The sequence below is a fragment of the Furipterus horrens genome, unplaced genomic scaffold, assembly GCF_987537825.1.
Source record: "Furipterus horrens unplaced genomic scaffold, mFurHor1.1.pri manual_scaffold_4, whole genome shotgun sequence".
Classification (NCBI taxonomy): domain Eukaryota; kingdom Metazoa; phylum Chordata; class Mammalia; order Chiroptera; family Furipteridae; genus Furipterus; species Furipterus horrens.
The window spans coordinates 129,199,861-129,260,808 of NW_028327174.1; the positions used below are offsets into that span (position 1 = coordinate 129,199,861).

Consider the following 60,948-nt stretch of genomic DNA (forward strand, 5'->3'; position numbering starts at 1 on the left):
GTAATAAGGTTAATATATGCACACACTAATGAAGCATCTTGAAAGGAAGAGCCTCTGGTATTCTGAGAAGTGAGGCATTCAAGTGTAACGCTCCTGGCTATGATCATTATTATTTGTTTATTTACTTATTTATTTATTATTTTTATTATTGTTCTATTACAGTTGTCCCAATATTTCTGCCATTGTTCTCCCCTACCCCTCCCACCCCCTGCCCACTCTCACAGTAAATCCCCACCCTGTTGTCCATGTCTATGGGTCATTTATACTTGTTCCTTGACTAGACCCTTCCCCTTCTTTTCCCTGTTATCCCCCTCTCCCCTACCCTCTGGTCACTGTCAGTCTGAAAAATATGAAACACTTCACGAATTTGCATGTCATTTTTGTGCAGGGGCCATGCTAATTTTCTCTGTATCATTCCAATTTTAGTATGTGCTGCTAAAGCGAGCACTATGATTGTTATTTTTAAATGCAATTTCATTATGGTGCATCTATAAATCAGCATCCAGGATTATGATGAGTCTCTATAGTAAGAACTAGATGCTATAGATAATGGGTTTAAATGAGACACTATAGGTGATGACATAGACTTTCACATTTTATTGTTCATGGGAAAAAGTCAATAATGCATGGCATAATCTACTAAATGCTTTCCAGACTTATTTATATAATCAGCCACAATATCAAACATCGGAAGATTCTAATAGTAAAATGATCAAACTACAGTAATTGCAAAGGTGAACCTTGAAGGATTTCCCAGCCTCCTCTCTTTTTCCACAGTAGAACAGCCTAAACAGTAATTTTTGGCAAAAAATTAGTGGTCATGAGGTTTTCTTAAGGTATCATTTTCCAATTAAAACTTATTTCACAAAGACCTACATCCTTGCCACTCTTCAGTGAGAACAGCTGATTCAGTCCTTGCTCTAATAGCAACAATAAATGAAACTCTTATTCTCAAAATCTGAGCATCTGTGAGATAATTTTGTTTTGGCTTTGCATGCTGATTATTACTTTCATGCCTATCCCCCCATCAGACTGTAAGTTTGAAGAAAACTGGATTAAATCTGTCTTCATCATTGTGTACTCATTACTAACACAATGCCTGGCACATGGTCAATGCATAAATACTCAAAAAATGTTGAGATAATAGATGTACTTATCAGGAGAACATTTTCCCTCCAAAGCCAAGTTCAAAGTCCTAATGGCTTCAGCTGCAGGGGATCCCTCTCCTTTCAGTCCTCTATTTAATGTTTGCTTGGCCTGTGTTGTGTCTCCTCACCAAGTTTTTTTGATGACAGGACTCTTTTTTTTCATCCTGTATAAGCTTCAAAATATCTAAGGTAATATTTTGCACATAACACAGCCTCAATAAATATTAATAAACAAATGAGTGATTTTACTAGTTTTTCTAAGATGTTACAGCTATTCTGAAGATAATTAACACATTATTTGACAATAAAACTACAGTTAATTATGGAGTCCTGCATACAAATGGTTGTAATTTTGTCATTTTTATTAATAGTAAGCACGCATGTGTTATCAATGTGCACAATTTGTGGTATGAGTCTGTTTTGCTTCCCTGCACATAGAGCACAAAAATTCTAAGAAACAAACTGTCACCCCAAAGCTAGTGCCTAACACAGGCATTTTTAATCTTTGAGGTTTTTTAATACCTCAAAGCAATGTTTTTTCAAATGTAATAACACTGTTATGAAGACATATTTATTGTCCATTCACAAAAACATTCCTCAATATGATTATGATATGCCTCCCTAGATTTCATTAAAAATCCAGGTCTTATTTTTCTAGGATGGGTTAGTTGAAGTTCTGCATGAAAGCAGGTAATGGAAAATATGATTTCTCAAGTCCCCTTTACATTTTTGATTCTGTGATACAATGTTACTGATCCACTTCCAAAGTCACTGTATGCTTCTTGCAAAACCAAAAAATCTTTTGGGCAACTTGTTTTGTTCTTAACACATGTTCCCAGGAGCTTAATAAATATTATTTTTGCAACTTGTTTAGTGACAAAATAATGAGTCCTTGGTGCATTCTTATCCTCTGCTTTGCTATTAGAGAAGATGGATTCAGACTATTTTAACCAAAACTCAATTCAAGGGCAGAATGCAGTCCTAAGAAGTGTTAAAATTCAAATATCTGATAAATGTATGTACAACATGTGCATTCTAGAAAAAGCTACTATTTTTAAAGATAAATTGCACCTTGTTGAGGAATTCCAAATATCATCTGAATATAGTAATGACTGAAATGCTCCCAAGTTTACCAAGAGCTCTCAATGAAATCACAACCTTATAAAGACAAGCACCTATGGAGAAACAATGTTAAGACCATACCTTCTTTTATTTCTTCATGAAATCTATGATAATACTAGAGCATTAAAGCTGGTGAATGGATCACACTATGACTTTTTCATTCTCTATTGCATTTCATTTGTACATATATCAAACTTCATGGAAATAAGAGATTTTATGCTTTACCTTATTGTCCTCTAATTACTTCCCTTGGTTCCTCCTTTGCCTGGTAAATCTTTGTTTTACTGGTGAAGAAAGCTACATCTTTATATCCTGGTATTTTAATTTCACATATGTCTTAGACTTTATTTCAAGTTTCAATAAAGTCATTAATTTTTATTTTTAACAATTATATCATAACCTATCGTTTTCATGCATCATCCATTATTTAACCATTTATCTCTTATAGAACATAGGGTCACTTAAAAAATTCCAATTAGTAGTTCAATGGAAAATTTTGTACATAACTTTTTTTGTTGAGTTGTTTCTTTGGGATACAGCCCAGAAGTGTAATTACTTTATTTATTTTAAAACTTTTTTTAAAATTTATTGTTTTTCAATTACAGTTTTTCCCCTGTTGCCCTTTCCTGTCCCACGCACCCTCACCCCTGCTCCCACAGTCAGTCCCCACCCTGTTGTCCCTGTCCATGGGTCCTTTATACTTGCTCTTTGATAGAACCCTCCCCTTCTTTCCCCCATTATCCCACTCTCCACTCCCCTCTAGTCACTGTCAGTTTGTTCCTTATTTACAGGTCTCTGGTTCTATTTTGCTCATTTGTTTGTTTTATTCATTAGGTTTCATTTATAGGTGAGATCATATGGTATTTGTCTTTTGCTGCCTGGCTTATTTCTCTTAGCATAATTCTCTCCAGTTCCATGCATGCTGTCTCAAAGGGGAGGAGTTCCTTCTTTGAAAGTAATTACACACAGAGAGAGAAGTGTAATTACTTTGAAAGGTAATTACTCAAAAGGGTATAACTCAGCACCTCATCCTAATTTTTTTAAAAAAATTTAAGTGGCCAATCTTTTTAACCCAATAAAAAGTTTGTATTTACATTTGTATTTAGAGACCATTTGGTGGTGTATCTTCACCAAGATTTTATTGATCCTATTTTTAACTAGCTAAGTGATTGTTTAAAACTAATTTCACTGAGTTTCAAATTCTTTTGTATTGGACAAAATTGGATTGTGTGTTCAGCTCTTCAGATTTAGATACCAACCACCACACTAGAAAAGTGAATTCATACAAGGCCTGTTATTATTACAGCTGGAAGGTAAACCCCCTTCAAGTGTCTTCATGTATGCAGTGACCAGTAATCAACCTTGATTAATTGATTGAAGTATAACCCATGCTGGAAGTACCATTGAAATATCAGGATCATCTGGTTCTGGATAAGATTATTAATAGGAAAAATGTTCACTGGCAGAGTATAGTGAAATACCCTATTACCTGGTGTCTGCTCAAATTAGGAATCAGCAGATAAGATTTGTAAAAGAGATGATAGCCTTAGGAGGGGAAAACCTACTGAACTTTTTTTTTATATGCTTTATTGATTATGCTGTTACAGTTGCCCCAATTTCTTTTCCCTTTATTCCCCTTCACCCAGTGACCCCCCCCTCCAGTCCCCCTGCATTTAGTCCATGCCCATTGGTTGTGCATATAGTTCTTCTCAACAACTTCCTGTCTACTCCACTCCCTCCTACTATGCTTCTTAATTTCTGTACCATCTCCCTCCCTTTCCCTCTCCCTGCTGACCTCCCCCCCCAAATGTTCCCCATACCTATAATTCTTTTCCCACTCTCGCTGACTACTTAGTTTGCCTTTGTTTTGGTTCCCTAGCTTCTGTTGTTGGTTGTTGTGATACAGTTTTCATTTTAATGTTCATAGTTTTGATACTCTTTCTCCTAAACAAGTACCTTTGACATTTCATATAACAGTGGTTTGGATCTGGACTTCCGGCCAAGATGGAGGCTTAGACGGACACGCTAGGTCTCCCTCTACAACTAGAGAGGAATACAACTACTTCAAAACAAAGGATAACTAGAAATTCCAGAAAATAAAACTACACGGAAGTCCAACATATGAAGTTATAAACCAGCGGTGCCATTTGGGCAGGTAAGAGTTAAAGTGGGCAGTGCTGTTTGCGGTCGCACCCGGAGCAGCGGGCGGCGAGGAATCCCGGCGGCCAAGCCCCTGGCGGTGCGCGACTCCGGCGCTGGGGAGAGCGGCCGCCGCATCGCCTTGAACAGTGAGGCCCAGGGGGGTGGGAGGACGGATCCCGGTCTCATAGCTGAATAACTGTGTGAATCCATCTTGGACCCCCGCCCCCAAAGAAAGCACCACAGGGCTGCGAAATAGGTCGCGGACAGGCAGGAGCCGGTCGCTAATTTGTGACGCGTACACAGGCACTGCCCCCTATAGCCAGCCCAAGAAAACAAAACGCATCTGTCAAAATGAGGCAGGCAACTTTAGAAATACCGGTAACACAACTCACCAGGCAGCAGATAGAGAACCTGACAGATGAACAGATAAGAAACCTGTCAGAGGCTCAGTTCTGGGCCATTGTTAACAGGTGGCTTACAGAATTCACAAAAGAGCAGGAAAAAGATATGAAAGAAGCGAAAAACTTTCATAACGAAAGGAACAAAACCGCATACGAGACAGAAGGAAAGGAAATAAAATCCAGAGTTCATTTCAACAAACTGGAATATGGAGAAGGAACAAGCAGTCAACCAATGCAGCGAGAGGAAATGGGAAGCAACAATGAAAGGATCAGAAACCTCTGGGACAGCTATAAAAGGCCCAACATAAGAATCATTGGTTTGCCAGAGAATGAGGAAGATGAACTAGAACTTGAAAAATTGAGTGAAAATATAATAAAGGAGAACTTCCCAGACTTGGGGAAGGGAATAGACCTGCAGGTCCAGGAAGCAAGGAGAGTTCCCAAGAGACTGGACCCAGGGAGAACCACTCCAAGACACATTATAATCAAAATGTCAAAAATTAAAGATAAAGAGAGAATCTTAAAAGCAGCAAGAGAGAAGAAAAGAATTATGTACAAAGGGGTCCCAATTAGACTATCAGCTGACTTCTCAAGGGAAACCCTACAGGCAAGAAGAGACTGGCAAGAAATATTCAAAGTAATGAAAATCCAAAACCTACAACCACGAATACTCTATCCAGCGAAATTGTCATTCAGAATAGAAGGACAGAGAAAGTGTTTCCAGGACAAAATAAAACTGAAAGAGTTCATTAGATCCAAACCACTGTTATATGAGATGTTAAAGGGACTGGTTTAAAAAAAAACAGAAGCTAGGGAGATGAAACAAAGGCAAACTAAATAGGCAACGAGAGTGGAAGAGGAACTGTGGGTACGGGAAGCATATTGGGGGGAGGTCAACAGGGAGGGGGAATGGGGAAAGGGAGGGAGATGATATAGGAATTGGGGATCAAGGTAGGAGGGAATGGAATAGACGGAGAGAGGTTGGGAGGAACTGTATGCACAACTAATGGACATAATCTAAAAGGGGGGGACAACTGGAGGGAGGGGGGCCACCAGGTGGAGGGGAGCAGAGGGAAGGGAAATTGGCACAAATGTAATAATTTAATCAATAAAACACATTAAATCTGAAAAAAAAAAAAAAAAGAACAGTGGTTTGGATCTGATGAACTCCTTCAGTTTTACTTTATACTGGAAGCACTTTCTCTGCCCTTCTATTCTGAATGACAGCTTCGCTGGATAGAGTGTTTGTGGTTGTAGGTTTTTGCTTTGCATTATTTTGAATATTTCTTGCCAGTCCCTTCTTGCCTGCAGAGTTTCTTTTGAAAAGTCATCTGATAGTCTTATTGGAACCCCTTTGTATGTAATTCTCTTTTTCTCTCTTGCTGCTTTTAAGATTCTCTCTTTGTCCTTAATTTTTGGCATTTTGATTATAATGTGTCTTGGTGTGATTCTCCCTGGGTCCAGTTTCTTTGGAACTCTCTGTACTTCCTAGACCTGTAAGTCTATTTCCTTTCCCAAGTTCAGGCCTAAGTTCTGCTTCATTACTTTTTCACATAATTTTTCAATTTCTAGTTCTTCTTCACCTTCTGGCAACACTGTAATTCAGATATTGGCCTGCTTATAGCTGTCCCATAAGTTTCTGAGCCTCTCCTCATTTTCCTCACTTTTTGTTTCCTCTTTCTGCATTGATTGACTGTTTATTCCTCCCTTATGTACTGATTTGTCGATTTGATCCCTGGTTTTCCTTCCCTCACCACTAGTTTCATATGTGTTTTTATTCATTTCAGAAGGACTAGCCTTCATTCCTTCCCCGGCTTGTTTAAGATCTACTGTTAGGTCTGTAAGCATTTTTATAACCAAAGCTCTGAACTGTGCCTCAGAAAGATTTCCTATCTGTTGTTTCGTTAGATTATATATTTGTTGTCTGGTCAGCTGCATCAGCAGGATCTCTATTATGATCTGTGCCATCCTGACAGTTTTGTGTTTACTTTTGCTTCCTGGGTGGGGCTGTCACACCTCCTACGCTATAGGGGGTGGAGCCCCATGCACTCGTCACAACCAGGTGACCTTTCTCACCACACTGTGCATATTGTGTGGAGGCAGGGGTCCAAGATGTATTCCTACCATTCACTCTCTGCTGAGAGACCAGAAGCCTCCTCCTCCATCCCCATGCCCTCCGGTCCTCACAGTCTGAGGCAATGAGGGTCTGCCTTCCCCGGCATTGGAATCGCAAACTGATGGGTCTGGTCTGCAGCTGGAAGTGCTCCCCAGGTGTTTCTCAACTCTTTTTAAATACAGGTGTCTGTGCTTACCACTGTCCCGCCTCCGTCGCCGCAGATGCCATCACCAACATAGCTTGACCTCTCTGCCCCAGCTTCGCCCCTACCCGTGTGGACGAGCACCACTTGTTTATAACTTCATATGTTGCACTTCTATGTAGCTCTAGTTTCTGGGACTTCTGGTTATTTCTGGTTTTGCGGTAGTTGTATTCCTTCTTAGTTGTGGAGGGAGATGGAGCATGTCAGTCTAGACCTCCATCTTGGCTGGAAGTCCTGAACTTTTTAATGAATAGAACCAAATAGGTTCATGAAACAACATTTAAGTAGAATGTAGATAGAATTCAAATTTGGGGGCCAAAAATAAATAACAACTCACTAGAATAATTAAGAACAAAAATAGGGGCATATTAGTGAGAATGTGATATAAGTCTGAGGAAAATTAATATTTAAAAAGCCTTACAGAAAGTTAAAATTTATACTCAATTCAAGGATATCATACTATAAGACAAAACACTCTGGTCCTGGCCTCTCCCTTCTTCCTATCTTTTGGTTCTTGGGGCCTCAGCTTCAACATTAATCTTAAAATATGAGGCATCTGGAAAAGCAGAATAGTTAAAGATATTCAAATCCTAATAAATATACTGGTAATACTCTTTATCATGAAATGTAACATAGAGACAAAAATCCTATCCTCCCCTAGCCAAACTTTATTGAAGACCTTATAATATGAGATGGAACATAACATCAATGAGAAAGAACAGAACTTTGAGAATATGGGGAAAAATAATATGGGAAGTCATCTGGAAAAGCTTTCATAAGTTACTTTGGTTCTGGTTTAAGATAAAATCTAGCTGCTCCTACCTTACCACCAGGCAACGTAAAGCCCATAACATCTTCAAAGAATCTTCAAGCCAGATAGACCTTGGTCTTCTTCTCCATGCTATCCTGGGATCCTAAGCTCTTCCACCTTTCATACTAGTATTTCCTCATATACAATACTATACTTTTAATATTTCAATTGTGATGATTCATCTCCCAAAGATATTGCAAAATTAATGAGTTCAAGTTTGGGGATTAATTTACATGTTTTAATCAGATTTTAGAGAGTTAGACCCCCTGATTTCTTTAACAATACTGTTTGTCCTTTCGTATAAATGAATCTTTCTCTATCAAAAACAGTATGAAGTAGTTCAGAAGAAAACTTGATTTCAACGTATCTGGACTGTCAAATTGCCACAGCAGTTTTTGGAGTCCCCATAGGACGTAGCTAACATATACCTATTTGTCAGAACATGGAGGCAGCTAGAATGCACACCTGGACTTTTGGTATATGCTAATCAACCAGCCTTGGACTTAGTCATTCCCAAAGATATGCTGATAGACTTAGCAGTTCCCAAAAGATATGTTGATAGACTGAAACCATTCCCAGGGGAAATGGTAATAAACCTAGCCTGATATGTTAACTAACCTGGTGTGTGGGGGTGGGGGACGAGCAATCAGATGTGAATGATCTACTGAATATGTTGATAAGCAAACTTACCCTCACCAAAATGTGTGGTTGACAAGTATATAAAAGGTGCCTGCAGAAGTGCAGGTGGGACTCCTACGGCCCCAGAAGGAGGATCGGGAGTCCCCATTCCTCATTCCTCATTCCTGATTCCCTTGATCCCCATTCCCCTTGCTCCTATGGGCCCTTGAGGTGGTCCAGAAGCTGTCTCTCCCCTCCCCCTCTTTTCCCTCAGTAAACCCGCTGCCTAATCCCACAGTGGTCTCTGGGTGATTTCTCAGAGCAAGGCTGCCCTGACGCTATTATTTTAGGTACTTATGATAAAATTTATAATACAAAATCAAATGGCCTATACTACCTTTTACTGTTTGGAATGGCAAATTAAGAGCAGAACACCCTTTATAGTTTTCTCATAGAACCTACTGAAATAAGCTTGTACTTGCTTAAGCTGCATCTCTTCAATGGTTTTATTTCCTACTACCTTGGAGGAAATAAAACTGCTTAAAAGATTAATGCAGACTACATTCTACAATCCTTTGGCAGAGACAATACTATGTATTTACCAAACCACATCCTGTCTTCCTGGAAAATAAGGATTAGTCATGTCCCTTTCAGCACCAAGGACAATGCCTTGAACACAACATACATTTTACATTCAATAAAAGCTTGTGGAATTGTATTTATTAACAGATGCAGGGGTTCCCCTCAGGCAAACTAATGAGGCAACCTTGTTTTTTATGGAAACAATTCTTACCCTGCTTTATTCCCTCTAGGATCCAGGGGTCTGCATTTCCTGTTTCCTATTCCCTATGAAAATCTACTGTGGGAGGAGGAGGTGGGTGAGGAATCTCTTCCCTACTCTATACACTAAGAAATAAAATTTGTGTTTCTCAATCTGTGAAGACCAGTACTTTGCAAAATGCAATAAAAACAAGTTACTAGAAAACTAAATTTAAAAATCAAAAATATAAAAATGCAAGTCCTACATTTTTTATTATTGGCTTTAAAACACTTACAATTACATTTCCTTTAAAAATATATATAGGGAAAAACAAGTATCACAGACTGGCCCATTCTGCAGACTATACTTTGCCAAGCATTAGTATAAATTACTAAGAAGCAAAATCTCCCCGCTGTGGACATTTTCATTTCCATTAGCAAACTATGTAGGCAAAAGGAGAGATGTCTTTGTTTCAGAATTCCAGGTATCAGATAACTAGTGGCAAGTGCATGTTGAGGCAGGGGGACTTCCCAGGCCCCTCAGAAGTCAGGCCTGTGCTCAGGATTAGAGAGTTGGCCAGGGCATGAGTAGCACACACAGATCCAGAGAGGAAAATGTAAGCAGCAAAAGTCTGGCAGAATTTTCACACTCAGTCACAGTAAATTCCCGTGCCCCTCATTTGAAGCAATGTGGACCCTACTTTGTACCTTTGCTTTCATTGAACTGGCTGTGATATTAAGACCCTGTTGTCCTGACTTACATTCCCATCAGTGAAATAAATCAGATGGAAAAGGACAAGAACCACATGATTTACTCATGTGTGAGATATAAAACAGAAAGCAAAAAACCAATAAACAAATTCACAGACACAGACAACAGAAGGGTGGTTACCAGAGGGAAAAAGGGGTGGAGGGAGGATGACGAGGTAGAGGGCTCAAATATATGGTGCTAAAGGGAGACTATACTTTGAATGGTGAGCACACTAGACAATATATAGGTGATATAGAATTGCACATTTGAAATTCATACCATGTTATTGACCAATGTCATCCCAATTAATTTAACAGTAAAAAAGACCCTGTTGTCAAAATGCTATTAACATGGGAAGGTACCAAATGTTTAAAATGTGGAAATTTTTAAATGTAAAATTAAGCCAAGTTAAGCAGTCCTGTTTAGTAACAGATGTACTTGCTATCACAGAGGGGAAAGTTAACATAGGACTAAGATTAACATTACCAATAAGAAACAAAAACAAGACTTTAAAATTAAATAAATGAGTCATTTAGGGACCAATTGAGAGATGCTTAATAAAGACTGTAAGATGTGTTAAACATTAGACTGTATAGAGATAATGTTTGTAGCTTTAATGTGACAATTTTATATGATGAGAAAAATCATGGACTTTGACTTGTTTATTGGCACAGTTCTACAATTATAATTCCAGCATTCTGACTTGAGACCTTTGTCTTGAATTAAACTGATGAGAGGTCTAGAAATAGTACTCATCAGTTCATCGCTGATAAAATTGTGTAATAGGTCAGGTTTGTGTTATTCTCCTGCTTCCCCCATTTAGGCACCTCTGACAGAATTTGAAACCCTCCTACAATGTCCTTGTACTTCAGGCCCTCCATCTGACCTTGGACTTTCTACAGTTTCCATCCCTGTCCAACAACCTTTCCTCCCTGCAATTTTACAAGTTTTTTGTATCCTGGTGGTTTGGTTTCAGCTTGTAAAACTGTGTCTCTGTCATTATGGAATCAAATTTGAGAGCCTCTACTTCATGGCTAGGTCTTGTGACCAGGAGACTGTGAGTCTTTGGCCAGTCTCTGCAGGAAAGTCAAAAAGAGCAATAAAGACAATTATTCCATTGTTTTCAGCTGTAAATCCAATTTTGCCTGAGTTGTCAGAATGATGAGTATTCTGTAAAAATGCTGCTCTCTAGTGCAATAGAACTACAAATAATGCACATCTATTTCTTATAATCCCATCCAACATACCCCCAAAGGTTCAAATATAACCATACACATGCAATATGGCAGTTGAATCATAATGTAAATACGGGAAGAGGAGAGAAGTTTCAAGCATGAGTATGCTGTAGTGGAAGTAAGTATGCTTAAGTAATACCATACTAACTTAAACAGAGATCATCTATAAGAAAAGTATTACCAATTCATCAACAGGCAATTACTAACAGCTTATTACATACTCAGGAATAAAGTGTGAAGATAGAGGAAGTTGTTTGTAATCTGGTCTAGGTGGAAAAGACATAAAATAAGAAAACCATATTTGAGAGATAGAGAATGTGATACGATAAACCTATACTCAACACAGTATTCGCTAGCCACATTGAGCACTTGAAATGTGGCTACTCCAAACTGGGATGTGCTACAATTATAAAATGTAAACCAATTTTCTAAGACTTCTTCAAAATTTAAAATATTTCATTAATAATTTTAAATTGATCATATGTAAAATAAAAAATGTTTTGGAAATATTCAAATAAATGAAATATATTATTAAAATTTATTTTACCTGTTTTTAGAAAATGTAAAAATACGTACTTGGCTTGTGTTTTATTTCTATTAGGTAATATGGCTTTAAAAACTGTATTTTAGAGGAATGGGAGCTCAGTAGAGAATGGAGTAATCTGGGTTCCCTAAAAGAAAGAGAGCTTGAATAAGTCTTAACTGAACTTGAAGAGGCAGAGAGAGTAAAAGGCAAGGCACATCTGGGAAATGCATTGATGGAATGAAAGTGGAGAGGGAAGGAAAGAAAAGGGAAAGAGGGAGCAGAAGCTATGATTTGGGGGAGATTACAGAGAACAAGGATGGGGGAAGAAGATAGGGGGATGCAAAGAAATTGAGTCTTTGAAGTCAGGCAGAGGTTTGTGGGTTCATTGGAAGTAAGACAACCCTTGAAGGGGTTTGAGTTAGGGAGATTTTGGATGAAAGTTGAAGTTAAGGAAGAAAATTATAGTGCTGAGTACTTAAACTTCTTATCATATTAGAAAGTTCTTATATAATCATTAAATGCAGATTTCCAAATAACACCACTAAATTGTACAGCTTAGCCACTCAATTCAGTAAGAAATAAGAGTTCATTCTTCTACATCCAATTAACCTTGGCCTTTAGTCAAAGGTGTTTGTTTATGTTGGTCATTTTCAAATGCTATCATATAGATGTTCTGCAATTTCTAGTGGGGAGGGGAATAAGAAAACAGAAACTGAAGTATGAAGAAGGCTTGGAAAAGCTTTCAGATGATGCTGAGTCAACATTCCCCTTTTGTTGTCTATGGAAACTATTCCTTTTCTTGAAAGCCCTCTGAATGATGACATGTTCATTGATGAATGTCTGTTCCCCTTAAATCACAGTGTTCGCTAGTTTGTCTTCCTCTAGCTCACCCTTTATCTAGAATGTGATGGTCACAAATATCTGAATGAACAAGATTGTGAAATGTGGTCATAAAATAAGTGATTATTTCTAAACTCATCTTTGTCACATTATAATGCTCCACAAAGCACTGTTCTCTGGGCTACATTTCATTTTCATTGCTCCCATCAGCACCATATCTATATCCTGAGTCACTTCACAATACCCTTTATTTCAAGAAAAGCCAATCAGGTTGTGGGTTTGTTAGTAATAAAAATTACCAAGAAGCAGTTTGTGGGTGGTAAGAACAAAACAAATTTTAAAGAGAAGTAATATGAAAAATAATGAACATATTCCCCACTTCTTGGAAGTGAACAATTCTGAGCTCCCTGAAGCAACACTTTACTATCATATTAAATGATAACGGACAAATATTTAAAATGTCAATATCAGCTTTTAGACTCTGTTGGCATTAAAATGTCATTTAAAAGTTAAATTTTCCCAAATATTCTTTGTCAAGTTTCTTTCTACAGTATTCTTTTCCTGCTTAGGACAGACTCTTAAATCACAGAATAATTTTGCTCTTGTTTTAATGATGTGTTTACTGGTTCGTTCCACAGTGTGAGCTGGAAAAGGGGGAAGTGTCATAAATAGACCTTTATGTCCCAGGATTTTCCACTACATCACTATTGGTAGCACTTCCCATTGCCAAAACTATTTGCAGAGCCCAGTATATGAGCCTTCAGCAAGCTGCTATGGAGACTTCAGCACTAACGATAAAGCACAGGCCTCACACATTGTTCTGTCAGCCCAGCCTCCTTGAACACGTATCTGCTAAACCTTTGTGATAGATCACGGAGCAAGGAAAGTGACAGGTGGGTAGCCCTAATTACACAGGGAGCTCTTCCCTCTCTAAACAAGAATTAATTGGACTGGAAGGTGAGTTCTTTGGGGGGAGTGAGAAAGAGGTGATAGAATCAGAAGAGCCTGAGAGGGTTTCCTTTTAGGAGACTTTTTTAGGATGTAAAATAGACTTAATGAATATGATTTACTTGAACCGACTTTAAAGGGCTCTTTTGAGGAAGAAGTCCATGCTGAACTGGAGGTACCTTGCAAGATGTAGATTCTGGCAAGATAAGCAGGCTTGGTGAAGGGGAGGCAGGAGCTCCGTGTTGTCAAATATGCAGTACCAGCCTTCTTCCCTCCCACACTTGGGGCAGACAGACTGCTTAATCAATCACAGCATCATTATTGCAAGCCTTTTCAATAAAGAGATCCCAGCACCACTATGGATAAATGGACATTTGTACTTGAGGTGGACTACATGCCATACTTGCTTGACTTCCACCCATTTCCCTTTCCAGCTTCATTCATCTAATGTAACTTTTAGAAGTTAAGAAGGCAAAACTTCAAAGGAGAGCAATGATAAACAATATGTTGATACACTAAGGAAGTAATTATAAAAATAGTTATCGAACTCCAAGTGAGTCCCTACATTTAAAATGTGCCAGGTATTATGTGTCATTTCTTTTTTTCTTTTTAAAATGTTCACTCAAGTATACTTTATTATTGATTGGAGAGAGAGAAAAGGGGGGAGAAAAAGAGACAGAGAAGGAAAAAAAAATCAATGAGGGAGAAACATTGATAGGTTGCCTCCTGTATGTGCCCCTACAGGGTATGTGCCCTGACCAGGAATAAAACCAGCAACCTTTTGGTATACAGGATGATTCTTCAACTGAGCCACCAGGCCAGAGCTGTATGTGTCATTTCCAATCCCCATAATAGCCCTTTGTAGCAAGCATTATTATCACTTCCCTTTTGGTTATTATTCCAAAAAAAAAACCCTGGGATTTAGAGAAGTAATTTTCCCCAAACCAAAGAACTTTTAAGTAGCAGAGCTGAGATAATTTTGGTCCTTCGAGTCCAAACTCCAGTTCACTCTTCTAAGTCATTTCCCAAAGTGGTTTTAAAAGTATGCACTTATTTAATATTTATCTTTTATTTATGGGAATTGATAGTGGTTTTCTTTTTATAGAAATGATATAAAAATCTACCTTTAAAATTAATTACATTTCAAAAACTAACACTGATTTTAAGAAAGTAATAGCTCAGATATTCACATGGCAAATGACACTGTGTAAAATGCATCCATTTATTAAAAAGTCAAAGTAGAACAGCTTGAAATAAGTGATTTTTACTGACCACTCCTTAAAGCTCACACAAAAGAGGCAGTACTCAGACTTAGACATACAAGGTGAAATAGCTTCCTAAGCCAGCCACTGTACTTCCTCTTCTCCACTCTTCGGAAATTCCCTCAGTATTAATCAAGCAGGCCTTTGAGGGAGTTTTCTAATCTCTATGAACTGAGATTGCAGTTGGGAAATTAAGAACATCTTTCCTGCACTTCATTCCCACATCAGGATCTTTGCTTCTAATAGTGACAATTAGCTAACATATACAATTAGGTCACACAAATGAACTAAGTGAACGCTAGAGGAGAAACCCAGGAGGAGCCAGTTTCCTTTCCCAGATAATTTATTGGAACAGTAATCAAAGCAGGACTCAATGGCGGGGTTGTTAAGGTGGTAGGAAGCAAGGGGAAATAATGCAACGAATGTTTGAGGGCAAGTGGAGCTTTTATTGAAACCCTGAAACGATGTGATGCACAAATGTCCCCATTACCCCCTAAAGGGTAACTTCTTCCTATCTCCAGCGACCAACAGTGGTTAGTGAGGCAAATTTCCAGAGTAACTTCTGATTTATGTTTTTACTTTTTTATTTTTAGAGGAAATTCTATCAATATCAAACCAGCTCTAGTCAATATCATCATCTGCTAATATCATATTCAAATGGCACTAATATGATTCCCGAATTCTAACATGCATATTTCCCCCTACATTTCAACATTTCTGCAACTTGAACTATAACATTAAATGTGGTCTTTCTTTTTCCTTCTTCATTGCATCTCACAACTGATTTCTCCTTAGAATTGAGTAAATATAACGCTCACATGTATTCATGGGAATTAGGGTCAGTCATAATTTTAAAAGTATGTCACTAAATATAAGCCTGTCTACATATTATTGGCTTTGAAGTCATTTCTCTTTATAACTATTAAAGATGAGAACAGTTTGTAAGGTAAAATGCATTTGAACAAGAAGCCAAGTTGGTAGAAAAAAAAACATACAAATAAAAATAATCAAAAGAATGCTACTATGTCTCAAACGTTAGAGTCACCTTACTATTAAGAAAGACTAGAGCAAGAAGAAGCAGATAATTCACAAATTGAATATTCCATTGCTCATTTCTCTTTACTTTTAATAATCCCATTTGTGTGCATGTGTTAGTTCATAAGGTCATTATGCTACTCTTCATGCTGACTTCTCATGTAAATTACAAATAAGTTTTTATGATAGTGATTTATGAGGTTAGCTATTTCTCTTCCTGACAGAGAGTTACCTACAAAGAAACAATTATTCTACTTCTGAGATGGGATGTCATGAAAGGAATGGTTTACAGAGGCTTTGATTAAAAATGGATTACAGAAGGTATGCAACAAAAAATTCCGAAGTAGGCAAAATTAATCCTGGTAGCAGTTAAGACAGTAGCTACTTTTGGTGAGACAGAAGCGGGGAGTGATAGAGAAAGGACTCCAACGTCCCTCCAGGGGAGGGGGAATCTGGCAAAGTTCTTTTTCTTGATCTAGATGGTGATTTCACAGGTCTGTTTACTTTGTAATAATTCATTGTGCTGTGCATCTAAGAATTGTGCATTTTTCTGTATTTGGGCTCATCTTCAATTTAAAAACAATTTTACAAAATAAATGCAACAGATATAGGACTTCTTATAAAATATTATTTGTTGACAGAAACAGGGGGATTTTTTCTGCCTTCAGGTAAACTGTACTATTGACTTTAATATTACATTGACTAGGGGGTAAATGTTGACCCTAAGAACATTAATCTTGATGTTCTCCCAAGTCATTACCTATTGCCTGGCATTATCAGAATAGAACATATTTCTATATAAATGACAATTTTTGGTCATTCTCAAAGAACAACACAAAGTGTGAAAATCAGAAATATTGATCTTGTGTTGTATAATGATGTTTCTATTGATGTGAAATAGTTTCTATAAAATTGTAGATTTGCTGTTCTAATACACATAACTGGTCCTGGAACTGCACTGTTTGGAAGACATTCACAACTGGAAATGACTTCCTTCAGTAAGGAGGTTCCAACAGAATAGTTTAGGGGTATGATGCTGGATTCCTCCTTATCAGGTTACCGAGGTTACTGAGGACCAGAAGATGCTCAGTAAGTATTAATATTACCCTCTTCCTGCCCCAGCACAGAACAGGAAAAATGCAGTGAGTGGGGCTTTTAGCAGGAGTGATAAGAAAGAGAGCAGATGAGAACTTATGTCCCTGGGAACCAGTCAAAATGGAGCATCTGTTTGAAATTCTGGTAGCAACCAACATGTGTGGGAACATAAAATTGTCTCAGGTGCCAAATTTGCTTGCTTCACACTGAATTTGGGTGGTGTCTGTTAAAGATGGGCACAAAGACATGTAAGCCTCCATATCTCTTTCCCTTCTCAGAGTAAGTAGATTCATGTTAGTGAATAAGGGCTGGCAATCCCCAAGAAGGGTCTGTACTCCTATTGAATAATATTCACCATTCCCCCAAATGTACATCCATATCCAAACCACTGGAAACTATGAATATTACTTCTTTAAAAAATCTTTGCAGATGTGATTAAGTTAAGAATCTTGAGATGAGATTATCTTGGATTATGGAGATAGGGCTAAATTCAATGACAAATATCCTTATAAGAGATAAAATGTGAGAACAGGGTGGCAGAGGTCAGAGTGATGTGGTCACAGCTAAGTTAGCCAAGAAATGCCTACAGCCATCAGAAGCTGGAAGAGGAAAGAAAGGATTTTCCCTCGAGGCCCCAGGGAGAGCAGCCCTGTCGACACCTTGATTTTGTGCTTTTGGCCTCCAGAACTGTGAGAGGATTGACTTTTGTTATTTTTAGCCATCAGTTTATAATAATTTGTTAGAGCTGCCTTAAGAAACTAATACAACTCCTAAATATACCTTTAAAGACACTGTTAGCTCATCAAGAAGCCCACAGTTCCTCCCTGATTGAGAAATGCTCATTTTTTGGTAAATTCTAGACATATATTTTGTCTCTGGGTGAAAAATATCTACCCTGAGGAACACAAGGAGACAGAAAATGTGCCAGGGAAAAGTAATTGCCCCAGCTGTACCCAGCACATACCCCTCTAACAGAGAGAGTATAAACACTCACCTCAATAATTTTATTCTCTAAATTATTTCATTAAATTAATCATCACACAAATCTGATGGCTCCAAACACCCTACAGTAGAAGATAACTGCTTTCTGACTTGTGAAAGGAATCTACTTATTATTGGCAATTAGTAAGTTGCAAAAGTAATGTCTTCGAACTCAGTTTTACTGAAAATGTAACTAATTACTGGAATTATGGTGCCTCCTTTGCCTTTCCTGCATTTGCACCATTCTTTCTTATTTATTTCAGGCAAGACCACCAGTCTCTGCCAGCTTTCTTTGCTCAATTGATTCACTCTAGTCCTGCTCACTCATAGCAACCTCTGCATCTGCTGGGTACATGGAAGGGTTCAGCCTTTCTCTCTCCTCTGTACCCGCATAAGTGGGCCCATGTCTCTTCCACCCCTTCTTCAACACTGGCTGTGTCCTGCTCATCTCCCTTACTCTAGTCCACAACACAAACTCTTTTAGAAATGCAAACCAAACCACAACAATGAGTTATCATCTCAATCCAGTAAGATGGCTACTATCCAAAAAAACAAACAAAAAGAAAACCCAGAAAATAACAAGTGTTGACAAAAGAGATAGAGAAATTGGAAACCTTATGCACTAGTGGTGGGAATATACAATGATGCAGCTCCAGTGGAAAACAGTATGGCGGTTCCTCAAAAAAAAAAAACTTGAAAATAGAATTACCATATGATCCAGCAATTCCATTCCTGGGTATATCCAAGAGAACTGAAAGCAAGTTCTCTGAGAGATATCTGTATACCTATGTTCATTGCAGCATTATTCACAATAACCAAAACGTGGAAGCCACCCCAAGTGTCCATCAATGGATAAATGGATAAATAAAACGTGTCTTACTCATACAATGGAATATTATTCAGCCTTAAAAAGAGAAAGAAATTGTGACGCATACTACAACATGCATGAACCTGGAGGACATAATGCTAAGTAAAATAAGCCAGTCATAAAAATACAAATACTGTACGATTCCATTTATATGAGGTATCTAGAGTAATCAAATTAAAAGAACAGAAAGTAGAATGGAGGTTACCAGGGTCTGGGCAGAAGGGGAAATGGGGAGTTGTGTAATGGCTTTAGCCTTCCAATTTTGTGGGATACAAAGTTCTGGAGATTGGTTGTACAACAATATGATTATACTTAACATTACTGATCTGTACCCTTAAAAATGGCTAAGATGGTAAATTTTGTTATGTGTATTTTACCACAATTAAAAATAAAAATTAAAAGAAATATAAAATATTTCAAATATACCTAAAAGTATAGAGAATAATACAACCACCTCTCCAAATTTAAAGCTACACCCTCACCTTCCGCATCCCATTCCTCTCCTTCTCCCATAGTTGATGTGTATCTAGGGCATGAATTCTCCTTCTATCTATCCCAAACAATATGTAGTATTATCTTAATATATCTCAAAAACATAATGTTGGGATGGGAAAAGCAACTTGCAAATGATACTATTAATGTAAATTTTAAAGGCACACAAACAACCAAGCAGAAGTGACTGTCTCCATACCTATAGACTGGAATTGCACAAGCATGCTATTCTCAGATTTAGGTTTCTAAAATATTTTAAATAACAAGCCTGCTTCTTGAGGAGCAGTGCCTATTTTACTCAAGGTCCTACTTCTGTTTCTTTGTCTACTTGGTCAAGTTGCTCACTGGTTGCCCCTCCCATTAGGCCTGGCTAGGACCTCAGCCCTCCTCCCAAGTGTTGGGTCATCTCCGGTCTGTGTGTTCACTGCCACAGGTGCCTTCATTCCTGGTGAACCATAGCATAATTGGGGGGGTGGGGGTGGGAGGGGATAGTGGAGGCACTCCATAGACTTTGAGAATTAACAGATAATTTTGAAAATATGTAGTTTTATTTAAGGCTTAATAGTTTTATACATTATGAAAATACATGAACAATTCAACTACCAAAGAAAGAAAGAAAGAAAACACCAAAACAAAACACACAAAGCTGAGAATTTGAGTCCTTTTTATGTCGAGAAACTCTATAAGAAAATTCCAATAAATACTATTCTTTGAACTTAAATTCTGAAAACTACATGATAGTAATGAGAATTTTACATATAATTTATTTTGCACTCCTTTCCACTTCAAGCATAATAAAGCAAGTTATCTGGTCAGTATTAACATTATTTTACTTTTAATATTCACCATCAAGTCAGTCAATATGTAACTTGGATCACCCATTCCTGATGATGAAAAAAATATTTCACTTTTGTATAGGTTTAATTTTAATGAAGGCATCATCATCAAGTAATCTTACCTAAATATTGAGCAGAAAGCCCAAAAGATATGTGACAAGCTTAAATGCTTTGCTTTTCTGCATAAGTAAATTAATTTTTGTAAGCAACTGTAGTGCCCTCTGTATAAGGCCATTTTTTATTTTGCCATGTGACTCTACAGATGCAATTGCATTGGTAAGCAAAAGCAAGGCTGGTTGTGGTTTTGCCTGTATCTAAATATACATCATTTTTCTATTGGGTATCCTTATTTCCCTTGCATATATCTCAGACAATGTTCCTCACTGTTTTCTGAAATTATAAAGACTTTTTACTTTGCATACCTGGATTCAAAACTCTGCTCCAACACTTTCTAATAATGAATTCAAAGCAAATCACATCACTTCTCTGAGGCTCAGCTTCTCATAGTTAAAATGAGGTTAATAAAACCTACCCAACATGGAACTGGGTGGATTAGAAGTAACACAGGTGAAGCACCTAGCACTGTGCCAGGTATTTCAATAGTTATAATTGAGGTTGAACACAGAACTCTTTTTAAACCATTTCATGAAGATCAAATAGAGGTTAACCATAAGCTTAAAGAATCTGTTGATTTGGTGTTGTTGGTTTTGTGGTTTTTTGGTGGTTTGTTTCTCATTTTGAAGATTTTATCAGTTGTTTCTCTGAATTAACCAAATCAACTACTAGTCTGGAAATTAATGCGGTCACAACTATTTACAATCAATTTATATTTACGGATTTCTACTGGGTGACTTTCTGGGAAAAAAAGATGAAGCTGGATACCTCATTTCATACTATACACTATGAACTCCAACTGGATCAAAGGCTTAAAATAAAATATAAAAGAACTACAAGAAATATGGAAAAAATTTTATAACCTTGGAGTAGGAAAGACCTTTCCAACTATGACTGACTCATAATTCAGATGTCATAAAACAAGAAAAACTTAACCAATTCAACTACATAAAAATAATACTAAAAAAAAAAACACAAAACTGTGGCAAAATCAAAAGCCAAAATACTGGGAAATTATTTGCTCATTCTACATCCATAATATGTAATACATTGTTGAAAATGAAAAAATAGACTAATAATCTAATAGAAAAAATAAGAAAAATATAAGATGAGAAAATATAAATGATCCTTAAACATACAAAAAGATTTCAATTGTAGTCATGATAAAAAGTAATGCAAAAAGGATACCAAACTAAGTTGGAATTTCTCATCTAACAAATTTGCAAACATCCAAAAGTTTGATTAAACATTTGGCTGGCAAATTTGTGGGGGAATCTGGACTCTTCGTGTGCTACCCGGGGAGTGAAAATGATACAACACCTGTGGAGGAAAATTTGGAAATATCTTTAAAAATTATAAATGCATTTATTCTGGCAATCCTACGTCTGGGGACTTATCTTAAAGAGTATACCTTGCATATTCACAGAATTGCTTATAATAGCAACAACCTGGAAGCAACTCACATGTCCATCTAAAGACTGGTTCCATAACTGTGGTTCAGCCACAGAATGAAATACTCTGCAGCCCTTTAAAAGAATGAAGAAGCCCTCTATGTATTGATATAAAAGGAAGACAGATAGTTGGGTAAAAAATATATAAAACTGGTTGCAGTGTATGAGACATTTTGTCTAAGAAAGGAAGGTGATATGAGTACATATTTATATTTGGTTGCATTTATATAAAGAGGAACCAGAGACACAAAAATTGAACAGAAGAAAGTGGTTTCCTACAAAGAGTAAGAGGTGTAGAGTGGATGAGGACTGGGGTAGGAGCTGGACTGCCCAATGTATTCAGTGTAATATAATTTTGATTTTTTAACATGTGAATGTGTTCCCCATTCGTAAATTAAACTTAAGACATTATTAATTACCTGCTATTTAGAAAGCCCTGTGTTCAGTACTATAACAGTACACTTTTAAACGAGCTGCAATGAGTATTTTTAGCATCTATGTGCTAGACATGGTATTTTGCATTTACTCATGGGGGTGATGTAGGAAGGGAACTCATGATTTATAAGTTGTATTAAAGTTCCCACCTTCGACTTTGCACCTCCCTCCCTCATGGCCTAATGTGAATATGATCTTAGAAAAGAGAGAACGCATGTGGATAAAAAGATAAGTTTCAAAAGTGCAGAACAGTACTAAATAAATCCCAAAAGAAAAATGCTCTATATCAGAAGAGGAAAAATTTCCATTGAACTAATCCAGAAAAGCTTCAGAGGAAGTAAAACATAAAATGGGTCTTAGGTATCATAGGTATCATATACTGTATAATAAATTTATTTCACAAAAAATTCTTCTACAGAACATTTTCTGTAGAAAAAATACTTTTATACAATCTCTCTGATTATCCTGACTTTCTAAAGGGGTGGGTGGTATATAGGAAGGACGTGTTTCATTATTTTGATATTATTTCTATTCATTTCTATTTAATTATAAAAAAGTGGATAACCTTGCAAAATTTGTTTTTCTGGTCATCTTAGTCCTTCCTTAAAACAAAAATAGTACATGGAAATAAGAGTAGGATTGAAACTCACAATTTAAAATGTCTCACTTCTTTATTTTATTTCTAATTTAAAATTTTGATCTTCTCAGGAAGTGTTTTTCTTTGACAGCTTTCTCAGACAACTTCTCCACAGTTTCTCAAAAACCCCTTCTGTCCCACACTTACAAAGAGGTTTCCTTTTGTAAATGCTCTTAAGGCCACAGTGATGAAGAGGGAGCACACCCCTGAGGAATCATTTGACACAGCTCTCAGGACTGGAACCGCCCTGTAATACCTCAATGGCCTCTTTGGCTCAGCTATCCCATCCTCAACTTCTTACCCACAGGATCTCACTGCCGCTGTTGTCTTAATGCAGCTAGCTCTAACTGTCGGAAGTTCTTATGCTGCGTTGGAAATTTTCATATCTTCAACCCCCTGGTTCTACTGCTAGCCTCGGAACCTGGCAGACAAGACAATCATTTCATGAGAGTTAAACTAGTCATTCCAGGAGAATCATTCTATCTATCTTACATTAGTTTGGACTTAGGATGGTGGCGATGGGGTGGGGAAGGGGAGTGCATAATATTTTCTCGTTGTTGTTAGTTTGGTTCTAAACAAACCTTTATAACTTTTGCATTTAAAATAATTAAGTAACAATAGTTAGATTAATTGCAAAATACGATATTACAACATACATTACCTGCACTATTTAGTCATCTAGTTGATCAAATTCACTTGAAAAATAACATTTTCAACAGCATGTTACACATGTAAAATGTTAAGTAGAATAATGAGTGTCTTCTAAGCAGCACTGTAATATTTCAGTAGCCCCCATTATTGTAGGACCAAGGTGTTCAAAGAAACATTTACTACTGTACTGGTAAGAGACAAGCCTAACTCTCTTCTACCATAGTTACGGCTGCCCAGAAATAAGATGTATAAAGTGCTATCACCTAAGTGAGTAATATCTCCAGCAAGTTTTATGGCTTTGTAAAGAAAGAATTAGCCTACTCATTTGGGAATTTAGTGGTTTTTGGAAAGTAGAAAGTGACAATGAGGTTGGAAATGGATGGACTTAGGGGCTTGTTCTGCTTTATAAATAATAATGAACGTTTTCTAACATGAAGTAATGTGAAATGAAAAAAAAGAAAAATCTGTCCCTAGAGTATAAAATTACCTCGTAACCCAATTTGCATTTCTCTACTCCAAGCATATTTTCTGAGTTCTACTTAGAGAGCGAAAGCTGCTGTATGATAATTAATGTTCACAAGCACCTGGCAGCCTGAGATGGACAGCATACAAGCTGCCCTAGACCAAGAAATTCAACTGCACTTTTTACATTTTTTTCCTTCTTTCTTCTTTTCACAATGATATTATTTAGGCATTTAAAAGCATCTGGACTGCAACTTGTTTTTGTTTTTCTTCATTCGGATTTTTTTTTTCTTTTATTTCTACTTGAATACACAAGCAGTTTGTAAAAAGTGTTAAGAAATGTGGGAGATAATTGGATCTCGGTGTAGCAAAACTAGAAAGGTATTAGGTATTTGCTATTCGTGTTTTTCTTGCTTTTTACCCCAGTGTTCAGAAAAGAAACATGCACATTCTGACTTGTAATGTGGGGTTCATTAGTGTGAAAAGTGCTATAGAATTAGATCCTTATGTCATTTCCCATGCAGTGTTCTCATTCTTTTCTTAGAGCCCTGTTGGGTAAAAGTAAGCGATGGTCTTGATTTGTGATCAGCACTGTCCAAGCACTATTTCTCTTTTATTTCCTTGCACATAGAACATAGGCAAGCAAATAATGAGCCATTTCTGAGCAGAAAGATACATTTTGAAAAAACTCATACTATTATTTGATAGTAATAACTTACCTCTCATTTGTCCACCTAGTTTACTGTTCTATGTTAAATTATTTATGCACATTTCTGTTTATAATTTATATGAAAAATTATAAAATCTTTATTATGGCATAAAAGACATTCTGTAATTTCCCATGCAAGTTACTAGAAAGATGAGTAGCTATGTATTTTAAGATCAAAAACAATGACATGACAAGTTATCCCTTTTTACATTTTTGAACACAGACTTACTGCTTATGACTCAGTTGCTTGCTCTCACAAAGAGTTCTAATTAACTTTCACGATAAAAACTTGTCAAATTCCATTACTTCTACAAAGGCAATACTATCTTGTCTTTCATAATCAAGTTTTAAATTGATGATTAATGCCATGGGAACAATAACAGATTATAAATAATGTGTCTAAATATAGAGTCCTTTTCTCTTGGTAATATATGAAATGTTTACTTTTATCTACCTAGAAATCTTGATGCTTAAGTGGTCTTTTATTTGTGTCACCTAAAAATACAATAACATTCAAATTAAACTTTTCCTTATTAATGTCACTTGAGATGATATGCCATACTGAGGGCTTAGTAAAATTCTGCAGTCAAATCTATGCATCGGCTAAACAAATTTTCTTAATTTCTTCTTGTTTCTGATGGGAACTTAAGTTAAACTGCATTCAACATTTATTGAGATCTAACATAAGCAAGACACTATGCTTAGAGGCAAGCGGCAGACAAGGGTTAATCAGACAAGGTCCTTGTCTTCAGGAAGCTGTCTAGTGAGGAGATTAAGACTTATACTCACCTTATGCTGACAAAGCAGAAAAAGCTCTTGCCTGGTTGCTGGCATACAAAGTTGTTAGTTACAGATCTGCCCCAAACTAAAGATATGAACTTGAGCAAGTCTCTTCTTTGCCCTCTCAATATCTTCATCTGTAAACTAGGAACAGACTTATTCAACAAACACAAATTGAGCATCTACCATCTGACAATAGTAGCCAACCTTAACAGGTGATTACCATGTGGCAGGTATCAGCGTAAACATTTTACCTTAATCATTTCCTTTAATCCTCAAAGAAATCCCATTTTCAAGAGGAGAAAATTGAGGCACAAAGATGTTAAGTAACTCCCGCAAGGTTACAAAGTGCTTGAGTCAGATTCAAGCCTAGGTTGATTCAAGCCTAAAAGCTCATGCTTTTAAATCCTGCCATCTTCTCCAATAGCTTCTCACTTCAATATTATATCACTGTTCTTTGGCCCAAATATGTAGATTATAAATACAAAGAGTTTGGTTTTTACATTAATAATGGAGATCAAGGGTGTACAACAGAATGACACATTGCTTCCACCAGGGGAAATCTAGGAAAAGTTCCTGGATGAGGCAACATGTAGCTGAAGACTTCCTCACACAGAGGAAGAATAAGAGTATTCCAGGCTGAAAGAACTATGTGAGTGGTTACAGAGCAGTAACCGCTCACAGATCTGCAAGGTACAAGGGGAAAAGGCAGTAAGAATGAAGCCTTGAAAAGGCAACTGCAATCAGATTGTGGAGAGTGTTTGGAGTCATGCTGAGAACTTTAGACACTACAGATGATGTGTGACTACTGAAAGCTGAAGAACATGATAGTGAAATGATTAGTATTTTTCTGTTTGGAGATTACTTCTTTTGGGTGTTTATGTTGTTGTTTTAATTATTTACAAGCAATAAGAACAGTTATCAAGGTTGTCAAATACAAGATGCAAATATAAAACTGGTGTGACTAAGCTAGCAACAAAAATTTTTTAATGTCATTTTTAGATGATGCAATTCTTAATAGCAAAACAATTAAAATATAACTTGGGAAAACATCACAAAAGGTATGATTTTTTTTTCTGAGGAAAATTATAAAACCTAATTAACAAAAATAAGAGAAGTTGTAAGTAGAAAGACAATAAATTGATGTATAAATTCAATGCAATTCCAATGAAAATCTCACAAAGTTATTTGTAGAATTTTACAAGCCAATCGGTCCTTACATTCATGGGGATGAGAATAGGCCAAGTCTGTCAAGATAATTTTGAAGAAGAAAAGGGTTGATGTTAAAACCCCCCAGATGTCAAAACATTTTAAAACCAAGTGACCTGAGAATGGCCTAGACACAGTAGTTGTGGTTTTATATTTCTTCGTTGGGTTAAAGAAAGAGTGAGGAGAAGTGAGATAGGATAGATGACACCCATGACAAAAGAGAGATTAGCTCCACAGAGCCTCAACTGCTTTGAGTCAGTTGGGCTGATCCTTATACAGTGACCCAAGCTCTTACTAAAGACAAAAGCTATTTTCAAAAGAAGCACTTGCATCACAGAAGCCTGACCTTAAGCATAATAATTCTTAGTAATTGGAGTAAGTTTCAATAAGCCACCTGGCATTTGCCAATCATCTGATATGTGCTAAAAACAGAGGAGTGAGAAGATTAAATTGTAAGCATACTCTCCTGGATCTCAAATAGCCTGTGACAAAGTTGAGAGGGCAGAAGTCACACATGAAATAACTAAAAAACTATTTACATAGCAGCATTATGGTAAGTAGAATAAAGTATAAGTATAAATGAAAAAAATAAAAACAAAACCAAAAAACTGAGCGTTGCAAGGAAAGCAGTAACCAAACCATAGGCAGACATGCTCAGGGAGATATTCTAAGGTGGGTCTAGGAAATATATGGCTCTGAGAGGGAGTCATTGTCATTGAGAGCACCACCACTCATCTACCAAGACTCAACATGACTCAGGCACCAAAACCATCAATGTACACAGTAGACTGTGTCTAAATTCTGTCAAATTATGACCAACTCATCAAGATACAACTTCAAAATCTGTCTTCCTCTTTAAAAAATTAACTAATGATCCTAAGATTTTAAAGAATGGTTGGTCTTCCTCCTTCTTGCTCTCTTTTTGGTGTATGTTTTATGATGCTGCAGAGAGCTAGGAATTTCTTCCCCCTGGGGACACTTTTTTATTTTAATTAATTAATTAATTAATTAATTAATTAATTAATGTTTTACAAAAATAAAAAATAACAGTCCCCCCCTCTCAGACTTAAGACCCTTTATAATCTTATAAAGGACAATGGGCGAAGGTCTTGTTCTTCTCTAGCTGCTTCAAAGCTGGACATGGTCGTCGTCCTACCTACCCTTGGGTCCAGAAACTCCTAATAAGAGTGGGAGTGTAGCAGGGAGGGTGGTCTTCCCGCATGGGGAAGGACCGTGCAGACTCCAGGTCAGTTGGCTGTCCCTGGAAAACTGGGTGCTTGGTTTAACAGGCTGGCATCCTTGCTGTATTCTGGGGGCAACAGATTTGGCAACAAGGTTAAAGGCATCATTTAATCTATAACCACTAGATGACAAAAGGCAGGGATTAATTTTTCAATGTCCCACATTATGGGAATAAAAGGGCTTCTTTTGTGGAAGGTGTGCAAGACACATCACACCTGTCCAAAACCTTTTGCCCACTATACTTAGTTTTGACTGAGGGGAATATTTTAGGTTTCCTCCCTGGGGACTCTTTATTTTGGAATTTAGATCATTCATAACTGTTGCCTTTGAGATGTAGAGCATCACTTTGGAAGGAGCACAGGTTACTATCTAGAGGGGGATGTGATTCCTCTCTTTGAGAAATGTGTTGTCTTACTATTTACATAGTCATGAGTCCCCAATGATGTTCTCTTTCAGGGCTATTGCCTACCTTGTGCATCATTAGAACTATAGACTATTAACTCCAGATATGGACCCACTAGGGCTTTCTAAACCATTTTTGTCACACTAAGCTAACAAAACTAACTTTATATATCCAGGAGCCAAGATTTCAACTCGAAGTACCATAATCCAACCAAAAGGTAATGTACCATAAAGTTTATATTGATAAGTCTGCAATGATGAAGGCAACCACATGAAATCTCATTACTCAAAAGAAATTAAACTCACTGTGGTTTATACAGCAATATTCCTCATCCATTCTCCCTGGCTGGTTTGACTCAGTGGATTGAGCGTCGGCCTGCGAGCTAAGTGTCGCTGGTTCGATCTTCCAGTCAGGGCACATCAGAGAAGGAAAACTCTGACTCCAAAAAACCTCCGCTGCCTTGCAGCATACCTCTTCAGGGGAAAGGCTAAGGGAGTAAACCCCGACAGAAAATCCGGAGCCGGAGTCCCTAAGGCGGTTTGACGTTGTAGTCAACACCAGCAACTCCTGCGGCGCACCTGAAGCCAAGCTGTATTGACTCCGTCTTTCCCTTGGACCCTTCAGCTGCGAAGAGAGGGGGGGTCTGCTGCATGGGCAACAGCAGACCCTCCATATCACCCTGCCCAGGCTCTGTAGCTTCAGCTTCACTGGAGAGGACATTCCAGCGTCATCGCAAGATGTCAATTCAACACGGGAGGAGACAGATACCGTGTCACTCCCGAGTCGGACTGCACAGCCATGTGCAGATAGACTCTTAAGAAGCTACACCATCGTCTCTCGAGACGGACGGCTGCTGATATATATATACATATATATATTCCTCATCCATGTCCAACATAGGATCATTCACATGCCAGTCCAGTTAAATATCACTTGTTGTAATCTTGGTAAATGTGAGATAATCAGCAAGTCCTCAGCTCCAGCTCTGAAGCAGGACATAATATCATACATTTCTGAAATACATTAATAAAGATATTATGGGAAAAAGGCTTCCTGACATTAACTGACACTTGTGATGTTGTAACAAGGTTCCCTGAGTTCTGATATTATATTTATTGGAATTATAAATAGGTTCATAGTTTAAGAGGCTTATAAGTTACTTGTTACTGCTTTTGTTATTCCTACATAGTCACTAAAATTGAGATTAGAGCCACCATTTCTTGAATGTGTTCTTCTAACTTCTTAGCTTGCTTGATGTCAGGTGATCCTCAGAGCAGCCCTGTGAGAAATTACTCTACCTGCATTTTGCAGTTGAGGAAACGGAGGCATGGAGAAGTACTGCCTGAAGACCCACAGGCAGACAAACTTACACCAATTATGATTCCAGAGCCCAGGCTTTTAACCATCTGCTTCACTGCTCACTAGTTGTAGAGCATTTTGACATGATTACTGATTAATTATAAGTGGAAAGGCGGGTAGCTCAAAAATTTCTAAGCAGTCTTGAAAATGGGGACCAGGGCTCTTGCCTGAAGATATATTTCAATAGCAAAACCTATTTTAACTTAGATGGTATAGTTATTCTGGATGATTTATTTGGGCTGATTAACAGAGTTTGGAGGGGAGAAGGGTTAAAGCCCTCCCAAGCCATCCTTCAGTACTACTAATATGGATCACATTACTACATACTTACAGAGAAGGAAAACTCTGACTCCAAAAAACCTCCGCTGCCTTGCGGCATACCTCTTCAGGGGAAAGGCTAAGGGAGTAAACCCCGACAGAAAATCCGGAGCCGGAGTCCCTAAGGCGGTTTGACGTTGTAGTCAACACCGGCAACTCCTGCGGCGCACCTGAAGCCAAGCTGTATTGACTCCGTCTTTCCCTTGGACCCTTCAGCTGCGAAGAGAGGGGGGGTCTGCTGCATGGGCAACAGCAGACCCTCCATATCACCCTGCCCAGGCTCTGTAGCTTCAGCTTCACTGGAGAGGACACTCCAGCGTCATCGCAAGATGTCGATTCAACACGGGAGGAGACAGATACCGTGTCACTCCGAGTCGGACTGCACAGCCATTCTCGGCGGTGCAGATAGACTCTTAAGAAGCTACACCATCGTCTCTCGAGACGGACGGCTGCCGACGACGACTACATACTTAATATTATTTTCTCTTTGGTTCCCTGAAGAGGGTATGTGTGCTAGGATTTATCCTTCCCTTTACATATTTGAACTTACATGTACTATGGACCATGATATTAAGTCATAATTACTTTTTCCCTCATGATTTTTTTAACCCATTGAAAGACATACAAGCTACTGCTACACAATACATAACAATTGTTTGATTAGATGTGGTGAAAATATTCATACTCACTAGCTACAAAGCATCATTCATACGGAGCCACTTTCTTTATACAGTTGGTACCATGATGAGTACCAAACCAATGAGTGCCAAACGATGCAGCATTTTCTCTTGCTGGCGGTGTAGTGACTTCATGCAAGTTCTAGCAAGTGCAAGGAGTCCCAAGCAAGAGCAGAGTGCTGAAAGATATTTTTCTTGTCAAAATACAAGTACAGAATTTGATGAGTTCTGAAACCAACAAGTACAAAGGTATGACTGTTTATTTTATTTCTTATGGTCATGCAGAATTTAGGCCTTGGTATTTTGTTATTTTTCTCTTAGGAGGCATAGCTGTTGTGGATTGATATTACACAAAACCAGAAACATGTTGGAAGACAAAAGAGAATTGTTTTGCCTCTAGGCAAAATTCTGAATTAGGAAAACTCTTCTTGGTGCTGCAGTCTGCTCCAAGGCAGTTTATCCAGTCCCAATCTTACTCTGAAGTGGGAGTGTTAGTATATTCCCCCACTAGGCATCATCTGAGAAAGATGATAAGCAACTCAGCACAGGATTCAGTGGGCTCTGGAGCTGCACAAAACTGGCCTGATTCAGCCAGCTAGGCGGGTTTAGGTAAATAATTTAATCTGTCTGAACACCAGTTATATCCTCTGTAAAACAGGGATGGCACTATCTATATCCTAAATATGTCAGGCAGAATTCTTCATGCAGACTGAGAAGCACAGCACCAAATACACAGTAGGAACCAGGTAAATGGTAGCTATTTGATGTTATAAGCATAGATCAGTGGGCACGGGGTCTATTTCTAGATCTGAGGGAGTCTCTTCTATTTTTATTCCTCGCTTTCTTCCTTGGTGAATGATAAAGATGTACTGAACGACTTTTAAAGATAAAAAATGTTAAGGGCCACTCACCTGTAGCGAATAACCTGAATGCACACAGCTGCCGAACAAAGGCTGACTTAATTCGAGGTTTAAAAAATATTACAGCACATCAAACATAATGGTCAAGTACTAGACAGAGAACATGTATGAATGACCCACGGAAATGGACAATAGTGTGGGAACTGACTGTGGGGGAGGTGTGGTTGGATGGGCGGGGGAAGGCAAAAGGGGAAAAATTGGGACAACTGTAATAAATGAAAATAAAAATGATTTAATTAAAACACTCTGTGCAACTAGCAACGATGACTTTTAAAGGTGTGAAAATCGTGCTTGAGAAAACGTTCACATGTAAAGCAGATATAATTGTGGTGACTACATCCTGTGCGAAAACGAAATGACCAAACTGGATTTGGGAAGAAGTTACAGTGCACTTGTGTCATGAGGGAAAAATGACATTCATTGATCAAATACTTGTTGAGCCCCAATACGTGCCAAGCACAGACAAAACAACTCACGACCAGCAGCTTTGCTTTGCTTGCTTAGGTCCCAGCAGCCTTTCCCAAAAAGGAAGGGCACTCTACCTCGGTTAATACCTTAGGCCATTTTTACGGAACGCATCACTGTGCCAAGGAACAGGGCAAGTCGGCCCCGCCCCCTTCTTCAGGCCTCATTTGTTCACCTCACAGCAAATCGAAAATGCCAAGACATTGTTACGGTGTCCCATGAGAAAAACGAAGGTGCTTTACACAACTTGTTCCGCCCACGTAAAAGATGGCGCTTGACGCGTCACTTAATCCCTGCTGCCCGGTTCCTTCCTGTTGGGGGCGGGGCCTAGAGAGAGCAAGGGGTTTGTGTTTCGGAGGTGTTTTTGATTTTTCCGTCTCGTCCCTCCTCCTTTTACTTTCACAGTATTTGCTGATGGTGAAGTAGGAAAGATTCAATAGACTTTAACCAGAAGAACATAAAGTGAGGCACAGTAAAAACATCTTTCGCCGACCCGCGCGACGGGGCGGGGGCGGGGCCAAAGGCGGGGCGGGGCGGGGGCGGGGGCGGGGCTGCGGTTGCGGTCCCTGCGCCTGCGGCGGCAGAGGCGCAGGCGGTGGCGAGTGGGTGAGTGAGAAGCCGGCGGAGTGGCGCCGGCTGTTTGAGGTGTGGGTACCAAGACCGCGCGCGGGTGGTGGCGGGGGCTATCCCCCGGGTTCGCCTCAGCCCCTCTTTTTCCCTGTCTTCTGTAACCGAAACTGGGCGTCAGGTTTCCCTGCCCGGCGACTAGTGGCGTTGCCTGCATCTGGGCCCCGGGCTTCCCGGTAGCGGCGGCGCGAAGAGCAGGGAACGGGCAACAAGGCTCTTTGCCGCTTTCCCTACCGCAGCCCCCGAGCCGGCCGCTTCCTGGGGACCCGGTGTGAGACCAGGGGGGGGACCCATGGGACGCGCTGTTCAGCGTGCGCGGGCTCCACTGAAGAGAGCCTTGGGCGCCGAGAGGCCTGGCCCAGGGGAAGGGCAGAGGGGAGCGCTGCGCAGCTGCTGCGGACCAAGTTGGGGCAGAGAGGAGACAGGCAGCTTGGGATGGCGGTGTGGACGTAAGACGCCCGCAGAACTGAAAATTTGGGCAACAGTTCTAGACTGGGCTGTGCTCCATTCTGTGGGACATGACCTACTTGCTTCATAGTTCCGTGGTTACACAGACTTACTTAAAGGAAGTGACCACTGTGACTTGGGCATCGCTTGCCCGATGATATCGGTTTCCGAAAGAAGTGCACTGATTACAGGTCTGCTGTGTCAGCCCACCCGGGGCCTGAGTGGCCCTGGGGAATTTTTCCTGGCTTCTGTATTTAGGAGACAGAGGGAGCTCAAGCACTTGCCCGAGAGAGATGGCCCTATCAGAAACAATGCAGATTGTTAGGCTCTAGCAAGGAACAGTCTGGTTTTTGCCAGTGGACAAGTTCCAATTCAAATAGTTCCCGTTCCCCACCTGTGGTGCACAACTAGTGGGCACATACTTCTGGTGTTACTTTTAATTTGTACAAAAGGTCCTGGAAAATACTGTTAGACATGATCTTTCTCAGGAAAATACTGTTAGACGTGATCTTAGGAAAAGTTAATATAATGGGGACATCACATTATAACGGAGATTAGTCATATGGAATCAGAATACTTGAAATACATTGGTGTTATGTGACATAGATACTGTTTCCAGCACCTCAGCCAAACCCTGCCGCTCTTTAGGAAAGAAAATCAGTTGGTTTTTCCTTACGATGATTGTGCTCTTTATACGTATGAAAAAATGAAAAAGAAAATCATAGACCACATTGCAGATTGTGCAGTAAGCTGGCACTAATCTGTTACAGGAAACAATTACATAGAGGGTAAAGATGTTTTTTTTTTTTCCTTATAAACTTGATAAAATAGTCTCTATTTGGCTCTGTTATCAGTCCAAAAGTTTCCTTTCAGGGGAAGAAGTAGAAAACCCATAAAAACTGCTGTCTTTCAAGCCTGCCCTTGGGCTCTGTGTAAAGTAGTTCAAGACAGCGTAGCTTAGCCTATTACCGAGAAATCTGAAGCTGTGGGAGAGATGGCCTGATAGTGATATCTTGAACATCACTGAGTGTTGCCTAATGAAAATTTAGAAAGTGTCACAAACTGGTGTTACAAGCAGTTCACTGTGGATAAAGTTGGTCTGACAGCTCCTGTTTCTTAAGGTGGGCTGATTTAGGACCCTGCTTCTCTAAAGGGTGGGAGACAATAAACAGAAAGCATGTTTACAAGAAGTGTGAGTCTTAAGTTGGTTGAATTCTGATCTATAACTGCAGTGGGCCAACCCACTTTCTAAATACCAGAGAAGAGGTGGTTGATTTTTAGTAAAGGTTTAAGAAAAAGCAAAGCTTCAGATCTGCCATTCTGCCAAACAGTTCTAACAAATGATAGTTAATATAACCTGCATATGTTGGAATATTTTCAGAAAGTATATTGGGTACAACTCATCAGTGGTGTACTTTGTTTACAGGATCAGCCAGTTTGGATCCTGGCTTCCCTCAAAAAACTCTTAAGGCTAATGTTTGGTAACACTGGGGAAGCCAACACTATGTATAAGTAGACACACAGAGTTAAAACAAAAAAAAAAAAACTAAAGACTACTGGTTTTGAAGTGATTTTTCTTTTTTCAGCCACATTTGTATATATTTATTTTCTTCACCAAAGTGATGTCTTTAAGTGTTAGTAAAATCATTTTTACAATTCCTAATTATATTTCTCTGTGACATTTCATTTCTCAAGTTTTTTCTTTGGCTGGATTTAAAGTTAAGCAATCAGTGACATCTTTGTCCTTTGTTTTCTTTCTAATGATACTAGCAGTGAGACTGAATGTAATTAGTGGTCTATAGTAGTTTAATTTCACTCTCAGTTAAGAAGTTTTCCCATAGCCCAACCAGATTTTGCCTTAGGGCTCAATTCAATTTTAGAAAATACTTTTATTTTCAGTGCAATGATGAAATACTTGAGTTGCTATCTTGCCTTTATGATTATCCTTCTTTTTTATCCAAAAAAAGAGCAAAAGAAAAATATATTACAATACGATTTTATGGCTTTGTGTTTATTTAATTCATTTTCTTGGCCTCCAGTTTGCTGTTGTTAATGATGACAAAAGCATATTACAGTTTCAATTTAAATTTCATTCTTGTATTCTGTCATTGTAAACTGACTGCTTAAATTTTATCCAAGACAGTGAATATTTTAAACAAGCTATAAAGCTTATATCCACTTACAATGTAATATAACACATTAAAAAGTAAACATTTCCTAAATGAATTTCTGAAATAAAAGCTACACACATAAGAATTTTCTTGATGTTAAACCATTTCTGCATATACTTAAAGTGTTTACCAAGCTGTATATACTTATTCTTGACATCCTGATAAAAGTGTACACTTAATACTCTAAAAATAGAAGTTACTGCTTTTCATCAGTCTGAACTCTCCTGACAAGATATAGATAAAATCCTTTAAGTAAAATGGTTTACTTTGACATGAATTTAGTTACAGATCAAATGCGTTCTCCCAAAGCAATCAGCAAAGATAGGTATAACACCTTTCAGCTAATAACTGCTGTCTTTTACAATTTTGATGAATGGATTCTACCATTTAGACTTCCTTACATGAAATTGTCATTTTTTAAAAATTTTCCATCTTTGAATACAAATACGGTACTCAATTTTAATGTTAAGCAAAAATTATTTATATTACACTAACATCAAATTGAATATGCATCCTCAGAATGATATATCTGAATAGGTTAAGATATACAAGAGACCTAGCTTTTAGCCTGGCTCTGTGACCTTGGGCAGTTCATTCTTCTCTCTGTGTCTGTTTTCTCAGTAGATTGAGAGGCTTGAACAGGGCCCGTCCAGGTGTGTTGTTCTCTACATGTTCTAAATAACTGAAGCTTTTTTATTTCAGCCATTTAGAACTCGCTTTGTAGTGATAACATGCTATACTGCTTTCTTGAATAGCATATTAAGTGTTTTATCTTTGTGTTGCAGTGTCATTTTAAACAGCTGTAATGAGCTTTTGTATCCTGATACCCAGAGAGTTCACTGAGAATAACATGATGTTTAATCATTTTTTCTAATTGATCCACACTACTCAGTTTTTGCTTTTTTTTATTTTTATTTTTTTATTTTTGCCCTTTTAGCAGCTTTTAAGGTATTCCTGCTGTCAAGTATTTTGCTACTTTTCTAGGATTGCCATAACAAAGTACCTACCACAAACTAGGTAAGGTAAAAACAAAAATTTTTTCTCTCACAGTTCTGGAAACTAGAAATCTGAAATAAGGTATCAGTAGGGACATGTTCCTCTGAAGGCATAAGGGAAGAATCCTTCTTTGCCTCCTCTTAGCTTCTTGTGGCTACGTGCAGTCCTTGACGTTCCTTGGTTTGTATGTAGCTGCATCACTTGAATTTCTGTCTCCAACTTTACATGGCCCTGTACCCTCTGTCTTTATGTCCAAGTCTTTCTCTCGATAGAAGGACACCAGACATTGAATTAGGACTCTCCCTAATCTATATGACCCTATTTTAACTTAATTACACTTATTTTCAAATAAGGTCACATTTAAAGATACTAGGGTTGAACAAATTTGGGGAGAGACACATAGTTCAACTCACAATAAGCATCTGTGTCTGTCTGAGCCCTCGCCTTCCTCATTTAGTCCTTTTATGTTAGTCCAATTATGTTAGAATTGCATATAAATTGGATATTTGGGAACAGTGAGGATCTCTTCTATGCATTTTAGTTTATATTTCATCTGAATATTAATAGGCCCTTTTTAGTTCATTTTTACTTTAGATTTGTAAGTATATTTCTGAATATAAGTGACAAGTTACTATGTATTATAAAATTATATAAGTAAACACTTAATGTGTACCTGTCAATGCTAATTGAATGTCTTTCCTGTTTGGAGACATGCTTCCAAATCTTTTTTTGACTGAAGAGGAGAAAACCACATGTGCAAAAATTATTTGGGTTTTTGATGGATGACTTTAAAATTGGTGAACCTAATCATTTTTTTATATGTCCTTGTTTAGATATCCCTGGAGCATTTGGATAATGTGACATTTGGGATGTAGTGATGTCGACTCTCTGTCCTCCACCATCTCCAGCTGTTGCCAAGACAGAGATCGCTTTAAGTGGTGAATCACCTTTATTAGCAGCTACGTTTGCTTACTGGGACAATATTCTTGGTCCTAGAGTAAGACACATTTGGGCTCCGAAGACAGAACAGGTACTTCTCAGCGATGGAGAAATAACTTTTCTTGCCAACCACACCCTAAATGGAGAAATACTTCGAAATGCAGAGAGTGGGGCTATAGATGTCAAGTTTTTTGTCTTGTCTGAAAAGGGTGTAATTATTGTTTCATTAATCTTTGATGGAAACTGGAATGGGGATAGGAGCACATATGGACTATCAATTATACTTCCACAGACAGAACTTAGCTTCTACCTACCACTTCACAGAGTGTGTGTTGATAGATTAACACACATTATCCGGAAAGGAAGGATATGGATGCATAAGGTGAGTGGTTTTGAGTTTATTAATCATGTTAACTTAGCCATTGAAAGTTTATCTTCTGGCACATTTATATCTAATTCTTTTAGAAATAATATGCAATTAACTTCAAACAGTATCTGTTATTTGCATCTACCCTATTAGATACAGATAAATCTAGTTTGATGTCTGTAATATTCATAATGATTGAAAAAGATAGGAGATGATAGCTCCACATTACAAATAAAAAGTTGAAGCTTAGTCAAAACAGGGAATCTAAGGTTTAGAGTCCATATTTGTCTTTGGATCCTTTGACTCTAAAAGCTTTCTTATGGTGGTGGGCGAGGGGTGCTGGTGCGTTGCATGACTGTTTCACTTCCTACTGTGTGTGGGAACAAGCATTTCGAAACCGTTGTTTCATAAGCAGTTGGCCATGGAGCCTTTGGTCCCTTTAACTTTGTTGCCAAGTTCCCATATTTGGAAAATTAGGAAGTTGGACCAAATGGTTTCTAGGAGATACTCTTTTCATTTCATTTTTATATCATAAGTATTTCTGTTGACTTCATTCCTTTTGCAGATTGGGTAGAGGAAATTATTGTTAGTGCCTAAATCCTATAGTTTAATATATACAGTAGTGATAGTTATCTTTCCATATACTTTTGGCAGAACTGAAGAACAAATTTATTTCTCCTTTCTGCTTTGCAGTTTGATACTAATATAGAAATTCATTAAAGAATTGTTAATTTTATGAGGCTTTTATCAGATAGTAAGGAAAAATAGTATCTTTTAAAGGAACAGTTTCTTACCATGTTTGCAGGCTTGCCTCCTTATTTTTCATATGCACTATACATGAAAATCATTTAAAATCAGGAAGCTCTATATTCTCCAAGTTCAACCTGATCTTAGTTAATTTGAAAATGCAAATCATTACCTTTGTGAAACTATACAGATGTTTCATTGACTCTTTTCTCCTAAATTAAGTTTTTAACTGCAAAAAAAGAGGGTGGTTTTATTTTATATTGTCTAGGAGAGCATGGATTTGTTTAGTTAGTTTTCTCCCCCTTCCTTTTTCTGCCCTGAAGTGGAAAGCATTTTTTCCATGAGCTGAATTACACAATAACATGTCTGCTATTTAACTGTATTGTAAAAAATAAATAAGCATCAACTATTATTTTTAAAAATTATTTTAATGAATTTTCCCTTGCTCAGGAAAGACAGGAGAATGTTCAGAAGATAGTGTTGGAAGGCACAGAGAGAATGGAAGACCAGGTAAGGTGGAGGTTGCATACTGTCAGACACTGCCATGCACACAGCATATGTCTGTATGAGGCGCAGGGCCACATCTGCTATTCTTTTAGGGCCTTGAAGCCATATTACTTTGACAGAGTGAGCCTGAAAGTGAACAGAGCCTTTATGCAGAATTATGGAATAAACTGGATAAAAGCTTGCATATCTTAGACCTGAATAATTAAGTGTAAAGTCTTAATAGTAATTGCATCTACAGATTAATATTTTGCCGCCTTTTTTCTCTATGCACAGAGGAAGTTTTGAGTAATGTTTATAGTGAGAATTAAAAAGTGTATATGAAAGATTTTCTTCAAAGTACTGTTTCTTAAACGTTTTCACAGAAGCAGTTGTAACAGGAGGAAAGTAAATACTTCTAAGGTATCTGTAGTTGTAGGCACAGCTCTAAGCATAGTATATCTTTGCAATTATATCTTTAAAGTGCAATCAGTTTACAATTTATTCTATGATATATCTGTTTGTTTTAATATTATAATTTGTCAGTGATATTCCTCACCTTCATACTGATCAGGCTTCTTGTAATATCAGGTCTTTAGGAAGATGTGCTGTGTGTATCTCATGACTTTGAATACCTTTAGGGAGCAGGCACCAGAGTTTGAAAAGCATGATTGCAAAGATAGGGCTTCCCTTGTGGAAGTGAAGCACAAACCATTTCAGCATCAGGCAAAGAAGTTCTTCTGAAGGGGACTCTGGTGGAGAAAGGGTTCTTTGCTTTTACTCCAATTGCCCCTGGCCACCCTCTCTGTTTCTGCTGAAACTCCGGGATAAACATCAAGGCTAGATTGCCTTTTCTCTGGTTCTCTTCAGCATGCCTGAGACAGAATGCTGCTTTAAACAAAAACTTTTCTAAAAGTTTGTGAAATACAGGGATGTTAAACAAGGAAAATACAGAACCCTGTAAAATGACCACCTTCATAATATTTTTATGCCTCTACTTCTGTAAATAACTTCCCAAGGCAGAGAAAGTAATACTGGGGTAAGATCTTAGACTTATAAGAAAATACTTACCTTTACCCAGAGAAGCCCAGCTTTTGCTTGTTGGTCATTAAGCGGGGTCTCAAGGAATGGGGTGACTTTTGCCAACCTCTAACTCTATGAAGTAATCAGAGTTATCTCAGGATGAGGAAATTTAGGACCCAGTAAAATTCTGCTTTTACTGGGATTTTTTCTTTTTTCAAACCAGAAGCCTTTTGTAATTACAAAATTACCACTGTTAATGAATTCTGTCTCTCTTTTAAGGGCTCTGAAAGATGTCCTACCCCTTCTATGACATGAGGAAAGTATACTTGGGACAAATGAAATTCTTAGATGGGAAACATTGTTCTGCTCAGAAGTCAAGTTAGAGAAGTTTGTGGAGGAAAGGAAACTGAAGGGATTTTCTTTTTGGAGCCTTTCTATGTTCAGCCTTGTAGGATGTATTTGTTAAGCTTCAATAAGGATATCTGTTTGCTTATGATAAGTGTCAGGTATGTGTATGAACTACTATATATGCCTAAACCTAAGGGAAGGTATCTTCTCACAATGATCCTTTCTGATAAGGAGCTACCTGATAATTGAGTCCTGATGGGCTTCCGGTGACTATTTTGAATAGTGAATACTATCTGAGGATGACACATAGTGTGAAACTGTTTCAGTCAGTGCTGTTCTGGATGCTTAGTCAGCTGTAAAATCGCTTCGTAAGGAAGCACATACAACAACAGCTTCAGTCATTATTCTTGTTGATGTGCAATATTATTGATTGTAATTGTAAACAAGCATTTATTTTTTTAACCATATTTTATTGATTATGCTGTCATAGTTGTCCTAATTTTTCCCCTTTTGCCCCCCTCCTCCTGGTACCCTGCCTTCCTTCCAGCAATCCCTCCTTAGTCCATATCCATGGGTCATGCATGTAGGCTCTTTGGCTTTTCCCTTTCTTATACTATTCTTAATATCCCCCTGTCTATTTTGTTCCTACCAGTTATGCTTCTTAGTCCCTGCACCATTTCCCCATTTCTCCTTCTTCCCCCTCCCAGCTGATAACCCGCCAAATGATCCTCATACTTATGATTCTGTTCCTGTTCTGGTTGTTTGCTTAGTTTGTTTTAGTTTTTTTGTCTTTTAGATTCAGTTGTTGATAGTTATGAGTTTGCTGCTCATTTTAATGCTCATAGTTTTGGTCTTCTTTTTCTTAAATAAGTCCCTTTAACATTTCATGTAATAATGGCTTGGTGATGATGAACTCCTTTAGCTTCACTTTTTCAGAGAAGCACTTTCTCTGCCCTTTCATTCTAAATGATAGTTTTGCTGGATAGAGTAATCTAGGTTGTGGTCCTTGCTTTTCATCACGTTGCATATTCTTTGCCAGCCCTTTTTTGCCTGCCAATTTTCTTTTGTGAAATCAGATGAAATTCTTATGGGAACTCCTTTGTAGGTAACTCTCTGCTTTTCTCTTGCTGCTTTTAAGATTCTCTCTTTATCTTTAACCTTTGTCATTCTAATTATGATGTGTCTTGGCATCGGCCTCTTTGTGTCCAACTTGTTTGGGACTATCTGTGCTTCCTGGACTTGTATATCTATTTCCTTTGCCAAATTAGGGATGTTTTCTTTCATTATTTTTTCAAATAATTTTTCAATTTCTTGCTCTTCCTTCTGGCACTCCCATGATTTGGATATTGGTACATTTAAGGTTGTCCTGGAGATTCCTAAGCCTCTCCTCATTTTTTTTTTACATTCTGTTTCTTTCTGTTCTGGTTGATTATTTATTTCTTCTCATGTCTCATGTCTCAAGTCATTGATTTGAATTCTGACTTCCTTCCCGTCACTGTTGGTTCCCTGTCGATTTTTCTTTATTTCACATAGTATAGCCTTCATTTCTTCCCTTGTGATTTTGCCATACTCAGTGAGTTCTCTGAGCATCCTTATCACTAGTGTTTTGAACTCTGCACCTGATAGGTTGGCTATCTTCATTTCGTTTATTTTTCTGGGGGTTTGTTCTGTTCTTTCATTTGGGCCATATTTCTTTGCCTTTGTTTCTGTATATAGGTAGAGCTGCTTTTACTCCCTGTCTTAGTAGTATGGCCTATGTAGCATGTGTAAATTGTGTTGGGCAGGGCCTTAGGTAATTGCCAGGGTGGGGCCACCTGCTTCACCACTTCGTGGCTGTGTTTGTGGTGAGGGGCTTGGAGAGGGGACAGTGCCACCTGGCTTCTGGCAGTTAGCCCAGCACTTCCCCCATTTCTAGTCACTTCACCCACTTCCTATATGCAGTTGGCACCCTTCCAGTTGCTGCCCTGGTTTTTGCATGTGTTCGAAGACCATGTGGGCCCTTTTAGCGGTGGAAATCCAGCAGTTTCTTCTGCTGCCCCAACCCGTCCTGGTTTTTACAGCCAGAGGTAATGGGGGTTTATCTTCCCAGTGCCAGAACCCTGGGCTGGCCTGGGGCTGGGATTCCCTTCTCTCAGCATATCCCCCCACCTCCTTTTTATCTACCACACATGAACTAGGGATTATCTGTTCTGCTGCCACCACCGCTTGTCCAAGCCACACCACATCTGCCCCATCTTCACAGTTCTGCCTCTCCAGCTTGTCTGGATGAATGTGGCTTCTTTAAATCCCTAGTTGTCAGACTTCCATATAGCTCTGTTTTCTGTTATCTTTGAGATCTGGTTGTAATTCTTTCTGTGGTTGCACAAGGAAGGGAAGCATGTCTACCTGTACCTCCATCTTGACCAGAAGTCCATCAACAAGCATTTAAAAATTACTTTTAAGCCTTGCCCAGTGTGGTTTAGTTGGTTGGACATCATCCCATTCTAAAAGGTTGGGTTTTGGTTCCCAGTCAGGGCACAGACCTAGGTTTCGGGTTCTATCCTTGATTCTTGATCTCTAGTCCAGGCGCTTACGGGAGGCAACCAGTTGATGTTTCCCTCTTGCATTGATGTTTCTCTCTCTTCCTCTCTCTCATGAAAGCAATGAAAAAACAAAATGTCCTTGGGTGAGGATAAAAAATAAAAATAAAATTACTTTAAAGAGCAAAAACAATGACTGATTATGTTGTGATAGTTACTACAAGATGAATTTGTTAAAACAATAAAACCTTCTATAATGCAAGCAGGCTTATGGCTTAGGGTAAAATTTTCAGAGACAGCATCACATTTAAATTCTCAAGCAACTTTCATGGTCAAGGGACTGAAAAACTGGGTTAGGTCATTCAAAAAATGACTAGGCATGACAAAGGGTCTAATTTGAAGATGAATATTAAGAATTTGAATAAAATTTTTTCGTGAAAGGTAAATGACAAAAAAAATTGTTTTTGGATTGACCTATATTAACATATGATTTTATAAACATGCTTAGCTAAAAATTAATAGACACATGATAATTTCGTCTATCTCTGAAAGTTTACATATTGAAGCTGGTCAAAAATTTTGGGATAGTGAATAAATGAGGGATCGCTTGATTTAGAGATGCTTTACGTTTATGGTATTTTATATTGTTTTCATTCAGTTTTATTCTAGAAACTGCAGATTTCAAAATTACATTCTTGAGATGTAAGAAATAGAACTGTTGCCCTGGTCAAGGAGGTCAGTTGGTTGGAGCATTGTGCTGTGCACCAAAAGGTTGCAGGTTCTATCCCCAGTCAGGCACCTATGGGAGGCAATCAATTGATGTTTCTCTCTCACATCAATGTTTCTCTTTCACATCGATGTTTCTTTCTCTCTTTCTCTCTCTCTTTTTCTCTCTCTCTCCCTCTCCCTCCCTCCATCCCTCCTTTTCTCTCTGAAATCAATGAACATATCCTTGGGTGAGGATTTTTATCTTAAAAGAATTTTAAGGGACACTTGTGTTTTATTGATTATTAAAATACACATAAGTGTGCTTTTGATTTGCATTTGGGTAGATGAAAACTTATTATGAATGTGGAGGTTCAGTATTAATTCTTGCTTTACTGCTGAGTTAATTGCTGAGGATTTCAGTCTTATCCTTTGCTTTCCTCATTTTTAAATATAAAACACATCAATGATCTTTAATTAATAAGATATATCTCACATTTCAAAAGGAGATTCTTTCTAAGTTTGGCATGATGATTTAATCATTGCATTGAACAGTAAATGATAAACCAATGATTCTGACTAAAGAAAATTATTTCCAGAAGAATAAAAATGAATTTTAAACAGCATGTAAATCCTTTAGAAATGTTTTGGAGTAGTAGACTTGTTTGGAGCTGTATTTGAACAAACATTCAATATTTCTATCAAAGGGCATTGTTCTTTACTTTCATTATTTATTTTTTATTGTTCAGCTTATATTGTGTTATTTCTTCACCTCAGTTTACTTTTTTGTGCAGGGTCAGAGTATTATTCCAATGCTTACTGGAGAAGTAATTCCTGTAATGGAACTGCTTTCATCTATGAAATCACACAGTGTTCCTGAAGAAATAGATGTAAGTTCTTATTTTATTAAATAGGAGTAATGGTATCCTTTATCAATTTTTTTTGAGTTAAGTTACTGTTATGTATATTAGTTGTGTTCTCATTCCAGTAGTATGCATATTTTGTCATATGTACTATTCATATGAAATATTAGCCACTTTAAAACACTTAAAATTATAGAGGCTTTTTGGTCAGTGATAATTATGATAACAGTAAAATTTATTTATTTGGCTTCTTTTGTATTTCCTAAAATTGGGAGAATTTTGGACCTTAGAGAAGCAATCCGTATTTTAATTCAGTACTTTTGGTAACAAAACAGTATACAAATGGAAGTTTACTCATATTTATTAATATAGTTTTCTTAATCATTCGTTGAGGACATTTTGAGTCACACGCTATGCATGTATGGACATGTCTTTAGGAAACTGTTCTCATTTTCTGACATTTTAATTATTAAGAATTGCCTCCTAATTCTGACTGCTCAGAAGAGGAAGTTCTTCTTATAAAAATTGTTGCTTAGCCTGCCTGACCAGCTTTCACATTTGTTCTTCTGAAAGTTTATGGTAGTGCACAGATTGTTTTATGAGGATTCTTGATGCTTAGAAATGAGGCCAATGTATTATGTTGAACCTAGACCTCAGAAAACTTGTGTATTAAAAATGTTTTTGCAATATTATGTTATGCCAGAATAATTTTCTTTTTTGGTGCATTTTAGATTGCTGATACAGTTCTCAATGATGATGATATTGGTGATAGTTGTCATGAAGGCTTTCTTCTCAAGTAAGAATTTTGTTTCTTTTCATAAAAGCTGGAAGAAGCAGATACAAATCTTTGCTTACCTAAGACAGGATATGAAAGGAAGTAAATAACAGAATGGCTACTCCATATTATTCTAGGGACAACATTGCATATTTGAACTATGACTTAGCTTTGTGGGTTTTTTTTTTTTTTTTCATTCCTTACATATCTGTGTTATATTTGAGGTTACTCTTTTTTTTTTTAGTATTTAAAGAAGCTGAGTTTCCATAGCACCCAGACAAGAGATCATGATCTCTTGTTTGGTTCTGGTTTCTTGTTTTACTTCTCATTAAAACCGAAACTAAGAATGCTGTCAAAATAAGTTGCATTGTGGGTGTACTTGAGTTATTTGGGCCTAGAAAAGAAAATTATTTGTATTTGTACTCATCCTTTCCTTCACACAGTAGATTTTAGTACTTAAAAGTGTGGGCTCTAAAACCAGATTTGCTATGTAACCCTGGGCCAGCTACCTGAACTCTGTGTGCCTGCATTTCCTCATCTATAAAATGGGAATAATAATAATGCCTACTTTATGGGATTATTCTAAGTGTTGAGTGAGGCAAATCAGATTAAGCATTTAAAACAGTGCCTAGCACATATAAGCACATAATAATAGCTAATAGCTAACATTTGCTATTTGGATTTCTTCTAAGGAAAATGATAATAATAATAACCAATATTTATTGAGTGCCTACATGTCAGTCCCCAGTCTAAGTGCTATCTCTACATGTATAACCTCATATTCTGCTTTAGTGTTTCTTTTTACAATTGCAGCTTATCATGAAATTTTATTTTTTAAAATGAGGAGTAAAAGAATAAAATCTGTGCTATTGATTCCCACAGTCTCTTTCCTATAGGTTTCTGATAGAATTGGAGAGGCAAGGGTGTATAGAACCTAGAAGCCTTAAATGGCTTGAATCAGAAGCGCATGCGTCCTGATTCTGTTCAGTGTCAAGCCATTCATAGCATTATTTTTAATCCCCTGTGACTTGAAGTAAATCACATAGTCTCTCTCAACACCTCAGTTTCTTCCTCTGTCAAATGGTGGTGTTTTACTAAATGGGTTGTTTTAGGTTCAGATGAGAGAATCTCTGTGAGAGGCATGTAGAAATAAAGATGGCATTATACTTGTAGCTTTGGTGCTCCTCATGTAAGGCTGTTCTAAATTATTTGAAGCTCTCTTGCCTTTTTTTTTTTCTAGTTTGTGAAATGGGTTTAATTTTTTTCTTCAATTCACAGTGCCATTAGCTCACACTTGCAAACCTGTGGCTGTTCTGTCGTAGTAGGTAGCAGTGCAGAAAAAGTAAATAAGGTAATGTATCTTATAATCCAGCAAATAATATGACTTTTTAATACTACTCACACATCATTGATTGTAATTTAAAAGTCAGGTCATAGTCAAAATGATCTGATAATATAAGGAGGCAATATAATCTATGTAATCTGACCAAATTACTATACACCCTAGGGAAAAAGGAGTTTAAAGTAAACTTGAATAGGAAGTCATTTATCAGTTTCATTTTGATAACTCATAAATACTAGTCTCGGTATTTTATGAATGGTTTTGAGAATATTTTATAATTAGATTTTAAAAATTGTCTTATTTTCTGATATTATCTTTAATAAATATGAAGATGTCTATGTACTTTTGGTACAAATTCCAACAAAATGTTATCTGATCACTTGATTTCATTTTCTTGCTTTTTCCTTTAAATTTGTCCCTTTTGGGACCTATTTCTGGTAAGTGGTCAATGGAGGTTATACTTTATTCAGTGATGTTTGTGACCACTTCCTTCATTGCTACATGAGTTAATAAAGAATTAATGAGCAGTTAACCTTTTCAAGCAGTAGGCAACAAACTAAAGGATTTTGCACTTTTCCTCACCAACCATTAATTAGAAAGATAAGTATATGTATCTAGCAATTGAAGTAAACCTGTTTAAGTTTTATGTAGGAAATATGTTAGGAATCATTATTTGCTTGACAAATATTATCCTAACTTTTTTTTTCCCTATAAGAAGCTGCCCTGTATATTTACATGAGTCTTACTTTACCAAAATTATATTTCTAATGAAATCATTTATGTGAGATTAGTTTACTTCTGTTATTATTCTGCATCTAGTGACCAGTGATATTATATTATTTCTGTTACTCAAAGAAAGCAGTTTCCATCTGTGGCCCCCAGAGTCTTCCAGTTTTACATAGAGACTTTCCAGTCACCTCTTGGAGGGCGAAAGGCTCTATGGTAGAGACTGTGTGTTTTTAAAACACTTTTCTCATCCCACATTGTCTTCAGGCTTAATAGCTTCCCTTTTATCTTTTTAATTTAAGAAGAAGATTGCCACTGTTCTAGTATAAAAACTCTTAAATATAGTCTGAATTCCATTGTAGTTAGATGGTGTGGGGGAGGAAAAATAATCTTCCCTCTCCTTCTAGGTTTTTGGCTGAGATGCCCTTGTAATTAGACAAATTTAATAACATGTATGACTCCTGTATACATGGGAGATATGCAGGAAAACTGAGTACATACCTCCCAAAATGGCCCAAGCTTTTACCTAAAATACCATCTTCAGCTAATGGCCAAACATGTTTATGGGGAATTACGATGATTAGGGTATGATTATGCAGCTGTGAGTCCTTGCCTCTTCATTGATAAGCTTTCTAGAGATTATGTCATCCTTCTCTTGATGGAGATTTTCCTTATAAATTTAAATGTTTCTTACTAAAAGGTAACTTTCAGGATTTCTCCTGCATCTGCTATTTCTTAAAAATGATCAGCCTAAAATAATCCTATGCCAAAAAAGTCATTTTTGAGGGAGGCAAATTCTGCTCCCCTTCAATGGCATTTTTCTCTCCTTAGTATATAGATCAAATTCTGTTAGAATCATAGGTTTCTAAACCCCAAACAATGGCTTGCTTATTTTAAATATAATATGATGGAATTAATTCATGTTCTCTTGAAGGATTTGGACAATTCTTGATATTCATTATAATGGGATATCACATGTAGAACTAACTACTAAACAAAAGCTAAAAGCTATAATTCGGCCTAATTTAACTGCATTTAGTTTTCTTGTCCAGGAGAGAGAGAGAGAGAGAGAGAGAGAGAGAGAGAGAGAGAGAGAGAGAGAGAGAGAGAGAGAGAGAGAGAGAGAGAGAGAGAGAGAGAGAGAGTGTGTGTGTGTGTGTGTGAGAGAGAGGCACTTACTGCTGGGTGAAGATACAAGTTAGTGACTCTACTAGGTCATTACTTGCAGCTGAAATAAGGATAAGCGCCCCATTGGTCAGGTAGTTTTATATCAGTCACCTGGAGAGTCACAATGTATAGTCAAATGTTAAAGGTTTTGAGATATCATACTGTAAACTTACCAGCATTTCCCAAACCTATTTGACCACAGAATTCCTACCTTAGCAACAGCTGTTACAGCCCATGAACTATTCTGGGTGACTAAGAAATACTTATTTCTCAGGATCTATTTTATTGGCAAAAACAACTGAAATTTCTATTCTAATTTCTTTCATAAGCAAACCAATGATGGGTTTTTACATTATGTTTTAATACTAAAATCTTTTCTTTTACAGATAGTAAAAACATTATGCCTTTTTCTGACTCCAGCAGAGAGAAAATGCTCCAGGTTATGTGAAGCAGAATCATCATTTAAATATGAGTCAGGGCTCTTTGTTCAAGGCCTGCTAAAGGTATAGTGCACACTTGTCACAAGTGATACCAATTTTTGAGACTTTTGTAAGTGTATTTTGAACATTAGTATTTAATTTATCTCATGCTTATGTGCCAAGGGGCTGACTTCCTTTACACAGATCTGAGCACAGAGTATGTGTCTTAATGGATTTATAGTTAGTATCAGTGAAGTATCACAGAATATCTTTGTGTTTCACTTTGGTTTCCTATAGCTGTCTACCTAACCTTACGATATTTTTAAATATGTGCTTGAATCAGGTGCCTATCTAAAATGGGAACATTTCTTTTGTACTGAGCAGATGTTACCGTTTTATGTTTATGTCCTGTATTCATTTATTGAAAAAAAAATTTAAGCTGCTTTCTAACTAGAAAAAGTGTATAAGATTTGATCAATCCCTGTGTGTGTGTATTAAAAAAATTATTTTACATTTTTCTTTTAGTTGCTTAAGTCTACTTTTGAAGGAAGAAAACAGATAAATGTAAATCAGCCATTATTTTTAGTAATTATGGGGAAGACAGTTATTCCCTTTATTGAATCTATTGAAGTTTTGATTATAATCTAACATGTAAAGATATAGATTTCCTACTGCTTATGTGATTCCGTCATAGTGGATGCTTTCTTGAGGATATAGACATAACAAAATGAAAGAAAAATATTAAAAATTGTTGCAAATAAAAATTATATTCAGCTTTTGCTTTTTCAATTATGTGCATTCTATGAACTCAAAATAATAATATTTATATGCCAAAACTGTTTAAGGGAAATCATTTCTGATATGAATTGCACGAATCTGAAAATTAGAAATTCTTCTTGTAAAAGGCATAAGGTACTTTGTACTTTTATTTCCTCAACAACCTCTTATTTAATTATACGATTTTATCACTGAAAGTGTCTTATACTAGATGCATAGAGAAAAACTTCAAACTATGATTTAATGATAATATATTTGTTAAGAATTTTCCACGCAATTATAAATTCTATAGCCTTTCAGAAAATGCTTTGACATTATATATAAAGAGATTTACCAGTGTTTAAAGATCTAACTTACTATTCTACCTCTGGAAATTCATCCTAAGGAAGCAATTATGTATGCAGAAGATTTATTTATAAAGATGATTATCACAGCATTGTGAGAATGAAAAGATTAAAACAGCCTTTCTCTTTTATTCTCTTCAGTTACATAGCACAGTACTTTATACACAGAGTACAGTAAGCTGTTCCATGGCAACCCAACTGACTGTACCTAGAAATAAGTGCATTTTTTACTTATTAAAAAATATATTATTGGAATTTAAAAGAGCCTATGAATAACCAAGAGGAAGAAAAAGTAACTTGTAATCTCAAAATCCAATGAATAACCACTAATTAATATTTGGCATGTATCTTTCTGGTCTTTTTTCCTTCCGTATGTATTTTTTTTCTCCCACATCTCTCCCCACCAAAAAATAAAAATATATATATATATATATATTAATTTTACTCTGCAAGTTCTAACCTGCTTTGTTCACAATATATTTTGAATATCTTTCAAAATCAACACATAAACATAAGAAGCTCTATTTTAATCACTTCTGTCTTTGGATGCTTAGGTTGTTTCTACCACTAAAATTTTGCACACAATGATTAATATCCAAGTATAAATTTCTAGAGATGGATTTGCTAAATCAAAGCCAGTTTTTTTTGTTGTTGTTTTGTTTTTAATTTAGAAAATAATTCTTGCCCTGGCTGGTATGGCTCATTTGGTTGAAGCACTGTCCCGTAACCAAAAGGTTGTGGGTTCAAAACCCAATCAGGGCATATACCTAGGTTGTGGGTTTGATCCCCAATCCAGGTACGTGTGGGAATCAACCAACTGATGTTTCTCTCTCTCTCTTACTCTCTAAAAGCAATGAAAAAATGTCCTCGATTGAGGATAAAAAACAAATTTTTTTTTCTAATTGTTTTTCTTTTACATTTGTCCCATTTTTTCCCCCATTGCTCTCCCTTACTCCAGCCACCCCCCAAAAAACAAATTCTTTATATCTTTTGGAATGTAAGACAGTTTTTCTTTCATTATGACAGGATTCAACTGGAAGCTTTGTGCTACCTTTCCGGCAAGTTATGTATGCTCCCTATCCCACCACACACATAGATGTGGATGTGAACACCGTCAAGCAGATGCCACCCTGTCATGAGCATATTTATAATCAGCGTAGATACATGAGGTCAGAGCTGACAGCCTTCTGGAGAGCCACTTCAGAAGAAGACATGGCTCAGGATTCTATCATCTACACAGATGAAAGCTTCACTCCTGATTTGTAAGTAATGCCCTGCCTTTTGATATTGTCATTAAGCAATAGTATGAAATTGTATCTTTTATCAGTAAGAACAAAACCAATGGGTCTATGTTTAGAAAGAAGGAAACATTACTAGGAGAATTATGCTTGAAGAAATATTTGGTTAATCAGGCATTTTTGTTTTTGAATGTCTATATTCTTACTATAATCGTGTTTCCCATAAGATAGATTAGTTCTTAAAAATAAATACTTAAATATTTATTTACCAAATATATACTGAGCCCCTAGACTCAGTATTAAGTACCTAAGGTTAATAGAGCCCTACTCTGACATTACTTATAGTCAAATGTATATGAGTCACTAAAAAGCATATTCACTAAACCAAAGAAGTAATTCTGAATCTTTTCTTTCATGATATATGACTATAAAATACAACAAGACTGTCAAAAATATTAATTACTTTGCATTTTATACTGTAGTATTTGTTCCTTACCATAAAGTCTGATTAGTAAATTAAAAAAAATAAAAAGTAATGATGATAAAATATTTAATGAGGACCAAGTTAGGAAAAAAAAAATGGTGATGATAAATCTGAATTATAAAACCCTAAGAAAACACTTCTATTATGTTCTGAAATCAGGAAAACATTCATAGTATACCATTATGTTTCTCTTTAATCAATTTAAAGTGCCTGGCACCTAGAATGTGCTCAATAAATGTCAACTAGAATAATACAGGTTTGAATATATAAGTTAGCAGTAAAAATGGAGCAAGCAACCCTGTCCTGTGTTTCTAAGAAAAATTGTGAACCAAGGCAACATAGAAAAGGAATGCCATGTCCTAGGGATCCCTAGCCTCAAGTACTAGGTGCAGAAACTCTTCTTTCCCCACCTGTCCAGTCTTATTGATTCTTTAGAAAGCTTTAGGGAAATTGGTGTAGAAAATGAATTGGTCAAAACTGGAATTCCAGATCACTAAGTCTTCACAAATAATATTGGTAATTTTGGTACGCACGTAGAAACTCTCAGAATTAATCAGTTCCTTCAAGCATTTTTTCCTAAAGTATTTAGTATTTTTCTTTTTTGATTGGTTGCTTCAGAGCTCTTTTGGGGGGATTTGGTGAACTTTAAAATGGGTTTACAATCCTTTAGTGTTTTTTTGGAAAAGATGTATGTATACTTTAACATTTCTTACTCGTTTTAGCCAATTATATTTGCCTCATTGAGTTGACAAACTATGATCAGCCAGCTGTTCTTGTTTTGCTGATCATAACAAAATAATGTTATCATAAAATATTTTTCCAGCTCTAAGTAAATATTTTTAATATAAAACTGTCCCAGTATATTTTCAGCTACTAAATTATATATTGTTAAATTTTATGTATTTTAGACATATTTTACTTTTTAGTTTATTTTAAATGATATTACTTATTTTTAAGATACTTTTAATTTTTAAAAATAATTTCAGTCACTGCCAATAAAAAATGAGATGTCGGTCATTGGAAATATTTTTTAATACTTTGTTTCATCTAATTCACTATGCCCAGGATACTCATTCAGTGAAACAGATATATTCAGAACAGTGGACTTAAATATAAATAGTCTTATTCTCCCTCCAAAGCCAGAGAAGGGGTGCTGTCAGTGTCCACATTCATTGGACCCTTAGTAATCATGAAATGCTGATTTCTGCACTCCCCCTTTCCCCCCACAATTTTGGGTTTCCTTTTGTTGTTTGATACACCCTTCTCCTAAACTAGAAATTTTAGGTACTTTCCTATTTACCTCGGCACACATACCTCTTTCCTGCCACTTCTCTCAGCTACTATTTTCAGTTAAAAATTGTTTACCTTATTAAATGTTATATTACCCCTTTGACTTGAGCATAACCTAGCATCTCGGGAAATTCCTTAGGGAAGTAGAAGGCAAGGTGAGGGAAGGAAGAAGATAAAAGCTCAAAGGGAGTTTGGACCTGGGAAGAGAGCGATCTTTTCTTTTTTTTAAGCATCTGCTATATCCTAGGTGGTGTGTGAGATACACATCCTTTCAGGTGTGCATTACATCTTAACTTCTTACTCTCATTGTTGTCAAGGTAGGTAATACTTGCCTAGAATACTAGCTAATTCATGTTACTTGCCAGATGATGGGCTTGTTGATGCCAAAACACAGAGGTTGTGATGTTGCAGGTAGTCCTCTAGCTGCGTTTCTTAATCCCACTCACATGATTCTTAGCATTTGTCTTTTATCTTTCTTCATCCTAAAATGTTCACTAGAAGTTACTGTACATAACTGTATCCTTTTATTTTGTTTTGGCTTTTGGTGGTACTGGTGTGTCTCTATTTTTATTGCTGTTTTATTTTTGAGATGGCAGGAATTGGCTCAACATTTTTTTATGATGAGGGCACTAAAGTAGGTTGATAGATATTATATATCAATCTTGAAACTGCTTATATCTTTAAGAAAAAAATAATTAACATAGTGACCTGATAAACTGCAGTAATATACAAATGTCTCCTTGAGTTAAAATACATATTTTATATCTTCAAATATATACATCTGATTATATGTAATATCCAATTTCTAAAAATTTAACTTATTGACTAGAGTATAGGATTATGGAAAGTAGCATTGTGCAGCCATTTCAACGTTGGACTATTTTCTTCATAGGAATATTTTTCAAGATGTCTTACACAGAGACACGCTAGTGAAAGCCTTCTTGGATCAGGTAAATGTTAAAGCTGAGATTGTTGTTTTTTTTTTTTTTAAGTATATTTTATTGATTATGTTGTTACAGTTTCAATTTTTTTCCCCTTTGCTCCCCTCTGCCCAGTCCCCCTCTTCCCTCCAGCAGTCCTACTACCTACCCTTAGTTCATGTCCATGGGTCATGCATATAAGTTCCTTGGCTTCACCCTATTCTTAACTTCCTCTGTCTGTTTTTTACCAACCGATTATGCTTCTTAGTCCCTGCACCATTTCCTCATTTCTTCCCCTCCACCCTCCCAGCTGATAGCCCTCCAAATGATCCCCATACCTATGATTCTGTTCCTATTCTGGTTTGCTTAGTTGGATTTTGTTTTTATTTTTTAGATTCAGTTGTTGAGAGTTGTGAGTTTGTTGCAATTTTAGTGTTCATAGTTTTGATCTTTTTCTTAATTAAGTCCCTTTGACATTTCATATAATAATGACTTGGTGATGATGGACTCCTTTAGCTTTACCTTGTCTGGGAAGCACTTCATCTGCCCTTCCATTCCAAACGATAGCTTTGCTGGATAAAGTAATCTTGGTTGTAGGTTACTTTTCATCACATTGAATACTGCTTGCCAGTTCCTTCCTGCCTGCAAAGTGTCCTCTGAGAAATCAACTGATAGTCCTATAAGCACCCCCCCTGTAGGCAACTCTCTGCCTCTCTCTTGCTTCCCCCAGGACTCTGTCTTTATCTTTCACCTTTGGCATCTCAATTATGATGCGTCCTGGTGTGGTCTCCTCTGGGTCCAGCTCGTCTGGGATCCTCCGTGCTTCCCAGACCTGTATGTCCATCTCCTTCACAAAATTTGGGAAGTTTTCCTCGTTTTTTTTCAATTCTTGCTTCCTCATTCTGCACTGGTTGACTTTTTTTCCTCCTTATGTTCCAAGTCATTGTTTTGAACCCCGGTTTCCTTTTCTTCACCATTGGTTTTGTGTGGATTTTTTTTCGTTTCACTTAGCATAGCCTTCACTTCTCTTATGCGTTTGCCATACTCAAGCATATCTGTCAAGCCTGTGAGCATCTTTATCACCAGTGTTTTGAATTCTACGTCTGTTAGGTTGTCTATCTCCTCATCTGTTAGGTTGGCTATCTCCTTGTTGCTTAGTTCTCCCACTGGAACCTTGATCCCTCCTCCTTTTTGGGCCACACTTCTCTGTCTCCTCACTGACAGGCTCTGTGTTTGTTTGCCTCCACGTCCCAGGTAGAGCTGTTGCTCCTGTTACACTGTAAGGGGCGGAGCCTTAGGGATTTGTCAGTACAAGGAGACCTGTTTCACCACATTGTGGCACTGTATGTGGGGGAGGGGTCCAAGAGGGAACAATGCTGCCTACCTAGCACTCGCCCCTTTTCCAGGCACCTCTCCCACTTGCACACCAGACTAGCACCCCTCTACCTGCTGCTCTGGCTGTCATTTCCAGAGTGGGTGGGTCTGTGGACATTCTAGGACCATGGGGGCCCTTTAAACAAGTGAACTCTGCTGAGGCCAGCAGTTTCTGTCTCCACCCCAACCCACACTGGTCTGCACAGTCAGAAGCAATAAGGCTTGATTTTCCCCGGTGCTGGGACTGTGGGCTTCGAAGTCTGGTGAGGAGCTGGGAACACTCCCCAGGTGTCCCTCCTGACTTTTTAAAACATGTGACTGTGCTCTCTGCTGGCCTGCCGCTGCTGCTGCCCCAGCTCCGCCCCTCCTACCTGTCTGGATGAGTATTTCTTCTTTATATCTTTGTTTGCTGGACTTCCATGCAGTTTGATTTTCTGGAACTTCTGGTTGTTTCTAGTTTTGAGGTAATTGTATTTCTTCTTAGTTGTGGAGGGAGATGCAGCGTGTTTGTCTATGCCTCCATCTTGGTCCGGAAGTCTAGATTGATGTCTCAAAGCTGAGATTGTTGATGTGAATGATGTGACATGTTTTTGGTTTTTTTATTTTTATTTTTCAGTACATCCTACAATGGCTATATTCTATGTATATAACATCATAGAATTGAGTCATTATGTTTTTGTAGTACTTCTGGTCTTAAAGCGTCTGAATGAGTTTTCTTTTAAATTGTCAATGGGTAGTGATCTAATTATTAACCATTAAAGATGGATGTATCATTTCCCAGTTCAAATAATAAATGTTTTAATTCTGAGCACTAACCGTTAACTCACAGTGTTTTCTTTTGGGGGAATGAGAGGAGAAGGTACATAAATGTTTTTTATTTGCCTTAATTGAGTCAAAAATATCTTTAAACCCTATTCCTCTGTTTCAATGACAGCGTCTTTATTGCCTCCTTTTGAAGAAAAGTATAGATTATGTGGGACTTATTTCTTAGTAAAGCTTTGTCATAGCGTCATTCTGGGGAATCAGGTCAGGAAACATTGCCATAGATGTATCTTTGAATAATGAAATCCTTAAGTTTACTAGAATTTTTGGGGGGTGGGTTTCTTAATATTTATTAGTGAGTAATGACATTAAAATACATAAACACAGCCTATAGTATGTGTTTTGGTGGACAAGGGACTGTAGCCCTGGATTTGGGCTCTATCCAGTTCAGCAACTTTCAGGTGTCCAAAATTTTTCACAAACAGGAATTTGTCCCTTTCAAAGATATTGTATGTACAATATGGTAAGTGAATAAAGTATTGATAGAGTGGTTGGCACATGGTAAACATTCAGGACTGTGTGATCTGTGATATTTCAAAGTTCAAGGATAATATGTGTCATATAATTCCATGCTTTTCAAGCTGAAATAAAACCCTTCTGCCACTAAACCCGCACCCTCCCCCATGTTACCTCCCGCACCCTTCCAGAGCAAGAGTACTAGAGGGATATGAATATCTCAAAATCATAATCTAAGCATGGCTCAGCTTCTGGAAGCTTCAACTTTATTTGAAGATGTGAGTAAAAAAACGTTAAGACAAATGGAAGTAACTTTCAATTATGATTTTTAATTAAATAAATATGCATATATTCTTAGGTAGAATGCAAAATACTTACTTTTAAATATAAATAAAGCTGTTGGGCTGCTTCCAGATTTAGTATTTCTGTCATGCTCCTGCCTGTTAGGAGACACCAGTGGAAATGATTGAGGGAACTGCTGTAATGTGTGGTATCTGCCAGATGCTGTTAATGCTGTGAGAGAAACATGCTGTATAAGTAGAATATTTTTTTTAATATTTCATTTTCCTGTAGGTCTTTCATTTGAAACCCGGTTTATCTCTCAGGAGTACTTTCCTTGCACAGTTTCTACTCGTCCTTCACAGAAAAGCCTTGACGCTAGTAAAATATATAGAAGATGATACGTAAGTAAAATATATGGAAGAGAAACCTTTGCATTGTTCTGTTTTCTTCCCTTTGGACGTTTTCTGTATTACATATATATATATATATATATTTTTCTTTCTTTTTATTTGTAGGCAGAAGGGGAAAAAGCCCTTTAAATCTCTTCGGAACCTGAAGATAGACCTTGATTTAACAGCAGAGGGCGATCTTAACATAATAATGGCTCTAGCTGAGAAAATTAAACCAGGCCTGCACTCGTTTATCTTTGGAAGACCTTTCTATACTAGTGTACAAGAACGAGATGTCCTAATGACTTTTTAAATGTGTAACTTACTAAATATATTGCGTCACAATCATGATTGCTGCTAGAGTAGCTCAGTGGTGTGGCACACATCAGTCCTGGGATCATACCCCAGAGCCCTACTCAGCAGGGGCAGTTAAACTTAGTTACACTACAGTTGTCACAAGAAGCCTGCAAGGGGATGTCAGATGCATTGTTAACAATGAATGGATCTTTTCCTAGTTGTACTCTCTTGGGATACAGACTTATGTTTACAATTATAAGAAATATTATTGCTGTCTTTAAAAAGATATAATAATAGGATAGAAACTTGACCTCAGCTACTGTTTTTTGAAACTTAGGCTTCATCGTTTACATATATCAAAGTGAAATCTTTGTTAGCTTCCACAGATGTAATACTAGGTGACTTTCCATTTTTGGTGTGTCTGAGTATACGGGATAACTGTGATACGGTGGCAATCAGCTAAAAACTAGAGCATCTACATCATTTCAGTTTCATATACAGAGAGTTAACTTGAACCCAGGGTAAGTTTAAAATACTGTTCAAGCAGATGTTTAATTAAAAGTAATAATTAGATCCTACTTTGTAGACTTAGTCATTCAGATTCAGTCTGTGTAGAAATGTCAAGCAGTGTGTTTAGTCACAATTGTGATGAACCACAGTCAGGATGGTTTTTGTTTTTGTTAAATTCTGTCAAAGAAAATATAGGAAATTGAATTTTATGTTTTAGTAGTTGTTGCCAACTTTTTAAATTAATTTTCATTATTTCTGAGCCAAGTGGAAATGTGTATCTCTTGTGTCTATTTCCCTTGGAAAAATATAATTACTTGGAAGAAGTTTGGATTTTACTAGTCAGTCATTGTCATCTTGTTTTCTTCTTGTATAGTCTCATCTTCATGTGACAATCATTGTAACTCCGAGATTATTAAATGCAGTGGAGAATATACTGATGTCTTTTTCAGGAATTGAGAATAATATCTAGTCTTTTAATATTTCTGCACATATTTTTGAAGTTGTTGCTGTGTGTCTTTGCCTGCAACATATGAAGAATAGCAGGAGAAACTTTACTGACATGCTGTTTACTAGGTGCTACTTTGGCAGAACTGAGTGATCTGTTTTCTTTTGTTTTCTTAATGTACTTGAACCATTTTGCTGGCTATAAAATAACTGATTAACATAATTCTGTGCTAGAACAGTGTTTATATAGTTTTTGACATATGTGAGCATAATTTTTTTATTTAAGACTGTGGAAGTAACACAAAAGGGAAAAATATTTATAAGAAAGGGATGAAAATGATAGAACCCCCTCTGCCCTTACCCAAATTTAACCAAGAATATGTTCTGTTCTGAGAAGTCCAAATAGCCTTTCACATCTCTAATAAGAAAGATGTAGACATCTTGATTTTCACCTGCACTGAACTAGATGACTGATGCTTCGTGGCTCAGGCATGAAAAGATGTACACATACCACCTCTGTTGTACCCTGTGTTCAGTGTTTTCTGTTAAATGATAGATTATTTAAGTGCTGACTGATTTTTTTTTTTTTTTTTGCTTGTTTATTGTATTGGTGTAAAGAATGCAAGTTGTACAGTGAAATAAGTTATTTAAAGCATGTGTAGACATTGCTACGTATATTTTCTCCTACAAGGAGAATTTTGAATAAAATGTCTTTGAAATTTTTTCTCTTACAGTTACTTGTTTAGAAAAACAATGCTATGATATTGAAAGACTGGTTTCTTGTTCATGACAGTCATATTGAATCTAAACTTTTTTTTTTAAAGAAAATACATGTAAGGTTTTATTTAATGCTGGTGTTGGGGAACAGAGTTTGCCACCCGAAAATAGACCTTTTGGAATATTGATTATTTTAAGCTGATTATTTTTAAGAAACAAAAGACTCATAAAGAACCTTTGACCTTCCCCCGAAAAAAATTTTAAATAGAGAACCTGCACCAATAAGGAAGATGATACCGCAATTAATTGTAGTTTAATATGAACTAAGTGTGATAAGCCAGGAGGGGCCAAGCAAGGCCCTTTTGATTCAAGTCTGTGTCCCATAGTTAAAGATGGCCCAGCAGACATTTATTTACGAAACATTTGCTTTTCCATCTTCATGTGAATTGTTTTCCTGACCTTTAAAGTCCCAAGCCACAACCCCACCCTCTTTCTCCTTAGCTCAAGATGTCATATAAGCCTTAACTGCCTATGTCCTGGGATCTATTATGAAACACCCATATGTCCATAATAATACATTTGGTCACTTTCTCCTGTTAATGTCTCATGTTCATTTGGTTATTAGTCCAGCCAGAAGAACTTAGAAGGTAGAAGGAAAATTATTTTTCCACCCGCACACTGGAATCTTACATTGTTGTTGTTGTTTTTACAAGAAGTCTTTCTGTTTAATTTCCAGGGTTGCATTTTGATTTTTTTTTAATCTACATATTAATATTTCAAGTGTAAGACAGTTGGGGTAAATATTTTTTAAATTCCTTTTATAATAATATTGATATAACCTAAGCTGAAGTTATTTCTTCCAGATATCTGGAAAATAAGCTTTGACATTTTTACACCAGGAAAAAAACTCATAAATATAACAGTTGAGTTGAAAGATTTCTTTGAAAGAAGATGTGATTTATTGCATAGCTAAGATTCTCAAAGAAGAAACCAAAACTTATTATTCCATTTTATCTCTTGCTGACTCATTAGCTTTTGTTATTTTAGTGATTACTTTAGGGTTATAGCAAGTGATATACTACTTGCCATATACTATAAATATATCGTGTAAGAACATTACAATATTATACTTAACATTTCTCCCTTCTCATTTCTATGCTTTTGTGACTTCACATTTTCCTTCTACATATGTTATAAGCTCCACACTTTATTTTAATTTTTGCTTAAAGAGTCAATTATCTTTTAAAGGAATTTAAATATAAATATCCTAAACATCCCAATGAAAAGGCAGAGTGTCAGCTTGGATTAAAAAAATATCCAACTATATGCTGTGAACAAGAAATTTATAAAAATAAAGAGCAAACATTAAAATTAAAAGCTTGGAAAAAGATATACCATACTAACATTAATCAAAAGAAAGCCAAAGTGACTATGTTATTAATATCAGACAAAGTAAATTTTAGAGCAAAGAATATGATCAGGGATAAAGATAATTCTATAAAGCCAAACATCTTGCTATGTTCACCTAACAACAGAAAATACATGCAGCAAAAATAGAACTGTAAGGAGAAATAGACAAATCTACAATTAATATTTAGAGACTTGAATATTCCTCTGTCAATGTTTGTAGAACAAGAAAACACAAAATAGGGATATAGAGTACTTGAACAAGACTATCAACCAACTTAACATGACGTTTGTAGAACATAGCAATATCTAAACATAATAGATTACACATTCCTTTCAATAGCAAAAGGAACGTGGTCTAAGACCATATTCTGAGCCATAAAACAAGTCTCAATAAACATAAAAGTTAAATGGAGTACAGTCTCTGATCACATGGAATTAAATTAGAAATGAATAACATATCTCGAGAAACCTAAAAAAAAGTCACTTTTTAAAGATTAGATAATTTCTAAA

At 37.0% G+C, this 60,948-nt stretch overlaps 1 protein-coding gene and 1 non-coding gene across 4 annotated transcripts; one reads left to right on the forward strand and one right to left on the reverse strand.

Annotated features, from left to right (window-relative positions):
* Positions 1-343: 343 nt before the first annotated feature.
* LOC150012843 (U6 spliceosomal RNA) lies at positions 344-448 on the reverse strand. The gene has a single exon (XR_016510883.1). It is a non-coding gene; the product is annotated as a U6 spliceosomal RNA (small nuclear RNA).
* A 32,120-nt stretch (positions 449-32,568) lies between these two features.
* On the forward strand, positions 32,569-57,880 carry C9orf72 (C9orf72-SMCR8 complex subunit). Of its 3 annotated transcripts, none has more exons than XM_090275784.1 (11): positions 32,569-32,626; positions 37,095-37,582; positions 38,765-38,824; positions 44,187-44,282; positions 44,987-45,051; positions 46,309-46,381; positions 48,652-48,768; positions 50,832-51,067; positions 53,710-53,767; positions 56,963-57,072; positions 57,187-57,880. In XM_090275784.1, the coding sequence occupies exons 2-11, from the start codon at positions 37,139-37,141 to the stop codon at positions 57,371-57,373; spliced, it is 1,446 nt and encodes a 481-aa protein (XP_090131910.1). In that variant the 5' UTR covers positions 32,569-32,626; positions 37,095-37,138; the 3' UTR covers positions 57,374-57,880. The 3 variants fall into 3 exon arrangements, with proteins under 3 accessions (XP_090131910.1, XP_090131912.1, XP_090131911.1); XM_090275785.1 differs by lacking the exon at positions 32,569-32,626 and adding an exon at positions 32,628-32,665; XM_090275786.1 differs by lacking the exons at positions 46,309-46,381; positions 48,652-48,768; positions 50,832-51,067; ... (1 more) ...; positions 56,963-57,072; positions 57,187-57,880 and having other exon boundaries at positions 32,613-32,667; positions 44,987-45,055.
* The last annotated feature ends 3,068 nt before the right edge of the window (positions 57,881-60,948 follow it).

Bases quoted from the DNA above. Each gene is read 5' to 3' on its own strand.
- C9orf72 (XM_090275784.1), top strand. From the start codon at position 37,139: ATGTCGACTCTCTGTCCTCCACCATCTCCAGCTGTTGCCAAGACAGAG. The intron at 44,283-44,986 runs GTAAGTTCTTAT...GGTGCATTTTAG, and splicing joins GTGTTCCTGAAGAAATAGAT to ATTGCTGATACAGTTCTCAA. The intron at 46,382-48,651 runs GTAATGTATCTT...TTTCTTTTACAG, and splicing joins GTGCAGAAAAAGTAAATAAG to ATAGTAAAAACATTATGCCT.